The following is a 63,473-nucleotide window of genomic DNA, read 5'->3' as shown; positions in this document are numbered from 1 at the left end:
GAACTGCAGGCCTTACTTGCTTACTTAAGGTCAGTGTTCATAACTCCACAATAAGACGAGATTGGACAAACGTGACCTGCATGGCAGTGTAAAACGTGCCATGCAGGTCACGTCGAACAGGCCCGGGCGCGGCTGACGGAGGATTTCTCTTCACCCACCTCCTTCTCCGACAGCTGCCGGCTCTAGTGCGCGCTGGCCTTGCCAACTCCCCGCTATTGGCCACGAAGGATTACCGCTCCCTTGCGGAAGAGACGGATCGCATCCTCCTGGCTACCAGGAGTTTCGGCGTCCAGGCAATTGTTCAGGACTCACCAACGTTTTCCCCCACCCCCTCACCGATGCTCCAGGGGCCCTTGCTAATTGCTTTGCTAAAAGGCAGATTACATGAAGCCCTGTTCAACAGCTGATTTGGAAGTACTGATATCTGCTGGTTATTCGATGTACCACAGCCCTGTGGCACATTCATCCCATGTGGGCTAAATACCAGTGAATATGTAAAAATAATGGTGTATCAATTGCAGAATACCCATTTGAGGCCCTGTACATTATAAACACACACACACACACACACACACACACACACACACACACACACACACACACACACACACACACACACAAATGCTTTAACAAAATCTGTTATGTTTTTGTGACACCTAAGTGTCCAGACCACTGGCTTTCATGAGCAAGAGACAGGACTTTATGTCTATACATGGTTGGTATAACAATCTGCCTAACTTTACTCCAGTCTGCCCTTTCCAAACTTGATGGAGACCACTGAGACATTAAAACATCCTGTTCTACAAAATAGGCTTGCTGTTCTTTACTGGCTTGATCAGCACTTACCACATGCTTGAAACAATTACAGATGTATTAGCCACGTGGAGCTCTTGCACAGAGCTAACACGTGCTTCTCATTGACATGGAATGATGACTTACAGGTGAGCACATCACATCATTTAAATACAAAACTACACATTCAGGAATGCTTTCTAAAGTCTTCCAGCAACACTACCTCTCGCAGGCAGTCATAATCACTGGCTTTCGACGCAAGACACCAGTTATCAAAGAGAATCCCCTTCTCTCTGGCAAACTCCACATAGGTTTGAAAGTTTCCTCTGCTGTCGAAACTTCTGCCTATAAGGGACCAATTCATAAGCTTGCAAGAAAGCTGCTTTAACACTCGGATTAGGCTTTCCTTTAAAGGAAGTGCGGCCACCACCTCTTGAGCTTTGCCAGACAGTTTGCACTGCAACAAAAGGGGCCAAATATCAATAGGCCACTGCAAAGCACTAGCAAGGCGTTCAAATGGTGCAAAGTATGAATCAACTTCAGCTTCCCTAAAAGCGAGCACTAGAGAAATACACTTACTGACATCGAATGCTATAGCAGACGTGGAGATGGAACCTGGAAAGTCAGCAGAGGCAGATAAGGCTTGTAGCTGGGACTCCAGCTCAAGCTTATACCAGCTTTTTCTGCCTCTATCTCCAGCCTTCTGCTGGCCTGGGCCTTCCCAGAAGCCTCTCCCAGAAGAGAGTGGATCATAGAGAGGAAGCTTGCACGGCATCTACCCCCACTCATGCCCTCACCATCCATACTGGAACCATCCTTATGATCCTCCTCAAGCAGCTTGGCTCAGCCCAACAGAGACCTCAGCCAGATCAGGTACTTGAATCAGGCCAGCTTCCACCAACTTATCTACTACTAGGGCTTTTAACTCACTTTTACAAACTGTTTTTGGGACCAGCAGCTTAAAGTGGTCTACAATTTGCAGCAAATCACACTTGCAGCAACTAGTGCTTAAGTGCTCCAAACAAAATGCAGCCAACATAGCGCTTAACCTCTAACGTAAAAGGCTACTTTAAAGCAAACACACTTTCACATTTCTAGAAACAGGGAATCACTTTGCGAAAGGTATCCTGGACGAGCCCCCACTTATGTTACGACCCAGATCTGCCAGGGGACATGGGACGTAACATAAACGAGAGCCTCACAAGCAATGTTCCCTCTAATTTTTCATGTGTCTGAGCGAACACACAAACTCCCTGAGCGGTCCCTTGGACCAACAGCAGTTGTGTGCACTGTGGTCACGCCAGCATCAAATCCATCCAGGTTACGTGTTTTATTAAAATAATCAAATTACAGCATTTACATTTATGTTAGACTACTTTTAATTAACTGCTTTATCCCACTTACAATGAAAATGTAAAAAAATTTTGTTCATGACCTGTGTAGTATGTTAACACTGTTGGAAGTAAAAATAACTTGAACTCCGATTTTGAAAACACAACTTTCTTTTTATTTTATAAAGCTCTGACTTGTATTATGAGTATGAGTCTGTGGTCTGGGAGAGAGTCCTGTAACTATCTGCAAAATACAGTATATAATGACCAATGTTGGGCAATTAATTATATAGTTACTTCTTCAAAAAAGTAACTGAGTTATGCAAACAACAAAGTTTTTTGCAGCTGTTTACCTACAAATGCAGCAAAGGCATTTTTTTAAATAAACATTTCAAACTATTTACAGAACAATCAGCTGTTCTGCATCAAATTTGATGCCACACAAATTATTTGTTCCACTCCAAAAAGTAATTTCTGTCCATTATGAGATAAAGGAGAACAACAGCCTGATACCTGCAGGCCTGACAACAGGAGATGTATCACTGCTGTAACACCTGTAACATTCAGCAGTCGCCTCATTGTTCTGACACACACAACAAAACTATTGACTACACTACACACTACACAAGATTTGCGCTAAACGTCGCAAATCTCTCACATCTCAAAACACTGCTGCAACGCCTAAAACTTCCCTCTTCCTAAACAACTAAATGCCATGTTGCCATATCATTTTTTGATTGGTCCACATAGTACATTTTTCCACCAATAGGAAAGGCTGGGGGGGGGGGGGGGGGGGGGTTGCTGACATGCGGAGAGTGCTTTCGAGCATTTTCCTTATAAAATGCCGTTTTTACCATTTCTTCCCGCAGTAAATATAAACAACGATAGTATTCAGGAAAAAAACAAACATTGCATATATTTTTTATCACAACTCTGGTTTTACATGGCCTAGCAACACAATTGTTCCGTCTGTCCTGCTCACATCTTCAATGGTTGTACACGTTGTCATTAACGTGGCTTCACTCCACATCAGCCACGCCGCTTTGCTAGCTAAAACACCGGTGTCGGCACATAAGGACGCTGTCATAGCCTGTCGACGTTGATTAGCTGCGTATATACAAATGTGAATCGCATTATTGCTATGGGATAAGGTGGCATCGTTCTAATCCCATACGGGAGCAGCCAGTCACTTACTGACTAACACTGCAAAACAGAATTGTTAACGTATTTATTTTAATTTCAATTCAGGTTAGATTTTTTTTTTGTGCGCAACACAGATTTTCTGTGCGCAGAGACCGTGCCAGCAGTGCACAATTGCGCACGTGCGCAGCTTAGAGGGAACATTGCTCACAAGGGAGATCAGTTAAGGAAAAGGAGGAAAAAAGGAAAAAACTCAGAACTCAGAAAGCGATAGTGAACCACTAGGCAAATAACCAATACGAAAATAACTTGCTCATGTATGAGTAGATGTTAAAGCTAGCCTCACGGGCAGTAACACGACTAAACACTACCCAAATAAATTCCACACATTAAACAGAGTTCACAAACAAGGCTCACAGCTTTCATTAGGCCAATGACAGAGCTGGCCTAATGAAAACTATGGTTGTTGTTTGTTTTGTTTTTTCTTTTGCTTTCTTAATTCTTCAAATTGCATCATCAGTTAGAGTTGCTGAAATAGTGTTAATTTTGGTTAAAATCGTCACAACATTTTCTAAAATATTCACTAATGAGAAAAAATTTATATCCAGAATGAAAAAGGTTTTCCTCATTTTTTTTTTTATCATATATAAGCAATTGAGTTGTGCAAGCAGACTGGCTACTTGAACCTCCTGAGAGTTTCTGTGAGCTGGATGCTGCTGCATATTGGTGATGTGCTACATTATACTCACAATTCGAAGTTTTTAACTCCGGATCCGAGCTGGCCGAGTGAGATCTTGAGGGAGAACAAAGGGAAGCGGCGGCGGCCTAGAGGGAAGCGAGCCGGCGTCAGGAACAGGCTGAGAGCTTGTGCACACCGTACACCTCTGCCTAGCATCCTGCTCGCCAACGTCCAGTCACTGGAGAACAAGCTTGACGACCTCAGGGCCAGGATAAAGTTCCAGAGAGACATTCGGGACTGCAATCTCCTCTGCTTCACCGAGACATGGCTGAACCCAGCGGTGCCGGACCACGCCATCCAGCCGGCCGAGTTCTTCTCGGTTCACCGCATGGACAGGACACGGGACTTGGGGAAGTCAAGGGGAGGCGGCGTGTGTTTAATGGTGAACAACAACTGGTGCAACAGTGCGAACGTTGTTCCTCTCACACGCTCCTGCACACCAAATCTGGAACTACTGTCCATCATGTGTCGTCCTTTTTATCTACCTTGGGAATTTACATCGGTCATTATAAGTGCCGTTTATATTCCACCACAAGCGGACATGGTCACCGCCTTATGCGAGCTGCATGAGGCACTCACACAGCACCAGACAACACCGGGACGCTGCGCTTATTGTGACGGGGGACTTTAATAGCGCCAACCTCAAACGCGCAGCGCCGAACTTTTATCAACACATCACCTGCCCCACCAGAGGTGAAAGGACACTGGACCACTGCTACACTACGGTCAAGGACGGCTACAAGGCACAACCCCGCCCCCCGTTTGGCAAATCTGATCACGCCGCCATCTTCCTCATGCCAAAATACAAACAAAGGCTGAAACAGGAAGTTCCGGTTCAGAGGAAGGTCGCGCGCTGGACGGATCAATCGGTGGCCGCGTTACAGGACGCACTCGATGACGCAGACTGGGGCATGTTCAGAAACAGCTCCGATGATGATGTCAACGTGTTTACGGAAGCGGTTGTGGGATTCATCGGGAAACTAGCGGATGATACCGTGGAGACAAAGACTATCACAACGTTTCCCAACCAGAAGCCGTGGGTGGATAAAACCATCCGCGACGCTCTGAGATCCCGCACCGCTGCCTACAACACGGGACTCGCGACGGGGGACATGGACCCGTACAAAGCCGCGTCATATAACGTGCGGAGGGCGGTGAAAGAGGCGAAGCAGCGCTACGGGAGGAAACTAGAGTCACAACACCAACAGAGTGACTCTAGGAGCCTGTGGCGGGGACTAAGGACAATAACGGACTATAAAGCACCAACAACTGGTATGACGAACGCGGCCGTGACTCTGGCAGACGAGCTGAACACTTTCTATGCTCGCTTCGAGGCTGCAGCTAAGGACTCCAACAATGCCAGTGTTAGCGGCGCTAACGGCTGCAGACAGGAAGATACTGCCAGCACCGGAAACGTGCTCGTCATCTCCGAGCATGAAGTAAGGAGAGCCTTCAAAAGAGTGAACACCAGGAAAGCAGCAGGACCAGACGGCATCCCAGGTCGTATCCTAAGAGACTGCGCATACCAGCTAGCTCCTGTGTTCACTGAGATATTCAACATCTCTTTATCTCAATCGGTGATCCCCACATGCTTCAAAGAGTCCATCATTGTTCCTGTCCCGAAGAAACCCCACCCTGCTTCTCTCAATGACTATCGCCCTGTAGCCCTCACCTCAGTAGTGATGAAGTGCTTTGAACGCCTGGTCAGAGACTTCATCATTTCTTCACTACCAGACACACTGGACCCACTACAGTTCGCTTACCGTCCAAATCGTTCCACAGACGATGCCATCTCTCATCTCCTCCACACATCACTCACTCACTTGGACACTAGAAGGGGGAATTATGTTAAAATGCTCTTCATAGACTACAGCTCTGCATTTAACACCATAATTCCCTCCACACTCACCACCAAGCTGGAGCATCTGGGACTCAGCTCATCTATGTGTCAGTGGATCTCCAACAGGCAGTAAGGATGGGCGGACACGTCTCAGCCTCCACCACTCTCAGCACTGGAGCCCCCCAGGGGTGTGTTCTGAGCCCCCTGCTGTACTCTTTGTACACATATGACTGTGTGGCCACTACCAGCTCCACCACCATCATCAAGTTTGCTGACGACACCGTCGTGGTGGGCCTGATCTCTGATAACAACGAGACGGCCTACCTGAAGGAGATTAGGAATCTGGAGAACTGGTGCCAGAGGAACAACCTCCTTCTAAACGTCAGTAAGACAAAGGAGCTGATAGTGGACTTCAGCACTAAGCAGGAGAGGAACTACCAGACCCCCGTCATCAACGAGTGCCCAGTGGAGAGAGTGGACAGCTTCAAATACCTCGGAGTTCACATCACGCAGGACTTGTCATGGTCCTGTCACATCAACACCGTGGTGAAAAAGGCCTGTCAGCGTCTCCACCACCTCAGACGCTTGAGAGACTTCCAACTGCCCTCCAAGGTGCTCAGGAACTTTTACTCGTGCACCATAGAGAGCATCCTGGCGGGAAACATCTTAACCTGGTTCGGAAACAGCACCATGCAGGACAGACGAGCTCTACAGAGGGTTGTGCGATCAGCTGAGCGCACCATCCGCTCCGAGCTCCCTGACCTGCACTCAATCTACAGCAGGCGGTGCTGGACCAAGGCCAGGAAGATCGTGAAGGACCTCAGCCATCCCAACAACGGACTGTTCTCTCTGTTGAGGTCAGGAAAGCGATTCCGCTCCCTGAAGACCAACACAGAGAGACTGAGGAGGAGCTTCTTCCCGCAGGCGATACGGTCTCTCAATCACACCACCACACAGTACTGACCCACACATACAGTTCTTACACACACACTGGACTTTCTGGACATTGTTTTCACTTCATCACTTAAATCACTTTAAGCATATTTGCACTGCAGAAGACATAATGTGGATTGCACAACACTGGACATTATATTCTTCATTTCCAGTTAATACTTGTACAGCTGCTGTTATTGTGTATATATTTATTTATATTTCTTCATACATTCTTATATAGTTCTATATTGTGTATTTTGTTGTACAGTTATTTTATTTTCAACTTTAATTTATATATTTTATCTTATTCTTTCCCAGTTAAATTTACCCTTCATTCTAATTTGTGTTGTACAGTTATTTCCTTTTTAACCTTAATTTATATTTTATTCCTTCCTAGTAAAATTTACCCTTTTTAATTTTTCATATTTATTTCCCTTTTCAATTTTTCATATTTATCTTATTCATAGCCTTTTCCTTTTTTTGTTTTCTTTAGGTCACGAGCAGTTGTCCAAGCATTTCACTGCATATCGTACTGTGTATGACTGTGTACGTGACAAATAAAATTTGAATTTGAATTTGATCACTCAAGACTCTGAAGCTGATTAAGTTTTCATCAGTAATTCAGACCGTAAAAATTGTGACTATCCACATACACAAGATAAACATTTTTACCTTTCTTTGTCTGCAAATAATAAGTTACAGTGGAACTGTCATTTAGCTGAGCTGTAATTCAATGTAAAAACAGGTCCCTTTATGGAGAGTACAATTATGCTTAATTTCCTTTTTTTTTTTTTTTTTTTATAATTTTGAGTGGCGATAATGTGATCAGCAAACCAAACAAAACATGTAGCTTAATTTCAAAACTGGAAGTAAGTGGCAGTTAACAGTTTTGCGGCAGGTTTCAGTTGCAGCTGTCTGTTTGTATGACAACTGTAACTCATTAATTTCAGCCTGTTCTCTTTTACAGAATGAAAATCAGATAATGTAAGAGTCAACCACACTGCCATCCAGGTGTGAAGACAGAGGAAATTGTGAGCAAAACCAACTTTAAAGACACACAACAAACATGAAAGCAGGTCAGGGGGAGCCTGCAGTGTGCCTGACCACAACCTTTCATGATTATAGTGTAAAAGCCCTACTGAGTGAAGATAAAATAACTTACAGAGAAAGGATTCCCAATAGACAGTATCCAGTGCGAGGCAAGGGGAACTTGCAAACGCATTTTCTCCAAAAGTCAGAGGTTTTTAAAAACAAGTTTGTTATATTAAATTTACTTATTAATTCGAAGCCAGCATTGGAGTAAGACGTGTTTCTGAAGGCTAACCGCTAACAGAGTTTCAAAAATAGATTTTTTTCAACCTACAAAGTCTTATTTTATGTTACAGGGGAAGTTAACAGTTTTATATATCATATTACAGCTTTATTCGAGACAAAATGGCATCTAACCTAAGAAAATATAAGTACACAGGAGGAACGGCAACTAGGTCCGGCGCACCCTCGGGCGAGAGTACCAATGATGACCCAAGGGCAGCGCCCAGCTCTGAGGCCACTGAGGAACAGACTCAGCAGAGCGATGGGCGTTTTGTGGATACTGATGCCCTAAAATTGGAGCTTCTTCAATCCATCAAAGAGGATATCTGTGCGGTGTTAAAAGAAGAACTCAGAAATGCACTTTAAGAAGATTTTGATAACATTAGGGCTGACGTGCAAGAAGTGAGAAATGACATCACTAACAGCACGGCAGCAGCGCACGCTGAAATTAATGGAGTTAAGGCCACGGTGAAAGAAGTTGAGGATGGGCTGTCAATGTGGAGCGTAGGGTTGGTACCTTGTTCAGGGGTACCTCAGAGTAGCCGTTCAGTGGATTCGAACCCCAACCTTCCGATCATGGGGCCACCACTCTACCTACTGAGCTATCCAGCACCAAACCAGTTGTCCATTTATTCAGTCCATTTACCCCTACTGTTCATCAATATAATGTAGCCAACATCGCCTCACTCAAAAGGAAATGGAAAAAGGTGCTTTGATTTACAAAAATTTTGACTTATGAAAGACCCTCTGGAACGATTTCCTTTCGTAAGTCGGGGTTCCACTGTACTGTAATTCCGGGGTAATTATGGTTACCCAGTAACATCCACTGATCTCCAGAGAGAGCAACAGCTGGTGCACATTGTAAAGCAGACACTTTCATAGTGCTCCACTTTTTATACAACGTATACACTCTTATTGTGATGGTGTGTCTTGAGAGAGGCTCATACATGCTTTCATTTGTTACTATTCTAAGAACATTCCTCACACTGACATCTTCAGCAATGCAGTTTGTAGCTATCCACTTGACTATGGGGTTTGTTGTTCTTTGTCCTGCTTTTGTACACTTCTTCAAGCTGCATCCAATGTAGTCTGCTGAAGCTTGGATGATTTGGGCGTATTTGAAGTACTCTAGTGATAAGAAAACTCAACTTTGCAATGACTTCAGTTGTATCAGCTCTACCTTCTGAAACAGTTTTAAAATTAAAATGTCCATAATCTGTACATTTCTACGTATTTCTGTCCCCGCCAGTTTGTTATGTTTTGGTTCATGTGAGTCCCCCCGCCCCAAAAAAGAGAGGATGACTGTGACCACTGATTATTTTTAGGGGCTTGCTTATATTAAAAAGACAAGATACGAAGCATTACAACACTTTAAAAAGAAAATGGCCTCAATGAATGCTGTAGCAGCATAGACAGGGTTGATAGTACGCGTAAAACAGAAAAGCACTGCATTACAATTTAAAACCTGTAAAGAGTTTAGACATTTTAATTAAACAGCTAACCAAGAAGAAACAACAACTGAATGTCATTCAAAGGGTCTTCAAAATTGAAGATAGCTATTAAAAAAATCAGGATCTAAACAAGTTAATTTTTGCTATTAAGTTTCTAACAATGACATTCAATGTTGCTTGATCACTTTTTGGACAGAGGTGGGTAGTAACGAGTTACATTTACTCCGTTACATTTACTTGAGTAAGTTTTTGAAAAAAATTTACTTTTAAAGTACCTTTTTTGCACGATACTTTTTACTTTTACTTGAGTACATTTGTGAAGAAGAAACGGTACTTTTACTCCGCTACATTTGGAAGATTTGACTCATTACTTTTTAAAAAATAATTAGTTTAACACATTAGATAACATGCCGCCAGTGGAGTTTCCGGTAACTTTTTTACCAATCAGATGTGGCCATGCAGTCACATGACCAGTTTGAAACTGTGGCGGGCAGAGCGGCCCAAGCGTTTCAAAGCAGTGTTGCCAACTTAGCGACTTTGTCGCTATATTTAGTGAGTTTTCAGACCCCTTAGCAACTTTTTTTCTAAAAAAAGTCGCTAAAAAAAGATGTGATAGCGCGTATCGCTTTTACTCTCAACAAGCAGCGGGTGCTGTAACGCAGTCAGTTCTTCTTTTACTCTTTTACTCTTATGCTGTTTTGTGGATCACAAGGTTTAAAACTACTTATAAACACACACACACAAAGTAACTCCACCAGAGTGCCTATTTCGGGTCACTTTTACCGGTCCAAGCCCGGATAAAGGAGCAGGGTTGGAATTGTGACATTAAAAAAAAAAACAATTGCTAAAAGAAATTTAATTTGTAGTTCTAAATAAACTCTAAATGCATTTAGGACGTTTTTAACTCACTTTATGTCTCTTCCACGATGTTATTTCTCTCTCCAACAACATAAGTTACAATTAGATTAGCATGACCAATTATGCAAATTAGGCGATGACATCATTTAGCGACTTCTAGCGACTTTTAGGACAACCAATAGCGATTTTCCTTACTGAGGAGTTGGCAACACTGTTTCAAAGTAGCGGACACACGGAAAGAAGGAACATGAAAACATGAGTCTACGCTAGAGCTGAAGAGGATGAACACCCTTGGCCTCACATACAAAGAATGTTTCGCTTAAAAGCAGCACAAAAGAACAACTATGTCTTCAGCGTCGGTGTCTTCAGTGAGAGCCAAAACAAACCAACTTTTCAGCGTGAAAAAACTCAGCTCGTGTAACCTGAGGAAACGGTAAGTTTTCTCTAAATATCTTTTTAGCTGTGGTTAGCTGGATGTCAGTCTTATGTTACAGCAGCTGTCTAGAGCTCGAGCTGCGAGTCATATTTTCCGCGCTACGTTGTAGTGAGATAAGTTTGTGGGTGTTTTGTGCAGCTTCGGCTGTCTTTTTAACTGCTCGCTGGTTAGCTAGCGTGAGCTAGGGCTTTGGAGTTGACGTCACGCCGCAATGCATTGTGGGAGCGCGGCACCATTTTCGGGGTCTACGAATCAAAACAAACACACTGTGTTGGAACGACGATTACAAGATGCTTAAAAGCAGCTCAAAAGAGAATGGACTGCATAGAGACCGATTTCGTTCAGAGGCGAAGCGGCGGTACTTGCAGAAAATAGCGTGCATTGGAAATGTGGACCCGTATGAAATACGGCCGTGGAGTAGAAACCCTGAAGACCAACCGCTATTGACGTAGCCTGACATATTTTTGTACCTTATCTGTGGAGTCAGCGCGTCCTTGTCCTGAAGGATTTAGTTATTCTTTATGGTTAAAGAAATTGCAATGATTTATTCATATTTATTATAGTCAAAGGAGCTTGACATTTTATTTTAGTTTTATACAATGATTAATGACCTGCAGAATCTCCTTATCATATTAAGTGATTCATAATTGTCACTTTATGCTTTCTCTATCTCTAAAGTGATGACAGAGAACAGGCAGATTTACACTATAACATGCAGCATTCTATAGATGGACACATAAAGAAATGAAAAATTACATGTATGTGCTAACTTTCTAAACACTTTGTTACATTTATGATAAAGTCGATTAAACACATTTATGTCGGCCTTGGCTCATAGTTCTTGTCTGTAAATTCACTTTGCCTGTGTGTGTTTCAGGTCCTGCACTCTCAAAGACTGAATGAACCAGCATTGCAGCCTTGGGTCATGGTGAGCATCACAGGGAAGTTTGAAGCCGCCCACTGCACCTGTATGGCCGGAGTCGCGGAGACCTGCACCCATGTACCTGCTCTTCGGTTTAATGTAGGAGCAACAGTGTTGATCGTGGCACAAGGACTGTTACAGATGAACCTGCATACTGGGTTTTGCTGGGTAATGTGACCAAGATACAGTCAGTGGTTGGCCATAAGATAGACTTCTCCTCTTCAGCTGCCCAAAAAAAAAAGCTTTTGATCAAAACATAAACAGAACATCCATAATGAAAGGTAAAAGGAGCCGTCCTCAAAACAGAAAAATCCCACCTGCTACTGTGGAGGAGTTGTCACTGCTATAATGACATAATGTTTTATCTAGGGGTCTAGATTTATGCCTGTAGTGCACTGCCGTGTAAATAATTTGCATTTACTGAATATGTACTGACTGAGTCCCACTGTTCAAAAGTTAAATAAAGAAACAAACTAATTTTTGCCTCTTTTTTTTTTTTATTATTAAAACCACTTTATAGAACATCACATCCGTTACAGTGTAGAATCCATGTCATTTATAGTTTACAAATGACAAAATGTTTACATAAAATCATGACAGTGTTTACATGATATCACCCACTACTAACATTACTTTATTTACTGTATCTTTTGGAGAGAAAAAAAATCGCTATTTATACAGCAAAAGACTTAAGAATATTTAACAGGAGCAGGTTTCATTTTCCCTGGTTTTATTATCACACTGTTCACCAAACGCAGCAAACCTTCACCATCTTATCCAGAAGGGTCACCTCTTCACTCTTACATGGAAGAAGTAATCTGATTGGCATGGTAGTATGTTTGAAGCAGGTCCCTTGTGTAGTGCTGGAACCCAGTCATGATGTTTCATCCATTTCATAGGCTGGTTTGCTGCAATAATGCCAAATAATTAGCAACTCTATAAATAGAAGGTAGTTCTGCAAAATCACTCATTAGGATGTTTGTTCTAATTTGCTATGAGCTCAGAGCGCATCGAAAATAAAACGAATAGGCTATAAAGAGTGATATGAACATATTTAGAACTTACCGGAATGAAAATGTCTGGAGCACCAACAGATATCTGGAGATGGAAGAGAACTGGATATCAGCTCGTCTCACAGCTGCTATCCAGGCTACACGCCTTCGTTTGGTAACATTGATACACAAGCTGCCTCATGTTGCTTCCAGGTTGGGAAAGAATGAAAAGACAAACCCTTTTCAAGCTTATTCTCTTGCCGGTCGAGCGATCGAACACTGCAGCCGACCACACAGCAAATATGAATGGTGGCTGTTGTGTGTGCCTTCGCTCCCTTTTCGCTTGCGCTTTGTTTAGACTGTGGCGGTAAGCATCAACGACACAGAGCTCTCAGTCCTCACTCCTTTATTTGTCTCCAACATCAACTGCGCATATCGCGCCACAAAACACAGGGACACACTTCCTATACACTGGGTGTGAGTGGAGCCCTCTAGTGGTCCACCACACATGCCCCCCCCCCCCCCCCCCCCCCCCCGAACACCCAGCAGAACTAGTCCAGGACCCGGGGCTTAAGCAAACGGCCGGAACGGCTGAACTGGGGGGGTGGGGAACTGACAGAGGGCAACCCAGCCCGGGAGCGAGGCTGGCACTGGCGGTCAGAAAAAGCTGCAGACGACTCGGACTCCGTTGATTTTGGGTCGCTCCTGGGGGAAAAAACAGAATCCATCAGCCCGGTGGCAGGTGGGCGGCCGCGGCGAGGGGCCTGGGCCGGGACCACCTGATCCTATTGCATAACACGTGCAGGCTTAAGTCTGTCAACAGAGACAACTTCCTGCCGACCGCCAAAGTCCAAAATGAAATGTTTGTTGCCTGGTTTAAGAACCCTGTATGGCCCCTCATATGGTGGACGCAGCAGAGTCCTATGGGCATCGTGCCTGACGAAAACGAAACGAGCAGAGTCCAACGAACTCGGAACAAAAGTGTCAGGCAGGCAGTGGTGCACAGGACCAGGAACAGGAAATGAGTCTCTTCGGGGGCGAAAAGGCAACAAAGAGGTATCGAAACATGGGGGAGGGCTCTCAGGTAAGAATTCCCCGGGGACCCGGAGAGGCTGGCCGAGGACCAGTTCAGCCGGGGAAACCCCGAGGTCTTCTTTAACCGCGCTACGCAATCCCAGCAAAACCCACGGAAGATGGTCGACCCAGTCGCCACTTGTTAAGGAAGCCCGGAGCGCGGCCTTAAGTGACCGGTGAAACTGTTTGCACATCCCATTAGCTTGCGGGTGGTATGCTGTGGTGCGGTGGACCTTGACGCCCAGGCCGTCAGCCATAGCAGACCAAAGCTCGGAAACAAACTGGGGGCCCCTGTCCGAGGTAATGTCAGCAGGGGGGCCGAAATGTGAAACCCACGTTCACAAAAATGCCCTGGCCACCGTCGCCGCTGTCGTGGACGCCAGGGGTACCACCTCCGGCCACCTGGTTGTGCGGTCCACCACAGTCAAAAGGTGCGTGAAACCCTGTGACTGCAGCAAGGGACCAACCAGGTCCACGTGATCGAAAACGCCTACCCGGGACACGGAAAGGTTCGAGGGGTGCCTGTGTGTGCCGGTGGATTTTCGAGCGTTGGCATGGGATACAAACCGCCGCCCATTCTTTCACCGTCTTGCGAAGACCCGGCCAAACAAACCTGGCGCTGACCAGCTTGACTGAGGCCCGGACGCCGGGATGAGAGAGGGCATGCACCGAATCAAAAACACGACGACGCCACGAAAGGGGAACCACCGGGCGGCTGGTGGAAACGTCGCAAAGAAGGTGTGGACCGCCGTCCCACACCGGGCTGTCCTCCAGCGCAAGGCCCGTTTTTGTTGACTGAAGGGCAAGGACGTCCGGGTCAGCACGTTGCTCGGCGGCCATGGCAGCGTAGTCGATGCCGACATACACCGGAGAAACCAACACACGTGAGAGACAGTCAGCAACGTGATTGGACTTACCAGCCACATGCTGAATGTCTGTGGTAAACTCTGAAATGGCCACCAACTGGCGCTGCTGGCGTGCACTCCATGGGTCAGAGACCTTGGACATCGCAAACGTCAAAGGTTTGTGGTCAACGTACGCAGTAAAGTTGCGACCCTCGAGGAAAAAACGCGAGGTGCAGGGCCAGGAACTCCCTGTCAAAAACACTGTACTTGCGTTCAGCATCCCGGAGCGTACGACTGAAAAAGGCGAGCGGTTGCCAGAGACCTGAAACCCGCTGTTCCTACACCCCACCCACTGCCACGTCAGAGGCGTCGGTGGTCAACGCGATCTCCGCCGACGGAAGCGGGTGGGCCAGCAGGGCGGCGTCAGCCAGCGCAGACTTGGCTGCGGAAAACGCACGAACGCGTTCCGGCAGCCAGTCAACCGGATCTTTGGCTGTTTTACCTTTTAAGGCAGCATAGAGTGGCTGTAGCAGGTGGGCAGCTCTGGGGAGAAAGCGGTTGTAAAAATTTATCATCCCCAAGAACTCCTGCAACGCTTTAACCGACGTGGGACGCGGAAAAGCCGAAACGGCCTGGACTCTGTCGGGCAACAGAACCACACCTTCAGCGGAAATGCGGTGCCCGAGGAAATCCAGAACAGGCAACCCAAACTGGCACTTGGAAGGGTTGATGATCAGGCCATGTGCTGCCAAACGCTGGAAAACCTGGCGCAGATGGGACTCGTGCTGGTTCGCTGAGCAGCTGGCCACCAATATATCGTCTAGATAAACAAAAACGAATGGCAGCCCACGCAAAAGTCCATCAGCCGCTGAAAGGTCTGGGCGGCACCTTTCAGGCCAAACGGCATGCGCAAAAACTCGAACAAGCCGAAGGGGGTAATTACAGCGGTTTTAGGAACGTCTTCGGCGCGCACGGGAACCTGGTGATACCCCCGCACCAAGTCAATTTTAGAAAAAATCGACGTTCCGGCGAGATTGGCAGAAAAATCCTGAATGTGGGGGATTGGGTAACGGTCATTCTCCGTGGCATTATTTAAACGGCGGAAATCTCCGCATGGCCGCCACCGACCGTCCGATTTGGGCACCATGTGAAGCAGAGAGGCCCATGCACTGTGCGAACGCTGTACAATGCCAAGGCGCTCCATGGCTGCAAACTCTTCCCGAGCGACGGACAGTTTCGCGGGGTGGTAGAAACAGATGCTCTTTCCGCGGTGCCGGCGTGTAGCAATCCCTGCCGTCAGCAAAGGGGAGGAAGCTCCGGGGGAGGCAGGGGGAGGCGTGGAAGGTGCCGCCGGCGTGTCCGTAGCCAGGGCGTGAACGTCGAAAGTGCGGCTAGCCAGGAGAATGCGATCCGCTTCTTCAGCCAGGGAGCGATAATCCTTTGCAGGCAGAAGCGGAGAGTTCGCGAGGACAGCTCTCACGGTGGCCGGTAGTTGGCAGAGGAAGAGGTGGGCGAAGAGGAAACCACCGTCATCCGGCCCGAGCAACGATAGCATGTTCTCCATGAGCTCGAGTGCGGTACCGCCACCCAAGCCTGACAGGTTGAGGAGCTTTTCGGCTCGTTCAGCGTCGGAGAGGGCATAGCGCCGAAGAAGCAGCTCTTTGAGGGCAGCGTATTTCCCTTGGGCGGGTGGGTCCCGGAGGAGCGCCATCGTGCGACGGGTGGCCAGCGGGTCGAGTGAGGCCACCACATGGTGATACTTCGTGTCGTCAGCCGAGATGCCGCGAAGGGCGAACTGAGTCTCCACGTGTACAAACCATGACGGGGGGTCATGGAGCCAAAAGTCCGGTGGTTTCAGCGCCACAGCGAACGTAGCTGCAACAGGAGGCGGAGGTCCGGCGGCCGCTGATGCATCCATAGCGGAGTCTGCGTTATCTGCAGCCCGTTGCATGCTCGAGTCAGGGGTCACCAATGTGGAGGTAAGCATCAACGAAACAGAGCTCTCAGTTCTCACTCCTTCTTTATTCGTCTCCAACATCAACTGTGCATATCGCGCCACAAAACACAGGGACACACTTCCTATACACTGGGTGTGAGTGGAGCCCTCTAGTGGTCCACCACAAGACCCCCAAAATGGCGGATCGGGCCAAAATCCTTTCCACGCCCACCCCCGTGACATCACGCTCCAAAGCCCTTAGTCTGGTTAATGACGCTAGAGTTCCACGCACATGTAAACAGCTCGTCTCCACTGCTTTAACTATTAAAACAGAAGGCAATACTGCGGGTGACAGGGTTTATTATGTGAAACAGCAGCTTGTTTAGTTTAACCCTTTAGAGCCGATCGGAGCGGACACGCTCTGTTTTGCGTAACTATTTTTAAATCCCAGTAGCACTGCAACCATGTAAGCTAGCGCAAAAATTTTTTTTGCATATGAAACCGGAGGAGTTGTACTTACATCTTATGCCATCAGCTTGTCCTAGGTCACGGTTTCCTTCCACATAAAGCTTTGCAAAAACTGCATAAAAAGCGCTTGCAGGAACAAAAACATAATATTCCAGAAACACGCTTTGCCGATCCGATCAGCTGTTCATAACACTTCCTACGTTGGACTAGACGTCAGCGCGAACTTTTGCATTTCCGCCATTACCTGCCCGGAAGTGACGTCATTTTCCCGGAAATGTAGTCTTTTTTACCATGAGGGCCTTAGGGCCTGTACTTGTCTTTTCAAAAGTTATCTTTGACTGTATGACTTTCTGTGTCGTTTCTGGGATGTTTAGGACTCATATTGCACTGCTGGAAATAGTTTTTTTTTATGCATATGCTGCTTTTTTGCAAATTTGCAGTATAATATTTACTTTCGTTTTTCCTGCAGTGTATAAAAATTGGTGTATTTCAAAAATAAAACTATGAAGACACTCAAAATAAATTTCCTGTGGTGGGAAACTATTTTGTGCAACTTTTTTGTATTTACAGTTTTGGGGGATAAGCCTCTTAAATTTCTCTAACTACAAATATATGTTAAAAAAGCAAAAACGATTTTCAATTTTTTTGTAGTTTATTGCACTTTTTTGCAATTTATGTAATTACTATGCACTTAATGAATACATATTATTAAAATCTGGGCTATAATGGTTGTATTGATGTATAGCAACTTGAAATGCTCCCAAAAATGGCTCCACAGCATGTAAAAATATAATATAAGCTCTGGCGGACTTGGTTCTATGGTAGGTCTTAAAGGGTTAAACAGTCTGCATTAAGCTGGGCAAACACTGCGATTTTTTTCAGTCGCTTTATTCAGCTCCTGCTCAAACTGTACAATTGAATCTCAGGGGTTAGAAGTTCATAGGTCACGATGCAGGGTCTCACACTATACGGCCTGATGCTCTGATGCGACCTGAGTGCTCAAACTGTGCATTCATAACATGAAGCTTATCATATAAAATCTGTCTCTGGCTCTCCCTCTCTGTCTTTTACTCACTCACACAGGCACACACACACCACCACCGTCAACTTTGCTAAATTACTAATGAAAAACATTGACCAGGCAGCTGTGATTGAGCAGCAATGTCCATCCAACTCTTTTCATGGTTGTTGTAGTCGTGATAATTTTGTGAGGCCACATTGAAAAGACTTGGATACGGAAGCGTAGAGCTGCCACAAAGGCAAAAGAAAAATAGAAAAGGGAAAAGTATATTGTTCTAACAATATACCTTTCACATTTGAACAATATAATATCACGTTATTACAATATACAGAATTATCACGTTCGTACAATATAAATATTATATAGGCTACATTGCAGCTCCAGTCACGGCTTCCATCACAGTCTTTCCTGTCTTTTCCCAGAGTAACAGCCAAACAGGAGGATCTATTGGCTAGCACTGCTTAGCAGGGCTCGCAAAATTGCTAGCCCGACGTCCCGGGGCTAGCGATTTTTCCAGTCGGGTTACCAAAATCTATCGCTGCCCTGCCTGTTGGGCTATCATAGGAAGGAAAAATATATGTCAATGCTTTTGCATTCTTTCGGAAATGTAGCTGGGTAATTATGTCATTGGCATCGGTGAGCCACTGTCAATATGCAACAAATTGAAATCGCGTTTGAATTTGCGCTTGTTTTTTGCTTTCACTTTGCAATCACGTGAACTGTGTATAGAGAGCGACAGCACTGATTGGTGAGTGACGATAATTTGCGCACCAATTCCTCTGACATCGTCTTATCAATCGTTAGCTTACTATGCAAACATGACAAGTGAAATCTCCCGCAGCAAGCTTAAACATGTGAGAGGTTGATCGCGCAGAGAATCGCTGAGCGTTATGTGAGTGCGTGTGTAAAAGCAGCAGGATATATATTTTAGTTCTGCTGAGCCAAATAAGACAGGTCAGGGTGAAGAAGTGACAGCCAAAGAAAAGCTTACCACAAAACGGAAAAGTTATGACAAATCAGACTATAAGGCAAAAAGAAAGTGCAGCTTTATGGTTTCATGGACAAAAGAATTTCCGTGGCTGCAATATGACGAGCTAAATAACCAGGGCTGCATATAAGTGGTCCGCAGGTGCGCATTCGCTGTCAAAATAAAAAACGCGCAAAAGATAAGAAGTTGCAATGCGTGTTTGCGTACATAAGATTTTCTGGAGGAGGACAGACATTTGTTTAGAACTCTTAAAGATGTCGAAGAAGCAAGCTCCTTTAAGCAATTACTTTGGTGTTCCTCCACCTCCAAAGAAATGTCAGAAGGAGTCCGAACCGCAAAAGAAGCGCATATTCTCGGAAAAGTGGTTGCAGGAGGTGAGCTGGCTTCAAACAAATGATGAACGCACAGATGTGGTGCAGAATGTGCCCTGAAAATCCCACTCTAGCGGACAAAAACAGTGCTTTTTATATGGACGCAAACGCACGTTGCAACTTCTTATCTGGTGCGCGTCTTTTATTTTGACAGCGAATGCGCACATGCGGACCACTTATGTGCACCCGTGTAAATAACATAATGTTCTGCTGGGTGTGTTGTGAGTTTCATTCGATTTCTGAGTCGACAAGTGTCTTTGTTACTGGGACCAGTAATTTTAAGAAAGGCCCCCATTAGAACCCATGAAAAATGCAAGAAATGCATTATTGCTCAGTCTGCAATATCTTTCCCGGAACAAACACCAATTGCAAATAACATACTAAAAATAAACCTGAAAGATCTGTTTAGAACAGCTACTATGTTGCAAAGAGTGAACTACCACTGGCACAATTTAGCAGTCTTTGCAAACTTCAAAAAGCAAATGGCCTAGATCTTGGTTCCACTTGTCTCTTACCCGTGACTTCAGTGGAAATTTCAAATTCAGGATCTGACACAGACTGATTCATGTCCTACACAGTTCTTACAAGTTCATAGAAATTTCTCTTCAATTAGAATCAAGTATTTGAGTTGATGATTGTAATTTTTATTCAATGTTGTAATTTGCGTTTCAACAATTTTTTGATTAATGTTTTGTTTCCGTTACAATATTATACTTTAATGTATAATATTGTAAAGGAAACAAAACAGGAAACAAAACATCAATCAAAAAATTGCTCTCTTTTTTATTTGGGCTACTTAAATTTATTTTGGGCTACCAAAAACCGTAGAGTCCCTGCCCGAAGGGCTACCAGGGAATTTGAAATTTTGCGAGCCCTGCTTAGCCTTGCACGCATTCTTATTTTAAACTTAATCTGGAATTCATTGCAAACTGTTTGTGCGGAATATGAATGACAAGATTTTGTTTTTCTACAAGAGTTAGTAAAAAACATCTCCAGTGTGATCAAATCTTCTTGCCAAACATCCACAGCTTGGCAGTGTATACAGCACTATAATGACCAGACCTAATTCTTTTGAAAACCATACATCTTTCCACAGGTCTCAACTTCATCAGACATCACCTAGACACAGAGCTGGATGATGCTAGGGCAAACAGCGGCCTATTCGACTAAGATGATGGACCCATGGGGTCAAAAAAGCCAGAAGCAGGGCTGGAGAGGTACCTTTCATGTCCATTCACTGGAGGTGTGGATCTATTGCATAGCGTCCCTCACATCAAGAAGCTGTTGATCAAAATCAATACTGCTCTTCCTGCATCTGGAGCTTGTGAAGGACTTCTCAGTCATGCAGGACTCCTGTTCACTGCTAAACAGTTGAAGCTTCACAGAAAGAACCTTGAGAGCAAACTGCTGCTGAAGCTTAACCATCACCTTACTGAGTCAAGAAATGGCACATTTTTGCTAAATATGCAGAAATAAATGCACACCCATACAATGTATGGTAAACTGAGCTCCCTTGTATGTACATTAGATTAGATTAGATTAGATAGAACTTTATTAATCCCTCGGGTGGGTTCCTCTGGGAAATTCGATTTCCAAAAAAGCACAGCACCGACAGAAGTTACAGAGTTACAGAATATTATATATATATATATATATATATATATATATATATATATATATATATATATATATATATATATATATATATATATATATATATATATAATACACACACACACACACATATATATATATATAAATACAGAGACAATATAAATAAAATATACGAAGGGGATAAATAGAATAAATAGGAATAAAAATAAAAATACAAGTGAATTGCACATTTCAAGTATTGAGTCTATTGCACCGTTGACTATTTACAAAAGTATTGCACAAAAGGTATTGCACAGTGAGGTGAAGAGGCACTACAGCTTAGTTGTTCCCCCCTCCTTTGTCCTCCTGTTTCCCCTCCCTCTCCCCTCCAGGGAGGAGTTAAACAGTCTGATGGCGTGTGGGACAAAGGAGTTTTTAAGTCTGTTAGTTCTTGTCTTTGGGAGAACCCTTCATGAGGAAGATGTCTCGTTCTGTTTTCTCTGAGGCTGCTGTGCCATTTGGAACAAAAATGAATATAAAGTTTACAGCATATCTTGTCAGTGGAAATTGTTTGCACTGTTTATATATTTATATTATTTACTGTAGGTATTGGTGAAAAAAGCTTGTTGAAAATCTGAAATCTTGAAATTAGAATTGTTGTGCCTTATTTTGTTCATGTTTTTACATATATTCCGTTTGAAAATACTAAAATTTGTATATTTATTTTTTTTGGTTTGTCTGATAGCATTTATTTATAAAATAAATCAGACATTTCAAACGGTTACTCGCTACTTGAGTAGTCTTTTCACGAAGTACTTGTTTACTCTTACTCGAGTAACTTTTTTGAAGACTACTTTTCACTTTTACTTGAGTAATATTTTAAAGTAATGCTACTCTTACTTGAGTACAATTTTTGGATACTCGACCCACCTCTGCTTTTGGATCCACTTTTTTGACCATTTAAAGAAACCGAATTTTGAGGTACTGTTGAGTCCACTTCCCTTCTCAAAGGTGTCTAATTCCTACCTCTGGTATTTACCTAGTAATATTGCCATAAAACCATGGAAAGTGAGGGCTGCAGAACAGAAGCCAACTTACACGAGGAACAGGCCGGTTGTGTATTTTAGGACCCCACGGACATTACTGCCGCTCTGAGTTCGGTGACGTCAGAGCGGTCTGCCGATATTTGCGGGTTAAGAAAGATGGCGGCTGAGAAGAGCAGGTTGAAACAGCGGAGTCATAAAAGCAGCATATTTAAAGAAGGTAATTAATGCTCTGAGACTTGAAAGATTCTAGTAAGAAGAGTTTTTGTGTGGTTTTAACCGCAGTGTGTTTGTGCGCGTTTGATAGATAACAACGGTTATGAAATGACAATGCAGCGCTCCGCTTCGCCAAATATTCGCCTCAGCCGTTGTTTCGCATATTATTGCGAATTTGAGCTTCCCGCTGTGTTCGACCGATAAAATATCACTGAAAAGATTGTTTTGATTATGACACTGAGCGTGCGTTCTTTGAGCCGGGGACGACTCATTCTCGCTGTGCAGTGTGTTGTTACAATAAAGCCGGTGTGAAGCCACTCAGCTCTCCTCACCTGCAGCTGAATCTGTTTGTTTTTCCTGCTACTGCTTACCCCTTGAGCTGATGTTCCTTCTTGTAGAACATGTCATTATAACAGCCGCTGAACCGATCTGTCAATGTACAGTAAATAGAAGCCTGTATTCGTCTATTATCTAGCAACTAGCTAACTTAACTTGCTGTGTAATTTTAGCTAGGCTAATGTACGACGCACTGGATAACGAGGCGCTATAACAGCGGACACCGTTACAAATGTAATATAGCTTTGTGCCTTAGGCCTTAGGGTACACACATTACAAATTAACTTCGAATTCCAACTAAAGTTAAAATTGCCAGTTGAATGGCTTTCCTCTCTTATTAAGAAATTCATGAAATTAACATTTGTAAATGAAGATCTGAATTGAAAAATTCAGCTTTTTAATTCTCTAGTATCGACGAAACTTGTATTATTTTTGCAAGAGCTCTGATTGTGCACCCTTGATCTCAAATGTAAGTCAACGATTTAATGGACAGAGGTCAGAAGGAATAAGCAGTGAGGTAAGTTTACCTTAATACTGGAATGCTCTACTATTTAGCTGTGGAGCTTCAAAGAATTACTTGCCAGTAGTTGTTACCTGTCACTGGAAAAAATAAAACGCATAAATGGTAAATGGCCTGTATTTATATAGCGCTTTACTAGTCCCTAAGGACCCCAAAGCGCTTTACATATCCAGTCATCCACCCATTCACACACACATTCACACACTGGTGATGGCAAGCTACATTGTAGCCACAGCCACCCTGGGGCGCACTGACAGAGGCGAGGCTGCCGGACACTGGCGCCACCGGGCCCTCTGACCACCACCAGTAGGCAACGGGTGAAGTGTCTTGCCCAAGGACACAACGACCGAGACTGTCCAAGCCGGGGCTCGAACCGGCAACCTTCCGATTACAAGGCGAACGCCCAACTCTTGAGCCACGATCGCCCCTAAGCAATGCTATCGTGGTTTTCGTGAAAGACACCCAGTATCAGGTTAGAGTAGTTCATAATAATCTGCTTACAAGGTTCTTAAGGATACCAGGACAGCTGTGTTGGTTTCCCTGAGCTGGCTGTTTAGGAAATCTTGGATTTTTAAAGTTTACTAACTCCTTAGTCTGTTTGGGGAGTGTTGGTGGACTGTAATATCAAAAAGCCTTCACTGTTCTTTACCCTGTTTTTAAGCACAGAGTTTCTTATGTCATTGAAGAAGAAGCTGGAAATGTTTGCTGTTAAAGATGTCATGGGATTTGTATGTATTTGTGCTGGTATGTTTATTATCTTGACAGATTCAAGTTCAGACTGAATATTGCAACAGCACTGATGCTTATAGACCTGTACTTATTAGCCTGATCCTAATGGGAATTCTTAGGGCGTGGTTATTGGTTTTGCAATTCTCTGATAAGCCCTGGGCTTCTTCATAGAAGCACTTTAAGACAGATTAGCAGAATTTTGACTGAATATAGTTTCTAATGTGTTTTAATAGCAAAGGACAGACACTGGAGAAATGTTTAAATTGGGCAACTTGCTGAAAGGGTGAATCTAAAGGGGGCGTGGCATGTAGACTGTTTATTTTCAGGGTTCCATAGCGTTATTTATTTTAGATTTAAATTTAATGCCCTGTCCTACCTATGACATGACAGCCTTACCTATCTGCTTTTGATGTGGAGGAGTAGCAGCTCTACTCTGAACCCCTCCCGAATGACTGAACCCATCCATCCACCTTTTCGAGGCAGAGCCCATCCACCTTTTACAAATCAGGCCTAGATTAATAGATTTACTGCATTTCCCAAAAACCATGAGCAGTCTGGTGGCAAAGTTGGCAGTCTACAGTAGTCCTTTTTAGCAAATGGCTGTGTTAGCCTTGCTCCATCTTAATAATTACACCAGCAGCAGAAAACAAAATACACTGTCCTGTCCAGCAGCTTCACGCTGAAACTTTACCGTGTCTTGCCAACATGGGTACAGACACAAACTGTGACTTCTTGTGACGAAAAGTCTGAACTCACTCACTGAAAATACTTGAAAACAAGCTAACTTCTCCACCTGCTCTGTGTCATCGCACACTGTCTCTTTGCGCTCTTTTTACTTTTCCTCTTCTCTCCCACCTTGTGCTACCTTCACCCATCATATGCAGGAAATTACATTTTTCACAAGCAGTTCACAATAACTGAAAGAACCTTTTTTTTTTTTTTAAACAATGTAAATATGTTTTTAGTCATTTTACATAAACTTTGACTTTTAACAAAATGCATTTACTCAATTTCCTTTTCTTTGTAATCTTACTTTACTTTCTTACTCCACTTTACTATCTATCTATAAATCTAAAATTAGTAAAACATAACTGAAGTTTTAGATTATAAATACAGTATGAGGGAGATGGATGATAGATATTAATAGATGGATCTCTTTGAAATCTTCATCCAGAAGAGTACAGTATGTTTATGCTTGGATACATTAATAGCTTTGCATTATTCACAGTTCAGATGATCTTCATTTGTCTAATGGTGTACCTCAGTGACCCCTCTGAGTTTATCAAATATCTGAAACAAAGAGTTTCTAGATGTCTTCCTCCCTTTCAGTTAACTTTATTCTGATTTGCTGGCCCTCGTAAGTAGAACGTTAAAGCACGGACTGTCTTTTTCATATAGCATAAGCAACATCATAGCATAAGCAACATCACTGCTTCTATGACAAATTGAATGGGGACCAGGTCACCCAAAGAGTTAAATCTGTCCTGGTTACATGTCTCTATTCAATCTAAGTGGCTCTGTAGGTCAGTGAAGCATCACTGCTGCCATACAAGGAGCTTTACTCATCCAAAGGTTAAAACTGACTTTTGTAAATAGTGGTTTTATTTACTATACACTTCAGGTCAGGCCTGCAGTTCCGTAATGGCAATAATTCCTCTTAGAGGACTATAATCAAGAGGAAAGCTGAGGCTTCTAGAATTAGACTGGGTTTTTTTCCCCCATCCAGCAGACTTTCACTTCGACTGCCAGTTTATTGATTCCTGCAAGGAGACTCAACCTTCAAGACTACAGCCATGCTATATAGAACATATTCACACTGTAAAGAGTGCTTAGTTTAATGCATTTATTTGAAAATGGCAATAATGGTATTGCATTTGTTTAGAACTGTCAGCATTTTCCCATAAATAAAAGGCAATTAATTATTTTATTCTCTAAATACTCTAATATTCTATATTCTCTAATATTCACGTAAAGATTATTTTGGTAGTCAGTTTGTGGCTAATCTGTCAGTTAATTTTTATTAGTCAACGATTATTTATTCACTAATCTTTGCTTCCTGTAGGCATACCTCTTGTTCCAGGCTACAGTGCATATTTGCTTTACCTGTTCAAGTTGCCCAGCTATAAATGTCACCCTGCTGTCTCTTCTCCAGCCAATTAAAATAATGACCCATGAAACATATGAATTTGAAGTCAGTGTTTTCAACCAATAACTGTAGAAAACATGGACGACCTAACAGCTTGTCCCCTGGTGTCTGGCTCCAGTATAGGTCATAAACCCCGGCTCCTCCATGTTATCAGATTTTTCACAAATATGCTTTATGCCATTATTAGCAATTCTCATTGTTCAAGGGGTCTCCTTTCTCACAGGTTGGATTCTAGTTAATAACTTAATGCTGTTATTGGGGTCAACGTCATCATGACAGCTTTGACTGGCAACTGTTGTTACAGAGAAACTTGCCTATATCTAATCTGGAATGGCTGATAGAGCCAGGACGCGGAGAGGAGGGCCAGGATTTACTTTCCAAAACCACGACTGTTTCAAACTGACAGCATGAGGTGTTCTGCAGTAAACTGGATTAACCGACAGAAGGACCAGAGGCCTAACTGCACTTTTTCGGTAAGTTGAATGTGTGTTTGTAAGATAATCAGAAATTAACATCCTGAGATAGCTAGCTTAGTTGAGCAGTCATCTGTTGGGGAAAGCCGTGTTTGGTAGCTAATCCGTGCATGTGAATGAATATACCTTGACTAAACAAGTCACTCTGAGCTTGAATGTACATTAAAGTCAGTGCTGTACAGTCAGAGCTCTGCTGCTGTACTCAATGGAAAGATGTTCAGACCTGCAGCTGAAGATCAGGCACTAAAACTGTTTATAAGAGCAATGGAAAAATGCCACTCTAGCTGCTCAGTCACTAACTAACATGACAGTTACTGTACTTTTTATGAGTATTATTCTGTAAGAGCAACAAGTTAGACTCTCCTTCAGTTCTTTTGGAGAGCTGATTATAAAATATATGCAAATGGCAGCATTTTTGTGTCTCCCTTACATCTGTAATGACAGTAACACCAAATTAATAAAAGAAAATGCACTTTAAACCCTCATTGATGGATTTCATTCAGTTTTAACAGAAGAAGAATTACTGAAGATCGAAAATGTTCTCACAATACAGCCTGTAAAATCAGTCCCAGTTTCTGATTTCCGTTTGTGTCTTACACAGCTGATGTTCACAAACTAAAAGAAACAGGATTATAATAGGAAAGCAGGGGTATCTATACACAGCCTTGTACCTGGGGGCTTGCTTGTTGTGTTAGAGACTCCATGATAGTTCCTCCTCTTGCTCCCATTTCTTAGGTTTCTGTTGCCTGAGGTATTCACTGAGCACATTGGTGGTGGCCATCTTTCTGGTGTAGTTGTGGATATTCGTTGTCTCGTCCTGGACTGTGGTACTGACACTCACTAGTCCCCGGCCTCCTTCCTTCTTAGGCATACCTTCCTTCTATTTAGGCGTACAGTCTCAGGGTGCTAGATTTGGGGTGAAACCCTACATGCATGGTAAGGAGCTTCCATGTCTTGATGACAGTGGCTTCTATGTCTGCATTGCTATTGCTGCATTCCATAGTCTACCAGAGGCCTGGGAGCTTGAGGGTCCTGCGGAGTATCTTTGCCGTTTCTAGGACTTCGCTCTTCTGGACAGAGATATTGGATGCTGTTCCTGGGATCTGCTGGAGCCACTCGCCTAATTCCTGACAATTGCTGCATTCTGTAGTCAGTATCCATAATGATCTCACTGAGGGGGTTCAGGCCTATGCAGAACTGGAACATCTCCTTGGTAGATCCTGCACTTGATGGTGACTTGGGCTATGGGCTTGAAGTTGGCCTCTAGCATTGTTTACCACATCTGCATTGGGTTCCTGATGAAGGCTGTTAGGGACCCGTTGATCTTGTACAGTTCTAGGCATGCCAGGATCCATTTGTGGTGCATCGAGTCATAGGCCTTCTTATAATAAATCCAGGCAGTGCACAGGTTGGTGAACCTGGTCTTGGAGTCTAGCACAACTGTTCTGTCTGCCAGTAGCTTTGCCAATTCCTTTATGTGCCCCCTCTCATGTGTTGAGCCATATGCCTATTCATTTTAGCTACTATGATACCTGACTAGAGCAGGGCGATATGACCAAAAATATTTATCACGATATACATTTGAAAATTTGCGATAACGATATAACTGATGATATAATTGACACTAGACAAAATATTTTACAACTCCACAACTTTATTAGTGCAAAAAAGACCAAACAAACATCAATGTATTTTTACTTAAACAAGCAGCTGTTTTTTATTAAAAATTTAACAGTGCAAATGCAAATTCCTTGCTGACAGTTTAACCAAAAGGCATTTCCAGTGGAAATTGGCCGACATATCCTCAGCATAACCAAGGCATAATCGCCTTGTGCGTATGAAAACAAAGGCACTGCTCATGCGCGTTTTACCCATATACCCATCGCAATATTTCATTTTCTTACCGTTGCCCAACATTATACCAGTATTACCGTGAACTGTATAATATGGCCCAGCCCTATACCTGACAGGAGCTTCCATGGGGTACTGAGGTAGGGTATTGGCCCGTAGTTTGATGGAACTGGACCCTTCTAAGGATCCTTGGGGAACAGGACTGTCCGGCCTTCAGTTAACCATTGTAAGTGTCTTGACTAGCAGCTGCTTCATTTGCACTGTTAGATTCTCATAGAGTGCAGTCAGTTTCTTCAGCCAGTAAGAGTGAATCATGTTAGGGCCTGGTGCTGTCTAACTCTTTACATTGGAGACCCTTTCTTGGATGTCTGCCACTGTGATTGTTACTGAACCCTGTTCAGGCAGGGTTTTGTGGTCTGCTCTTATATCCACCAGCCACTGAGCATTGCCATTATGTGTTGCGTCCTTTTCCCATATGCTCTTCCAGTATTGCTCGGTCTCAAGCCTTGCTGCTGTTCTCATACTGTTCCCCTGACACTGACATTGGTTTATTCTCCTGCCTTCTATTTCTCTAACCCTAACCCTCTTGAAGCGGCTGGAAAAGGCTCAGTTTTTGCTTGGCAGTTTCTAAGGCCTCGGTTATGGGCAGCTTGCTATACTTCTTGGGCAGCTTCTTAATTTCCCCTTTCTGTAGCTCCGATAGTTGGCCAACCACCTTCCTCACGTCTTTGATCTGTCGCCTGGATTAACAAGGTCCGCGTCAGGTGTTGAGTAACCAGGACACACAGATGACAAGTGGAACAAGACAAAATAAGTGGGCAAGAGACAAAAATAGGGCGCTGTTGGAAGCTGCTACATAAGTAACCCCAGCGGAAATAGTTGCATGAATGGATGAGGGACCTATGGAATTTTCCATACCCAGCATCCAGATTGATGGCGAAACTAGTAGCTCAGTGTTCCAACATTTGGAAGAAGGAACTGCTCTCACGGCTAGAGATTAATGAGGTACCACCCAAATGCTATGTCATTTGGAAGTCAGCCACTTCCTCTATGTTGCTGCATGTTACATGCCGAGCAGCTGAGAAATAGAAGGCAGGAGAATAAACTAGCTGTTCCCAAAGGAACAATCCAAGGTGTGCTCTCAGTGGCAGGGGAACAATATGAGAACAGCACCACCAAGGCTGGAGACTGAGTAATACTGGAAGAGCATACGAGAGAAGGACGCAACACATAACGGCGATGCTCAGTGGCTTGTAAATCTAAAAGCAGACCACTGCACTAACCCTGAACAGGGTCCAGTAACCATCACAGTGGCAGACATTTAAGAAAAAGGTCTCCAGTATGAAGAGTTGGACTGCCACCAGGCCCCAGCATGGTTCACACCCACTGGCTGAAGAAGCCAGTAGGTTGTCAGTGAGCGCCTAACTACACAAATGAACCAAAGGATCAGTCCCATCCAACCACCGGCTAATAACTTGCGTCAGTACCACGTGGAGGCTTCTGGCAGGCACATGGGTCAATACATCAGCGGGGCACATAAAGGAATTGGTAGGAGTATCAGAGGAGCAAAACACCAGCTACTGGTTGACAGAGCAGTTGCCCAAGACTGCTAGACTAGGCTGACTAACCTGTGCACTGCCTGGATTGATTATAAGAAGGCCTATGACTTGATGGCTCACACTTGGATCCTGGAATTCCTAGAATTGTACAAGATCAACAGGACCCTAACAGCCTTCATCAGGAACTCACTGGTGATGTGGCAAACAACACTAGAGGCCAACTTCAAATCTATAGCGCAAGTCACCATCAAGTGTGGGATCTACCCACTGCTGTTCTGCATAGGCCTGAACCCCCTCAGTGAGATCATTACGGATACTGACTACGGAATGCAGCAATTGTCAGGAATTAGGTGAGTGGCTCCAGCAGATCCCTGGAACAACATCTAATATCTCTGTCCAGAAGAGAGCAGTCCTAGGAACGGCAAAGATACTCTGCAGGACCCCCAAGCTCATAAGCCTCTGGTAGATGACCTGAGCTTGAAGGATAAAGACCGGCCACAGGTTTGAAAGGGGGAGAGAGAGAGAGAGTGAGTTTTTTTTTTTTTTTTTTTTTTTCCTCAACTGAGTTTGTTTCAAGTGTTCTTGTTTAAAAGGGCAAAATTAGGTTCTTAATTAGGTGTTGTTCACAAAGTTAAATGTTCAATACTCTGTACATGTTATATCGCTAGAGAGAAATGATGTGAAGCATTAACCTCCTAAGACCCGAACTCTTCCACGGCAGGCATTTTTAATTTCTCTTTGATATTTGGGCTGATTGGGTTCTTATGAATGTAAAAACAAAGAATTACCAGATTTTATTTTTTTTAACCAGATTTTTGTTCCTAAGAAAAATGAGAGCCACATATGAGGATATTCGTTTAAAATGTTGATAGAACAGTAGCAGTATAATGTCCTCGTAAGTGGATATCAGGCCCTTGTAGAGCAAAATTAAATATTTTGGTCTAAATAACCCAAAATGTGATGTCCACATATGTGGACGCCAGGTCCTAGGAGGTTAATATGTTGTCCAGTACTCGGGCAGCAGCTCAAACAATGCTAATGATGTGTGTTTGTCTCTTGTTTTCCTGCAGGTGACCACCATTGAATTCTGACCACTTTATTTCAGATTTGAGAGATACACTTCACATTTTACAGTTTGTAATGATTCTTTTCTCCTTTTGATTACAGGAGCCGCCCTCAGCACCACCCAGAAAACAACAACAGAAAAATCATGTTATGTGTTCACTCTTGATGAACACACTGTTCATGACATGTTGGGTTTGTCCATCTTATTGGCCGAGCGGATAGTGGAGGTCTGAAGACTTCCCTCTGAGGGAGCTGCTGGTGAAGATTATGAGTCCTGTTTGATCCCTGCGATGAGCGTCAGTCCTCCTGATGTCACAAAAATAATGTCTTTCTCAGTGGGTCAACAGAACATCTGGCACAGGACAGGTGTAATTTATAAAATAAAAATAAAAAAATAAGCATGAAGCTTCTCCTAACCTTTGGACCCAGAGAACCGCCTTGGCCCTGCCTCCAGGGTGAATCTGTTGATTATGTGGACTCTGGATCATGTTATGAAATTAGAAGAAGTAATCACACTTCTGTGAAACCTTCTGCTGCTGTGTTTTTCAATCTAACATTTTATTCAAACAAAGTGCTTTGAGAGTGTATAATGTATCTAAAACTGTTTAAATCTTCAGTTTTATAACACCTAAGTCTTATGTTAAAATCTGAAAGGATAGCATTAACAGTAAAAAAACAAAAAAAACAAACTTTAAACCACATTTTTTAGAGTCTCAGCAGCTGAATAACAGTTATTAAGATTATTTTAAAATGAACCTAGAATTGAATTTACACAAGGTCCTGAATAATCAGGTCCCATCTTAATGGCCTTATAGCACCATATCACCCCATTAGAGCACTTTGCTCTCAGACTGCTTACTTGTGGTTCCTTCAGTATTTAAAAGTAGAATGGGAGGCAGAGCCTTCAGTTTTCAGGCCCCTCTTCTGTGGATTCAGGAGACAGACACTATTTCTACTTTTAAGATTAGACTCAAAATATATATTTTTTCCTTTTTTTAATAAACATATTGTTAGGGCTGGATCAGGTGATCCTAAATATTTCCTTAGTTACATTGCAAGGTCCAGGCTGCTGGGAGGTTCCCATGAGCAAATGCAGTCAAAATTGTAGAAGAAACTGAGTGTTTCTTCTTCAGTTGCCCCTTTCACTTTGTTTATACACCTCTGCATTTCGTTATTATTTATTATAAATCTCTGGCTCTCTTCAATAGCTTGTCCTTTCCCTGTCTTCTTCCCCTTACCCTAACTGGTCAGGGGGCCAGATGGCTGCCCCCTGTGAGCCTGGTTCTGCTGGAGGTGTCTTCCTGTTAAAAGGGAGTTTTTTTTCCCTTCCTACTGTTGTCAAAGCACTTGCTCATAAGGGGTTGATGAGCAAGCTTTTTGGGGTTTTCTCTGTTGTATTATTATAGGGTTGTGGGATCTTTACCTTACAATAAGGCAACTGCTTCTTTGATTTGGAACTATATGAATAAAACTGAATTGAAATTGGAAAAGTGTCTGTGTTTTGGAGGTATTGGCCATTTCTCATATTTATAATATTTATTAGAGATTATATTGTTGTCACCGACCGACCCCCCCCCCCCCCCTTTTTTTTTTTTTTTGGTTTCTTTCTTTGTTTCTTTCTTTCTTTCTCGTGAGAAGTCATGTATTTGATCAATTTGTAATTGCATTGACAATTTGTAATGACAATAAGAATATTGTATGTAAAATTTGTCTTGGAATGCTTCCAATTGTAAAAATTTACCATTGTCATGGTGATTAATAAAAATACCATTATCATGAAACTGTTTCTATATCCAGTGTTTTTTCTATTTCTGATAATGGTTCTCTTGTTCCATTGAGTAGAACCATGTAAAGTTATGGGTAAATATCATCTTCCACTAATAAAGTATTTGTTTGTGGATTTTGGCTAGGTTTACAGACAACTTTGTATTATCAAAGTCGCATATTATTGGAAAATCCAGACCTCCCATTTAATAAAAATTTCACAGTAATTTAACTTCCTCAAATGTACCTATTCAGAGTTGACGTCACAGCTCCAGGGCACTGATCTTTTAAGTACTTGTGCGTTGCAGTCGCAGGACGACTGTGATATTCTCACACACTTTTCAAAGTCTCCCTTTCATCTTTCTTCCATCTTCTCCACCCTCCTGTTATGCTGTGTTTTAATGGTCACACTACATTTTTCTTTGTTAGTACTGAGTGTAGTCTTGGCAGGCAGTCAAGGCGATACTCTCCAATGTATTTCTGTAGTATATTGTAGTTCTTAAACCATATAAGTGTTTCTGTAATATGACACATCAATAAAATTAGATGTTGAGCAATTTTCCTAGTCATTGTTATCGATGACAATGTGTAGCTGTGTCAGATCAACAGTTAGCTGTAAAAAGGATGTTACTGCAGCTGTGGCTACAACCGTAGCTTGCCTCCACCAGTGTGTGAATGTGAGAGTGAATGAATAGTGGCATTGTAAAGCGCTTTGGGTGCCTTGAAAAGCGCTATATAAATCCAATCCATTATTATTATTACTATTACTGATTAAGATTGTGTGATTTGCGTCATAATCTTTGTACTGTTACCTTGTGACAATTGCTTGTAAAGTTGGTGTGAACCATTAAGGTAGCCCTGTAATGACAGGGCTACCTTAATGTAACTGTACAGTTACTGTACTCTAACTGTAGTTTTGCAGGCCATTTCACTAATACTGGTAACACACAGATCGGGGACTTCCAGCATAATAGAAAATTAAGTAGACTATAATGAGCTTATTATATTAAGTTATAACATGTGCATCTTTATTACTCTTACTCTTCATGCTTATGGTTCTATTAAATAAGAACTGAATTAACCTCCTAAGACCCGAACTCTTCCACAGCATGCATTTTTTTTATTTGGGCATATTGGGGCCTGATGAATGTAAAAACAAAGAATTACCTGATTTTTTTTTTTTTTTTACCTTATTTTTGTTTTTAAGAAAAATAAGAGCCACAAATGAGGGTATTCGTCTAAAATCTTGATAGAACAGTAGCAGTATAATGTCCTCGTAAGTGGATATCAGACCCTTGTAGAGCAAAATTTAGTATTGAAGTCTAAATAACTCAAAATGTGATGTCCACATATGTGGATGCCAGGTCCTAGGAGGTTAAAGGAGGTATTAATTGGCTCACCTCTGTTCTTTGTGCCCTCAGTACACACTCTGGACTCTTTATTTGCCTACTGGTGAAATAAATCTGTAAGGATGTAGTGGCATTTGAGTCTGTCTGAAAACCTATTGTCTCTCCTGTGTATTTTTTCAGTCATTATTATATATGTTTAGCACCCACTAACATCTATTTAATCTATTCCTAATCTATATATTCCTTTCTATTTCTTATTTATTTGCTTTATAAATACATTTGGCTCGACTTTGCATTGAGAGATGAGTTTCATTATCACCCCAACCGGTCGCAGCAGATGGCCGCCCCTCCCTGAGCCTGGTTCTGCCGGAGGTTTCTTCCTGTTAAAAGGAAGTTTTTTCCTTCCCACTGTCGCCAAAGTTCTTGCTCATAGGGGGTCATATGATTGTTGGGTTTTTCTCTGTATCTATTACTGTAGGATCTACTGTACAATATAAAGCGCCTTGAGGCGACTCTTGTTGTGATTTGGCGCTATATAAATGAAATTGAATTGAATTATCCAAGTCAAAAATAATAGAAATGGTCTCCCATATAATAACAGGATCAATGTAGCTGCCACCCACCCCTCCAAACTCCACACTGATTTTTAAAGAATCTGAAAGTGAGTGTAATTTATCTAAGCACTCACAACCAACTGTTTCACAAGTGGTTGTTATATGTAGAGTTGCCAAAATTAAATTGCTAGAAAGTCATGTTATATTTAACAGCAATGTTCATGAATGTTGAGACAACTGAAAACGATATTTTTTTGCTACAAATGATAATTGATAATAAGAACACAGGCTGTAAATCCCTTTAATTGGCTAGTTATTGCTTTGTACCAGTGAACAGTCATGACCAATCATTTCTGCATTCTGAGCCTTCAGACACATTTTAAGCTTACTTTCCCCCTCTCAGGTGGCCACAGTTTTAAATCATGTGCATCCCAGATGAGGTGTGAAGAGGAGGACTATGACCTGCTGGAGGAGGAAGAGGAGGAGAAAGTGGGCAGGCCCCAGCCTGTGCAGATTGTAGTGGCAAATGAGGAGGAGCATTCATTCTTCCTGCAGGAGCAGGTGCTGGAGCAACTGCTGCTGCAGAAGAAGGTCCAGGACCTCCATGTGGTCGTCGTCTCTGTGGCTGGAGCTTTTCGCAAGGGCAAATCCTTCCTGCTCGACTTTATGCTTCGTTACATGTACAAACAGGTAACCTGTCAAGTTCTGTGAAATTCAAATTGTTAGTTTCATCATAATCCTGCTGACAAACATCACCAAATATATCCATTGACCTCAACTCTCGTCTTGGTGGAGCAGTCAAAAGAACCACTGAATGGCCCCACTCTGGCAAAATACAAATGCAAACTATACACCACGATAATGAGCTTATGGAATCTGGTTTTCCTGAATTAATCATTAATTTCAGAATTGGCTTGTTTCAAAATGTTGAAAGTTGTAACGCTGTGAATAATGCTGTACACATATTTGATTTATCTGAGTGTGGCTACTATTAACTGCGGTAGCAGTTTCTGTGTCCATTAACAGTTAATGTTCATAACCATCACTGGGTGCTATGTCAAGCAGATGAGTGCTGCTCTTTGAAGCAGTTTCTGTCAACATACTGTTTGAAGTCTAATCCACACTGACGATGAAGATTGGGAAATTTGGTTTACTAGGAGCAACTGGAACAGTCAGTATTTATGATTTTATGTTAAGCTTATACTGCAGTGTTCATATCACTGCAGATGCAGCCCAATCCATCAGACTGCTCCTCTTTCCCCTTGCTGGTGAAGAAGACCCCGAGATACTTAAACTCCTGCACTTGGGGCATCAGCTTGTCTCTCACTCGAAGTGGCCCTTTTCTTATTGAGGACCATAACCTGTAACTTGGAGGTGCCAATACTCATTCCTGCCACTTCACTCAGCTACAAACTTCTCCAGTATGAGCTGGAGGTCACCTGCTCAGAAGAGATTATAAGGCCACCAAGGTGAAAGCTTTCTGCCGCTTGGCTACCCCTAGAAATTCTGTTCATAAAACATTATAAAGAGAGCCGGAGGACAGAGCAGCCTTGGCGGGGTCCCATCAAAAATAAGTCCAACTCATTGCTGGCAATACAAAACAAACACTTGTAACAGTTATACACAGACAGACAGACTAGCTTGTAACAATTGACTGGACACACCCCCCCCCCCCCATAAACACAAGGCTTTCCACATGTTTGCGTGTGAGTTTGGAATGCAGTTTGTTAGCTATACTCTTGTGATCTTCCAGTCATCTGATTCGTGGCTCGGCGGTGTGGAGGAACCTCTGACCGGCTTCACTTGGCGGGGTGGTTGTGAACGGGAGACCACGGGCATCCAGGCGTGGAGCGATGTGTTTGTAGTGGAGAAACCAGATCACAGCAAGGTCTGTGTCACAGCATCTTCTAGGCTGTTCCTTTTAAAATGTGGTGTGGGTATGTGTGTATATGTGTATAGCGTGAAAAAATGTTTCACCCCGTACTGATTTATTTATTTTTTGTTAACTTAAATTTGTCAGATCATCAAACAAATTTAAATATTTGACAAAGTTGACACATGTAAAAACAGAAATGGGTTTTTTAAGTGAAGGCGTTTATTATTCAGGTGAAAATACAGACCTATATAGCCCTGTCTGTAAAAGTAATTCCTCCTATGCCATCTTTGTAAAGCTGAGTTTAATTTCTCTAGCCACACCCAGGCCTGATTACTGCCACACTTGTGACAAATGGTGAAAAATGGAACATTGGTAAACCTTCCCAGGAGTGGCTGGACAAGAACTGAACAAAATTGCTCTAAGAGCTCAGTGACGACTCACAAAAGACTCCAGCACAACATCCAAAGTAGGTCTGACTTGCCTCAGTTACTGTCAGTGATACCGACTATGGAATGGAGCAATTGTCAACCACCTAATCTACCTACCACACAACTTGGATCTACCTGAATGACATTCTGATGTCTGTAGTGTAGCATAGGCGGATGGTAACAAAGAGAGGGAAGGTATTCCAAACTGATGGGATTGCATTACCAGAAGGCAGCATTGCAGACATCGAGGGCAGCTACAGGCACCTGGGAATCTCATAGGCAAATGGGAAATGGGAACCACGAAGAGGCCGCTAGGAAAGCTGCAACCACCAAGTACCAGCAGAGTGTAAAGCAAGTTCTGAGGAGTAAGCTTCATATGAAGATCAAGATCCCGGCAATCTACACTTACGCCCTGCCAGTGATTAGTAGCATCAGAAACCGAAGACGGAAGAGGAGTAAGGAGAAGAAGTAAGGATGATGGAACGGCAGGCCACTACTTGGCCACTGTCAGAAGAAGTGTCTGACATCCTGTCAGTGGGTGGACAAAACTGGACTGAAAGACAGCACAGAGACGCTAATCATGGCAGCACAGTAACAAGCCATAAGTACACGATCCATAGAGGCTAGGGTCTAACACACTAGGCAAGACCCCAGGTGCAGAATGTGTGAAGATGCCCCTGAGACAATCCAGCACATAACAGCAGGGTTCAAGATGCTAGCAGACAGGGCATGCATGTAATGCTACAACCCAGCAGGCATATTATACAGGAACACCTGGGCTGAGAATGACCTGGAAGTCTCAAGGTCAAAATGAGACATGCCCACTAGGGTCGTCGAGACCTAAGATCATGTGGGACTGCCAGATACAGACAGCCAAACTGGTGATGGCTAACCAACCGTACATAATAGTCGTGGACAAGCAGAGGAAGACAGCTGTAGTGATTGATGTAGGTAGGGCTGCTCGATTATGGCAAAAATGATAATCACGATTATTTTCACTGAAATTGAGATCACGATTATTTGACGATATTTATTTCGTCCGCCAGAGCTTATATTATTTTTTTACATGCTGTAGTGCCATTTGTGGGAGCATTTCAAGTTGCTATACATCAATACAACTGTTATAGCCCATATTTTAAAAATGTGTATGCATTAAGTCCATAGTAACTACATTAATTGCAAAAAAGTGCAATAAACTACAAAAAAATTGAAAATCGTTTTTGTTTTTACATATATTTCTACTTGGAGAAATTTAAGAGGTTTATCCCTCAAAACTTTAAATACAAAAAAGTTGCAAAAAATAGTTTACAACAACAGGAAATTTATTTTGAGTGTCTTCATAGTTTTATTTTTGGAGATACAGCAATTTTTATATACTGCAGGAAAAACAAAAAAACAATCCTATGATGCAAATTTGCAAAGAATGTGCATGTGCATCAAAATAAACTATTTCCAGCAGTGCAATTCGAGTTCTAAGGCCTACAAGTAAAAAACTACATTTTCCGCAAAAACGACGTCACTTGCGATAGTTCGCGTTGACGTCTTTTTCAATGTGGGAAGTTCATGATCGGATCGGCAAAGCGTGTTTCTGGAATATTATGTTTTTGTTCCTGCAAGCTCTTTTTATGCAATTTTTGCAAAGCTATATGTGGAAGGAAACCGTGACCGAGGACAAGCTGATGGCATAAGAAGTACGTACAACTCCTCTGGTTTCATATGGAAAAAAATTTATTGTGCTAGCTTAGCGTTCAGGTTCTACAGGGATTTAAAAATAGTTACACAAAACGAGCATGCTGCTCTGACCGGCTTTAAAGGGTTAAGAATAACAATGTATTGAATAATGACTTTAAAAAATAATATAAAATAGTGTGCAAATACTGATAACAGCGCAAATGTTTGCAATATAAGAAATAAATGAAAAATGTGAACTTTGCAGTGTTGCTCTGTGGTGCAGCTACGACACCATAGCAAAGTTTACACACTGTGTCTACTTGATCCACGTCTGACTCCGCGAAGCCATAATGTTTCCACACCACTTAAGTTTTTTTTCTTTACCTTTCTTTTCAACCAACGGCAGTCACTCTCCTCTCCAAATAACTTCTGCTTAGCTTTCCGAGCTTCCCTCGGGTCCTCTTAATTGTTGTGACGCGTGTTCGAAATGCAGAGCAGTGCGCTTGATTTGCCACATGGAGCAGCGCGAGAGTAAAGCATGAGGGAGGGGCTAATAATCGGCTCAGTCATTTTTAATGATCGTTGAAAGCCCAGATCGTAATCGTGATTAAAATTCGATTAATTGAGCAGCCCTAGATGTAGGTATACCAAGTGATATCAGGGGGCTGAGAGAAGAACTCAAGAAGATGTCGAAGATGAAGGCAACAGTGGTCCTAGTGGTAATCGGAGTACTCTCGTTACCCCCCCCCCCCCCCCCCCCCCAGCTGGGCAAGTGACTCCAACAGATCACAGGAACAACATCCTTAAGCGCACAGGCCTCTGGTAGAGAACCCAAGCTTGAAGGATAAATAACGAGGGAAATTTAAAAAATATATATATTTATTTGTATGTATGTGGTGTGATGTTTTTATTTTTACATCATTTTTCCACAGGTTGCAGTTCTACTAATAGACACGCAGGGAGCGTTTGACAGCCAGTCTACCGTTAAAGACTGTGCCACACTATTTGCCTTGAGCACCATGACCAGCTCTGTGCAGGTCAGTCATCTTTTTTATTTCTAGTATATTCTAGTTGTCACATAAGAAACTCTTTAATTCATTGTGATAGTATAACAATAGAATATACATTTTTATCTAGAAATTATGGCATCAACATTATGTGTGTTTCAGGTGTACAACCTTTCCCAGAATGTTCAGGAAGATGACCTTCAGCATCTCCAGGTCAGTATCAGCCTGCAAGACAGCTTTACTATTTCTAGACTGAATCCTATAGCATAAACCCAATTCTCCAAAAAGTTGATTCTGTTCATCTGGACATAGCGTTTTGTGAGAGAAACGTTTCGTCACTCATCCAAGTGACTTCTTCAGTCTCAACTGACTGCAGGTTTCCCCAACCTTATAAACAGTACATTTGCATAATGACTGAAACCAGCCCACTGAAGGAACAATGGGCTGAGAGGTCAGTCAGCTGAGACTGAAGAAGTCACTTGGATGAGTGACGAAACGTTTCTCCCACAAAACGCTACGTCCAGATGAACAGAATAAACTTTTTGGAGATTTACTTTCCTAGATGATTGAGAATGCATCAAGACCCCATGAACCCAATTATTTAGGTTATTTCTTATGTTACGTTATTTCAGCAACAATTAAATGCATCAAATTAGGGTTGTAATGATTTGAGTAATTCAAATAATTTGATTATAAAAAAATACTTGACAGAGCTGTGTGTTAAATGATGTGTCATTTAACACACAGCTCTGTTGTGTGCTAATGTGTTAAACGATGTAAATGCGAGCGTGGGTTGTACTAGACCATATTTATTTAGGCTTTCATTAAAAACGTTTTACGTTGAAAGTGAAATAATATCAAATGTTGTTGTCATTTTAATTGCGTTAATATTTAAACATATATAAGCTTTTTCACAAGCCAATAAAAAAGTATGGTTCAGTAAACCTGAGGGTCGTTAGATTGGACACTGAACTGTTATTAATATAATTTAACATCTACACATCAGCAGCACAAAAACCTTGCATCAACCCACATAGCAAAATTTGTATGGCCCGGATCTGGCCCACACAATGTGCTTACACATGGCCCACATACCGCAAAGAATGACGGCCCTTTGGTGGCCCAGACCTGGTTTGCCAGAGGTGAACCACACATGGGCCAGCACAAGGCCAGTTAGAGACACACTGGAGGTCCTGTGCTGGCCCATGTGTTACCTCTGGCAAACCTGATCTGGGGCACCATTCTTTGTGGTATGTGGGCTGTGTGTAAGTTGTGTGCAGCCACGGGCCAGTTGCAGACACACTACTAGCCCAGTGCTGGCCCAGAACAGTTTCAGCTCTTGCCCCAGATGTCAGTAGGTGATCTGCTCTACCTCATGAGCTACAGCCACCCAGTGGGAAACATGAGTAAAGGGCAGGGGGGGCAGGGATAGCTCAGTAGGTAGAGTGGTGGCACCATGATCGGAAGGTCGGGGGTTCGATTCCACTGAACAGCTACCCTGAGGTACCCCTGAGCAAGGTACCGTCCCTACACACTGCTCCCCGGGCGCCCAATGGCTGCCCACTGCTTCACTGAGTGAATGGGTTAAATACAGAGAGGAATTTCCCCACGGGGATCAATAAAGTACACTTTCTTCTTTAAACCTCATTAGGTTTTGGATAAAGTGTATACTCACAAACCTGTCAAATCTGCATTTGAAACGTTTGCTACCATATAGTGCTGGGCCATATCATATTGTTCACGGTAATACCGGTATAACGTTGGGCAATGATAAGAAAATGAAATATCGCGATAGAATATGGGTAAAACGCGCATGCGCAGTGCCTTTGTTTTCATATGCACATGGCGGAAAAAGCATGGTGGCGACGGAGTATGAGAAGGGCGAAAGTGGATCGTTGAATGAAACAGATGAACCAGAATTGGTTTGTAAAAATGCTGCAACTTCAGTGGTGTGTAACTGGTTTAGCTTTCATCCGTCACATACACAACAAAGCACTATTTTTGGTAGAGCATGCTAGCGGGCCGTCGTTATTACCGTTTTGGTTTTTTTTGGAAAATATGGCACACTTAAAATCAATCCTTTGATTTTTCTGAAAATCGACAGTGCCCCTTATAATCCCGTGTGCCTTATGTATGAATTCTGGTTGTGTTTACTGACCTCGAAATGATTTTATGCACACGGTGCTCGAAAATCTGTCAAATGTTTTAGTACGACTTTGCTAAGCTACGAACCCGCACCGCTTGATGGATTGTCGGAGCATTACGGCTATCATAGGCAGGCGCCTCGCGGAGTGATACGTTCTGCGCTGTGTGTATAACGTCTTTTTATGTTTTGTGGATATTATACATGGTTATGCTGAGGATATGTCGGCCAATTTCCACTTGAAATGCCTTTTGGTTAAATTGTCAGCAAGGAATTTGCATTTGCTCTGTAAAATTTTTATATAACTTTAATGCATATAAAAAACAGCTGCTTGTTTAAGTGAAAATACATTGATGTTTGTTTGTTTTTTTGCACTAATAAAGTTGTGGAGTTGTAAAGTGTTTTGTCTAGTGTCAATTATATTGTCAGTTATATCGTTATTGCAAATTTTCAAATGTATATCATGATAATATTTTTGGTCATATCGCCCTGCTCTATTACCATAGCAGTATAGTATTGCAACATGGCATTTGGGTCTTCTTACTAAAATGGGAAAATAGGAACATAAATAGTGCCACCATTGCCAGACCTGGCCCACATCTAGTTGACATACACCCACCCATGACACCAGTCAGTCAGAAGTGCCAGCTTGATGCCGGATCTGGACCAGATCTGGGCCAGACCTGTCTGTTATGTGGGAAAGCACAGGGTAGACTTCAGAATGCTCAGTTTTCTTCATAGCAGCCACCACATTCCTTTAAAGTCTTTTAAAGGCTTGAAGACACAAACTCACTCATTCCCTGCACACTTAAACTTGCAGACACACATGCACAAAAACTCATAATATGCACACACACCCTTTCAGAGCTCTTTTTTTTCAAAGCTGCCTTTCAGAACTCTGATTAAAAGATGGAATAATCAAGAGATTACTCGATTACTAAGATAATCAATAGCTGCAGCCCTACATCATATCCACGCATGAAATGGACAAGCAGTTTATGAAAGCTGCAGTCTCTCCAAACAAGATAAGGTCAAATTTTTCTGTGACAAGAATCAAAGAAAAAAACAAATACCAAATGAAAAAATAATTGTTTAGCACTCTTTTTAAAAATCACTACAACAGCATAGGAAATGGCTCAGAAAGGTTAGTTTTTTATGTGCTTCTTTTCTCTGACCCTCTGCCTCCCACTGAAGTATCCCTCTGAAGTTTAAGAGAAAATGACAATTTTTCCATCGTATAGATCTCTTGTACAGAATGTATCCAATCTTCCATCGTTGGTGGTTCAAGCTTAAGCCATTCCCTTGTAAGAGGCTTTTTACTTGCGGCCAGTAGGATATACAAGAGTCTATTATCATTGGAATTCAATTTATCCACTGGTACATTACACAAAAATATGGTCTCAAAGGTTAAAGGAAAAACAAATGAAAACACATTTTGTAGATGTTCATGGATTAGAGACCAATACTGGCGAATAACTGTGCAATCCCAAAAAGATTTGGAAATGGTTAGCTCCATCTCCCCCACATCTCTAACATGTGTCACCAGTTCCCCAATATCTTTGTTAAGCAGGGGTGATGAAAAATCTCATAATTCTTTTCCAGCAAAATTCACGCCAAACATTAGACCCAGTGGTAGCCCACTATATCTTGCATGTGTGGTCCCAACACTCCTCTGTAATTGACAAATTACCTTCTTTTTCCCACATTGCTTTAATATACACAGTGCTGTCGTTTTTACACCGCAGGATGCTGTTATATAATTTGGAAATGATTTTGCTTTGCGCTCCAGATTTGGTTAATACTAAAAATGTTTCTACAAATTGTAATTCGTTTAGGTTCACTTTTAATTTTTGATTAAAATAATTTCTGACCTGTAGATATCTAAAGAAGTTGTCTGAACCTAAATCATGTTTACGTCTTAAAAAGCTAAAAAAAAAAAAAAAAGCTCAAAGCTTTGGAATGCCCCCTTGTGGACAAATGAATAATAATTAGTTATACCTTTTGAAACCCAGTTCTTGAATCTATTATCGTAATGATTTGGGGTAAAATCTGAATCATATGCACACCATCTTAAAACCTTGGAGCCCTTTTCCAAACCGCGAATTCTTATTACTTCTTTCCAAGCAGATATCATTATTTGTAGTATAGGTTCGTCTGCCACGTTTATGTCCGATATTAAAGCTGTAACTGGTATTCCTTTGACTATTGTTCCTTCAACATCTTTTCATCCGGCGTGTAATCTGGACAACAGAGACATATCCATGGTCTTAACTGAGCTGCACAATAATATTCTCGTAGACAAGGAAGCCCACGACCTCCCTTTTCTTTCTTTAGTTTGAGTGTTTTATATTTAACTTTAGCTTTTTTCCCGTTCCAGATTTTGACAATCCAGTATTTTGACAATATTCTATCCCATGCCACAAACTGTTTTTGTGGTATGGCAATCGGTAAAGACTGAAACAAATACAGCAGTCGGGGAAGAATATTTAATCTGATTGATTCGATCCTGGAGTGTAGGTCCAGAAACGGAATGGTATTCCATCTTTGTATATCTGATTTTATAGATTCATTTATCTGGGCATAGTTGGCACTGAACATTTTGGTGAAGTCACGGTGTATTACCAACCCTAGATACCTAATGCTATCTGCATCCCATTTCCATTTATAGCAATTCTTAATTTTGACTGGTGGTTCATAGTTTACAGTTAATACCTGCATTTTATTTACATTAACCTTATATCCCGAAAAAGAGCCATACTCTGATAGCATGTCCATGATTTGGGGGAGTGCCTGTAAGGGAAAGGATATTGTTAAAAGTAAGTCGTCAGCAAGTAGTGCTAATTTCTGTTCCCCTCCTGCCGTTCTTACTCCAGTTATATCCTGTCTCTGCCTGATCCATTGACTTAATGGTTCTATAAACAAAGCAAAAAGCAGTTGTGAAATGGTTCTTTATTCTATGTATAGTCCTCTCTGCTTGTTGCTTCCTAAGTTTAAGAAACAGGAGTCTTAATGATTTCCTCCCTACCTCGCATTGCTGTTGTTTAATAAAAAGACCTTTTTTCTGTATGTCCATTGTGTTTAGATTATCTTTCTTTTTTTTATTATATCAGATTTAATATCATCATTCAGCGTCACAGAGTGTAGATGTTGTAGCTCTAACAATTTGTCTTCTAATTGACAACGGTTTTCCCACCTTGATTTTATAATGTAAGAGGATATACTAATTATTTTTCCTCTAATCACTGCCTTCAATGCATCCCATAATATTCCCGGAGATACCGCCTCTTTTTCATTATACTCTAAGTAAGTTTCTATTTCTTTTTTCAAACTCTCTTTAATATTTGGATAATTTAAAATGTTTGAATTCAACCTCCATAAGGTTAATCTATTTTTGCTATTCAGGCAGATATCAAGATAAACCGGCTTATGATCTGAGATGGTACAAGCGGCTATTTCACAGCTTTTAATTCTAAATACATAGTTCTTAAACACGAGAATATAATCTAGCCTAGAATATACGTTGTGCGGAATTGAGAAATGGGTGTACTTTCTATCATTTGGATGAAAATCTCTCCACACATCTAGTAGTCCAAAATCGTCCATAAAATGCACCATTCTTCTTCCAGTATTCCTCTGATCACCTTTTCCGTTTGAAGAATCTAGTTTGACATTTAATGTGACATTAAAGCAAATGAAAATTCCCTGACTCCTTGTTGTTGCCAATTTCAAAATCTGCCTATATAAGGACTAGTCACTGCCTGGGGGAATATACACATTTAAGAGAGTAATCATGGTACCCTCAGTCTTACCTGTTACCAATATATATCTACCTTATATGTTCATAATTCAAAGCTGAGGATAACAGAATCGCCACCCCCCTTCGCCTCCCATAACTATGAGAAGAATAGAAGGCATGTTTGAAACCTTGTTTGTTAAGTTTTGCCTGGTCTTTGTCAGCTAGATGTGTTTCCTGCATCAGAACAATTTGGGCTTTGTCCCTTTTAAACTTAGATAGGGCTTTCCACCTTTTCACTGGACTATGTAAGCCATTAATATTAATTGACAAAATTTTTATTAACCTGCTACTCGTCTAAATTGTAATTTTCTGTGATTATTATCTGCACACCCTTGTAAAAACTAAACATAAAACATATGAAAAAAAGTTTCATCAGAAAGGAACAGAAATCAAAATAAAATCTTAACTTCCGAGGTAGAGGTCCCTGAAATGGACCCTGCTTCACCTCGAGAGGCAACTTCCTCATCAGTCTATGAAGGAGGCTCTCGATGGCTTAGGCCTCACCATAAAGAGCATTCATGAGAGAACCTATTTATTTATGTATTGTACACCATATAGTAAACTTAATTGTAAAGGGAAACAAAGTAAGTAGACCTCAATTTTCCGAGGAAGAAGGTACCGTCCTCCTGAAGGCTCAGAGTTTTTCTTTGTAACCGGGATCGCGTTTCTTGTTTGCCGCTGCGCTCACTGGTTCTCTGCTGACCTTACTCCATGTTAGCTGCTTCAGTTCTTCCAGAACTATTTCAGGTGTTATAACGACGTTTACAGCATAACCTCTACTGGCCATATCTTCGGTGGCTTCAGCTGCAGTGTTGTAAATTTTTGTTTTATCAGTACAGGGAGTGCAGAATTATTAGGCAAGTTGTATTTTTGAGGAATAATTTTATTATTGAACAACAACCATGTTCTCAATGAACCCAAAAAACTCATTAATATCAAAGCTGAATGTTTTTGGAAGTAGTTTTTAGTTTGTTTTTAGTTTTAGCTATTTTAGGGGGATATCTGTGTGTGCAGGTGACTATTACTGTGCATAATTATTAGGCAACTTAACAAAAAACAAATATATACCCATTTCAATTATTTATTTTTACCAGTGAAACCAATATAACATCTCCACATTCACAAATATACATTTCTGACATTCAAAAACAAAACAAAAACAAATCAGCGACCAATATAGCCACCTTTCTTTGCAAGGACACTCAAAAGCCTGCCATCCATGGATTCTGTCAGTGTTTTGATCTGTTCACCATCAACATTGCGTGCAGCAGCAACCACAGCCTCCCAGACACTGTTCAGAGAGGTGTACTGTTTTCCCTCCTTGTAAATCTCACATTTGATGATGGACCACAGGTTCTCAATGGGGTTCAGATCAGGTGAACAAGGTGGCCATGTCATTAGTTTTTCTTCTTTTATACCCTTTCTTGCCAGCCACGCTGTAGAGTACTTGGACGCGTGTGATGGAGCATTGTCCTGCATGAAAATCATGTTTTTCTTGAAGGATGCAGACTTCTTCCTGTACCACTGCTTGATGAAGGTGTCTTCCAGAAACTGGCAGTAGGACTGGGAGTTGAGCTTGACTCCATCCTCAACCCGAAAAAGCCCCACAAGCTCATCTTTGATGATACCAGCCCAAACCAGTACTCCACCTCCACCTTGCTGGCGTCTGAGTCGGACTGGAGCTCTCTGCCCTTTACCAATCCAGCCACGGGCCCATCCATCTGGCCCATCAAGACTCACTCTCATTTCATCAGTCCATAAAACCTTAGAAAAACCAGTCTTGAGATATTTCTTGGCCCAGTCTTGACGTTTCAGCTTGTGTGTCTTGTTCAGTGGTGGTCGTCTTTCAGCCTTTCTTACCTTGGCCATGTCTCTGAGTATTGCACACCTTGTGCTTTTGGGCACTCCAGTGATGTTGCAGCTCTGAAATATGGCCAAACTGGTGGCAAGTGGCATCTTGGCAGCTGCACGCTTGACTTTTCTCAGTTCATGGGCAGTTATTTTGCGCCTTGGTTTTTCCACACGCTTCTTGCGACCCTGTTGACTATTTTGAATGAAACACTTGATTGTTCGATGATCACACTTCAGAAGCTTTGCAATTTTGAGACTGCTGCATCCCTCTGCAAGATATCTCACTATTTTTGACTTTTCTGAGCCTGTCAAGTCCTTCTTTTGACCCATTTTGCCAAAGGAAAGGACGTTGCCTAATAATTATGCACACCTGATATAGGGTGTTGATGTCATTAGACCACACCCCTTCTCATTACAGAGATGCACATCACCTAATATGCTTAATTGGTAGTAGGCTTTCGAGCCTATACAGCTTGGAGTAAGACAACATGCATGAAGAGGATGATGTGGACAAAATACTCATTTGCCTAATAATTCTGCACTCCCTGTATATTTCACCTTAAGCAGGGCTGGGAAGAGAGTCTGGAAGGGGATCTGCTGCTCTTTCAGAATCTTGCGCATCTCTGCATTAGGGCTGCCACAAACGATTATTTTGATAGTTGACTAGTCACCGATTATTTTTGCGATTAGTCGACTAATCAGATCATGTATTCATTGGACGTAAAACGTACAGCTTATTGCACCAGCATGCTCTTATATAACTATCATTAGCTTACAGCTTTAAGTGTGTAAGGTATGTGCTAACTAAAAATAAAGACAAGATGATAGTTTATTAAATTTTGATGAAATCTGCAGATTGTTTCAGTGGAGTTTAATAAACTCAGCCGTCTGCTCCTTGCTATCTAAAATATAACAGGACACCGGAGTATATTCTGGAGCATCTCACACTTCTGATAATCAGTTGTCTGCTTGACATTTATTCAGCTGTGTAAAAACTATAACTTTAATCTCAGCCAAACCGATTTACTCAGGAACAAATAAAATACTAAAAAAAGCCAAACAACATTTTTAAGTTATCTAAGTGGCTTATATATCATGTTTAACCTGAGTAGCGAAAGATGGCGGTGGGTTTGAAAACGATTTGCCGGGAGTCCGGTGTTCTCACGGGCTCTAGTGAGCCTTGAACCCCGGCTAGCTATCGAGCTGGTGGGTATCAGATGTCTCCGAAAACGTCGGAGCACTTTTGAAAATATGTGGTGTCCTGATAAACTGAGCAGATATTTGAAGTTTACACAGCTACATTCTCGCCTGAAAATATGTTAAACGTTTATTTTGTGACCCAGAAAGAATAATAAGAGTAATATTAAACTAACTAGCTGCCGCCATTGTTGGAAACTGAGCAGGGCCACGCTATGAATTCTGGGACACAGTTTCTTCTTCAGATTGTTATTCTTGATGTTAAAACAGACCCTGACAAATAGCATTAAGCATTGCTTATCGAACAATCAGATATGCAAACAATTGTTCTTGTACTTCTTGATATTTTATAGCTGCTTCTGTTTTCTAGGCTTTTTTTGCTTGTTTTGTCTCCTCAGCTCTTCACTGAATATGGACGACTGGCCATGGAGGAAGTCTATGAGAAACCCTTTCAGGTCTGCCATACTATGGTCATTGTCCTTAAAATATATAAGGGAGGTTTCTTTTAATTTTAAAACAAGCTTTGTCTTGTTGTATCAGTACTTGTAAAGTCATGAAAGGAAAACATTTTGTCTTCATGTCTGTTCCTGGTCAAAGCTTCTAACAATCTTTTTCTTCATACCAGCACATACTGCTTGAGTTTTAACTGTTGCACACTTTTATCCATTTCTAGATGTTCTTCACCTGAAAGTCACACATTGATGTCCATGCTGAATAATAATTTAAATGTTGTTTTTTAAGAGACTGATGTTCCTAATCAGAGATTGGAGTTACCCATATGAACATCCATACGGCCTGGAGGGAGGGCGGGGCTTCTTGGATAAACGATTGCAGGTGAGTTGAATAATTAAACCCTAACAGCCTGACTTAATAGATCAACAAAGTCACGTGGCAGTGGATGTAAAGCAGGTGGAAACTGCCTACCTACTATATATAGAGGCAATCTTCTGTCGAACATCTCCACGGTTTTTTACATTTCACATTGTTTTAATTTGTTTTAAGTGCAGTAAATCAGATATTAACTGAAGTGCCTGGCTTGTGTTCAGGTGAAACAGAACCAACACGAGGAGCTCCAGAATGTCCGCAGACACATCCACTCCTGCTTCTCCAAAATCAGCTGTTTCTTGTTGCCTCACCCTGGCCTCAAGGTGGCCACCAATCCTCATTTCGATGGGCGGCTCACAGGTATAACAGAACTTGTAATAGCAAAGGTCAGTTCATCTTCTTTTCGTGTGTATGTTCTCTTCCTCACCCCTTGGAGGGTGGTATTTCTCTGTTCCTCAAGCTGGGCCCTCTCCCGATTATGGATGCTCCTGGATTGTTGCTCTGGCACTAACTAATCCTTGCCCTCCCTTTTTTTATTGCTCATCGACCCTCAGGATGCTTAGCTTTGGGTGGAGACCTGAACATTGTGAGGAGTTTTTGTGTTTTGACATCAATAGCGTGGCCACCTTATTATTCCAGCTGTGCTGTAGCCTCTGAATGTTCTGCGCTATAGATTGATATTTACATCAAAAGCTGTGCGAGAAATAGCATAATCACAAGTAAATCTGTCCATCTGTGCAGGTATTGATGATCACTTGTGCAAGTATATTTTCGTGCACAGAACTTGTGCACAAAGACGGCATCTCACACAAGTGGCTAGTTTATGAGGGCTGCTCCATTATGCTCTTGATGGTAACTCTTTGTTCTTGAAACCAAATCAAGCTCGCTCAAATCACCTGAGTTTTGACTGTATGGAAGCCCAAAAGAAAAGTGATTGTTCACTTTGGACAGTTAAGGTTATTGTGTTAAATTACACTGTGGAAGCAACACAAGAACTGTTTTAAACCACTGTCTATGTACCATTTACGATTTTGAAAATGACTTTTGCCAAATTAACTATCAGCAGTTATTGTTTGTAGTGTAGCAGTGGAAGTAGTGAAAAGTGTCATAGGTGTCAGTATTTTAATGCTTTAATCCTGAAAATCTCTCAGAGCAGAGGTACTTGCAAGGGCACAAACATGCAGGATGTCTTGGAAAGTAGAAACTCTTCCTTTTTTATCCATGGCTGCTGAGTTCTATGTGTGCAGTTTGTTGAATTTATGCGAGTGGAGGAATATGTAATGTAATGTTATGTTACATGTTATAATATGTAACTATGCATGCATATAGTAGTAGTGAACAAACAGAGAAAAAATGCCGTGTGATAGATGTAGCAAAAGCAACTTCAGGAAGAATGAACAGAAGAAGCTCGAGAAAGGAAACACGCTGAGAGAAGACCTATAGAAGACACTGAAGGTGAAGGTAATCGAAACACTCAGAGCAGTGACCCCCAAATTTGGGGAGCGGCTCTAGCACATTCCAGGAATTATATCAGGTTTCTGTGTCCAGAAGAGCGCAGTCCTAGGATAGTTAGGATAGTGCATAGGATCCTCGGGCTCCTAGGCCCGACCTGAGCTTAAAGGACAGACAGTTTGTTTCTGTTTTTGTATGTAATAATATAATATATTGGCCCGGTGGCGCCAGTGTCCGGCAGCCTCGCCTCTGTCAGCGCGCCCCAGGGCAGCTGTGGCTGCAATGTAGCTTGCCATCACCAGTGTGTGGAATGTGTGTGTGACTGGGTGGATGACTGAATGTAGTGTAAAGCGCTATACAAATACAGGCCATTTACCATTTATTATATATTGGTAGGAACACTAGAGGGGTGAAACATCACCTTCTAGTAGATAGAGCAGTCGCACAAAACTTCAAGACCAGACTGACCTCATCCTGGATCGATTTTTTTTTGTTTTTTGCAACTCAACCAGATGCTTTTGGTAGCCATCAACAGTATTTTGGGATAATTCTTCTTGAATTTTGTGGTGAAGATTGTACTGAACTAATCAAAGCAAATAAAGAGTGAAATGACCCTGGGTAAGAGGGTGTAGGTATGGTAATCAGGGGCAGATATGAATATAATGATGAGCTTTGACTGTTCTGCTTTTTAGAATAATTATTCAAAGTGTTTTGTATACGTTTTTGTAGCCAGCTGTAAGATCAATATTTAAAATGTCGATGATCAGCTCTTCAATCTGTTTGGCAGGGAGTGCATGTTTATATGCCATCTTTGTGTCAGTGCAACCAAATATTACAACCCAAAAATAGTTTATAACTTTTCACCATGTTTTTCTGTAATGTTAATTTTTTTTAGATGTGTTAGCTATTATGTGTCATTTGTTGTACCCTTTGTTTGTTTGTTTATTCTAATGTGAATTTCAATTTACAGACTGTGACGATCTAATTAATATAACACCTAAAAACCTATATTTGGTCAAGTCTTACTTAAAATGCGAAAATATGGATATAAAGGAACAACTTGGCTTGCTCAGGAAATTATTTATTTGCAGGAGGGATCTAATTGACCCCTCAGGGATAAACATGGAATGCACACAACTCTGTGCTTCTCCACCAGGAGAAGCTATTATACACTTTTTTTGGGGTGGGGGGTAAATATGTTTTTGGTGTGTCACTCAGATATTGATGGGGACTTCCAGAAGGAGCTGCTGAACCTCGTTCCAGCGCTGCTTGCTCCAGAAAATCTAGTGGAAAAAGAGATTGGAGGAGTCAAAATTACCTGCAGAGATCTGCTGCACTATTTCAAAGTGAGTTTACTCGTCAGTAAGTCATCTATGTAAGACTTGGTTGAAAGCCACAGAAAAAGCTATCCGTTTTGGTTGATTGTATTGTCAAATTTCTAAAAATGTTCCCTACCCTACTGCTGTATTTGCAGGCCTACATGAAGATCTATCAGGGAGAGGAACTCCCTCATCCCAAATCAATGCTCCAGGTTGGTTCAGCTCCTTCAGTTTCACTGTTAGATGGCTCCATCTCCTGGACAGTTTACATTATGATCTGTAATCAGAAGAGTAAGTGTCTCTGAGGTTAAGAAGTGAATGGCGTCTGTTTATTATGAAGATTTTACATCTTCAATCAAGTATCAAGTTGATACATTTGCTTTAAAGGAAAACAACAACACCACATGCCTCAGATCAGGCTGCACTCAATCTCAGTTTAATTAAAAACTTTCTGTATTGATTAATGTGTGATAAAGATTGTTTCTGCACAATGTTTTGTCCTCTGGTTTTTAGGCAACAGCTGAAGCAAATAACCTTGCAGCTGTAGCAGGATCCAAAGACATATACAACAAAAGCATGGAGCAGGTAAACATATGGCATTTTGAGGGACATGGATTTAAGCTGATCTGGAGAGTTTGAGATCCAGACACCTCAGAACTTGGATGTCAGACTAAAGTGATGTAACTCCTGACTCTCAATTCTGATTGATTTGTGAAGAGTACACATATAACCACAAAATATGTGGTTAACATGAGTTTGTGCCAGAAGTTTGATCATTGTCTAAACACTGTTACTTCCTGTTCATTTAATCAGAGATCCAGGTTTTGTTTGATGAATTCAGTAAATTTTTTTGTTGTATTTCCTGTCCTGGTCTCAGATCTGTGGTGGAGACAAACCATACATTTCCCCAGCAGAGTTAGAGCGCCGTCATGTGGAGCTACGGCAGGCTTCCGTGCGGTGCTTCCGCTCTGTCAAGAAGATGGGCGGAGAAGATTTCTGCCGGCGCTACCAGGAGAAGCTGGAGGCAGAACTCGATGAGGCCTATGCCAACTTCAGCAAGCAGAATGATGGAAAGAACATCTTCTACGCTGCACGGACGCCCGCCACACTCTTTGCTGTCATGTTTGTCATGTACATAGTGTCAGTTGTCACCGGCTTTGTGGGCATTAGCTCTGTGGCCACGCTGTGCAACCTGGTGATGGGATTGGCTCTGACAGCACTCTGCATCTGGGCCTATGTTAAATACTCTGGAGAGTTTCGTGAGGTCGGAGGATTCATTGACCAGGTGGCTGAAACCCTCTGGGAACAGGTGAGAGGACAATCTTTGCATTACAAGTGGTGCAAATTTCTTCTAATCTTTATGTCAGTGAATGATTGATTAACTGATTGAGTATATCAGCAGTGTTGGGCAAGTTACTTTGAAAAAGTAATTAATTATAGTTACTAGTTACTTCTTTAAAAAAGTAACTGAGTTAGTAACTGAGTTACAAGATTCTAAAAGTAATTAATTACTTGAAAAGTAACTATTGCGTTACTTTAAAAAATGTTTAACCCTCTGGGGTCCAGGGTATAATTGGCCATTTTTAACTACTTTTGATTTTACCTCCACATTTTACCTTTAAAAACTATTTACTTTGCCTTGTTTGGTATCATTCTTTTCAGCACAACCTCACGTGTCTGAATTTACAGTTATGTTTTCATTTTGACATTCTGTATTAACCCAGTTGATCTAAAATCAGACAAAAAAGTAGAGAAGGTTATATTTTTTACTGTAACAACCTCAAACATGTTTATTGAATCATATTTCATAACTTTAAATGCAAATATAAATGGTCAATTTCAAAATCCTATGCAAGTTTTGCAAACAACAAAGTTATTTGTGTCCATTTACCTTTTACCCTTTTTCAAATAACCATTTCAAACTATTTACATAACAATCAGCTGTTCTGCATTCAATAAGATGCCACACAAATTATTTGTGCCACTCCAAAAATGTCTGTCCACTATAAAGGAGAACATCACAGCCTGATACCTGCAGGTCTGACAGCAGGAGGTATATCACTCCTCCTGTTTTCTACCTGGAGACCGCAGTCGCCTCATTGTTCTGACACACAACGCAAAAATATTCAAAACGCTACACGCTAACTGCACAAGACAACACATTAACTACACACTCCAAACACGCTAAACGTCACAAATCTCTCACATCTCAAAACTCGCTCTCTCTCTTTTTCTGCTGTCTTTCTCTCTCTCTCGCCGTCACTCCTAAAACGTCCCCCTCTTCCTAAACAGCCAAATGTCATGTTGCCATATTATTTTTGATTGGTCGTCATGGTGCATTTTTCCACCAACACCAAAGGGCTGTTTCTTGTTTTTTTTGTTTTTTGGTCATAAGCAGAGAGTGCTCGCTGCGCTGTCCTTAGACAGTAAACGTTACAAAACTGTTGAGGAAAAAACGCCACGTATATATTGTTTATCATGACTCTGGTTTTACGTGGTCTATCAGTACAATTTAAAAACTGGCACCTTGTTGCTTTGTCATCTTGAAGTGGTCGTGTGATTGGCTTACCACGACTACTTTATTCTTCCTCAGTCAAACAGCAGCACTCATGCGATTGTTTTGCCCCCTTAGCTCCAGGTGTTGTGCCAAAAAGTCATCGTCTGCCAGAAAGTGATTGCCGCCTGCGAGAGCGCACGCAGCTGCTTGAAGCTGTAGCGCCCAGATTACTTACAGCTACTTTCGTACAACTGATATAAGATGTGGTAAGCTGAAGACAGCTTCAACCGTCTGCTTGTTGAAAAATAGTAACGCAACCGCACCGTATTTTCTTCTTAGTAACAGTAACGGCGTTGTAACAATAGGAATTATTAGTTAGATAACTTGTTACTGGAAAAAAGTGACGCCCTTAGTAACGCCGTTACTTGTAACCCCGTTATTCCCATCACTGTATATCAGTATTTTTTATGTAGGTTCTCATTTAGGTCATGGTATATCAATGTTTTCTCCCCACCTTTTATGCTTCACTCAAAAGTTTTCAAAAGTGAGAGGTGATTGCCATCATCAACTGTCTAAATTTTATTATTTAAAATTCAAGTACCTCTATTTGTCAGGAGTTTAACCTCCTAAGACCCGAACTCTTTCATGGCATGCATTTTTAATTTTTCTTTGCTATTTGGGCTGATTGGGACCTGATGAATGTAAAAACAAAGAATTACCAGATTTTTTTTAACCTAATTTTTGTTTCTAAGAAAAATGAGATCTACATATGACGATATTTGTTTTGAATTTTGATAGAACAGTGGCAGTATACTGTCCTCGTAAGTGAATATCAGGCCCTTGTAGAGAAAAATTAAGTATTTTGGTCTAGACATCCCAAAATGTGATGTCCACATATGTGGATGCCAGGTCCTTGGAGGTTAATTTACTGAATATTTTATTTTTCAATATTTAAGCATAGAACACAAGAACAGTACACAATAAGGTGCAAGGTATACGTAGAACTTCAATGAAGGTTCTGACAGCTTTGACTCCCAGATGAGGTATATTTTGTGTGTGTACGTGTGCTATTAAATAAGTGACTGTTTCTGTAAGGCTTTAAAGGACCTTGAAGAAAAAATGTATGCAAAAGTGAGGTTTTTCTTTGTACTTCGATGTAATGTTTCCTGCTGCAGAAAAGATGTTCTGAGGATGTAGATTTATTTATAGTTATTTAATTATTAACTTTAATTATTAATATTAATAATAGTTCAGTAGCAGCCCCAATAAAGAATAAAATTAATTCTTCTGTAGCTTTGCTGTAGATTTGTCGCAGTCAAAAACAAATGGCTGTGAATGGGAGCAGCAACAGCTTGCTTTTTTTAAACAAGTTGAAGCATTAGTCGCAAGTGTGACTGACACTGGTACATGGTAAACTGGTACATTTACATCGTAAATGGACTGGTTCATATATGGTGCTTTTCTACTGTTCCTAAGCACTCAAAGCATTTTATACAACTTGCCTCATTCACCCATTCGCGGCTATTTATACAGGCGCTTTTTTCTTTTTTCCAAGTGCTTTCTGTCAAAGAAACATTGACATGGTGCTCCAACCCACCTTCCCCAAATTAGCTTCACTACCATAGTTCTGACATTTTTGGTTTTTCTGTTCTTGCTTTTTTGATTAATCTTTCATATTTGCCCCTTAATGCTTCCAGAGGACTCCACGAAAGGTGAGCCCTTGCTTCACGTATATCTTTCCTTTTTTTTTAATAGTTGCAGGACTAGGGAGATATGTTAGATTTTATTTATTTATTTATTTTTAATCACAATCAAAACCACTAAGACTTATCAATGAACTTTTTATTTAGATAATTATTTGAATTTCAGGAGCTTGGCCACATCTCATACACTCCCCTTCCTGTTCTCTGTCTATAATTGACCCCCTGCACTACGAATTGGTTGTGTTCTCATTTTTGTCAAAACACCCATTGACACCTATTGTGTGTTTTTGATGTGAAGGAGGTAGGGAGGCATAACATTTAGGACATAACAGTTTACTAGCATTGAGCATCAATTAAAATGTTAACAATTAGATTAAACAACTAGTAAGTCTGGTACTGACCAGTGACAATAATAACTAATGTCTTGATGCATGCTCAATCATCCAGAAAAGGAAATCTCTAAAGGTTCATTCTGTTATTCTGGACATGTCATTTTCAGCATGAGAAATGTTTTGTCACTCATCCAAGTGACTTCTTCAGTCTCACCTACCTGCAGGTTTCCCCAACATTTGTATAATCACTGAAATTAGCACCAGTGACAAACAATGGGCTGTCAAGACCAGTTTTAATGATCGTTAATATGCAAATTGTCATAACTATTGATCAATAACCATTGATCAATGGCCATCAGCACCATGGCAAAGATGGTGATCTTTCTCCACCTTACAATTCCGTGATTGCAGCCATTCCTTAACTCTCTGTAAATTGTACTCATGGCCAGATACACAGAATCAACTTCTTGGAATCAACTTCTAGTGAATAATAGTTGTTTAGCCTTGTCCATCATTCCTCGAACCTGTCTATTACCGTCATTTCATGTCCTGCTGAAAAATAGTTGCAGTTCCATCTTTAGCTGCTCCTCCATTACCATTTTACTGCACAGCTGCCAAAGGAATGCTGGGTTGTTCTGTAGTCCTCCTTCATAGAATGCAGGTATCTAAAACTCTTAGGATGACCGCAGGCTAACAGATATCTGCTGAGGGAGTTCACATCTGCACTCGGGGGAGTGTAAAGACAGAGCACTACCACGTGACTGATGTATGTGTCTTGGAGAAAATCCTCACAGTTACACCTACCTCCTGTTTAAAAGGCCGTCGGCTTCAACACACTGCATCAGGAAATAGGTCTCCAAAAGTGGAGCGTGCCCTGAGAGACTGTTTGAATCCACTGACTGGGATATGCTGCTGGATCCACATGATGAGGACAGTGAAGGGATTGCAGGCTGTCAGTGTGGACGCGGTCTCACCTGTCAAGACAGTACGCTGTTATCCTAACAACACCTCCTGAATAACACAGGAGGTCAAGGCTATCCTCAACGGGAAGAAGGTGGCCTACAGAATAAAGGATAGGACACAAGACGAGGGGTGGTACAATAGAGGAGACATTGGAGGAGCCAAGTAACTCTTGGTAACCTTCTTCAATCGGTATGACCAACAACCAACTGTCCCACCTCACTACAGTGCCCTCCCCCAACTCCTTTCTCCACATGACATTGCTGCACACTCCACACCCTGCTCATCGCAGTCTCTCTCCCTCACTGGCACCCTCACCTGACACAGAGGACATACCTCTCCTCCTCCCCTCCCCACAGTCCTCTCCCTGCATAACTGCAGACCAAGTGAGGAGAGAACTGGCTTTGACCCAGGAAGTCCCCCTGCCTTTGGGCCTGCTGTGTCCATGGCTGCTGCACAGTCAGGATACTTTTCCTGGACTTCTCTAGTGCTTTCAATATCATCCAGCCAATTATGTTCCAGGAAAAACTTGAACGGATTGAAGTGGACCCCTGCCTGGTGACCTGGATAAGCAGCTACCTCACTGAGACACCACAGTATGTCAAGCTGAAGGACTGAGCAGCACTGGTGCACCGTAGGGCACAGTGCTGGCCCCTCTTCCCTTCACCCTATGCACTTTAGACTTAACAACTCAGAGATGTGTCATGCATGTCTCTGCACTCCTTAAACATCTGCAGGAAACTCCTGTGGATGTTCTACCAGTTAGTGGTTGCCAGCTTGATCTTTTACGTGGTGGCGTGCTGGAGGGGTGGTACATCCAAAAAGGATTCCTCCAGGCTGGCGAAGGTAGGCTGGCTCTGTGGTTGGCATGAAGCTAGACTGACTCTCTGGTAACAGTGGCAGAGAAAAGTACTCTGGAAATTTCCTCTGCTAACTGTCATCAAACCACAGAGAAACCGGATCAGCGACGGGCTGCTCCTCCCCAGCAGCAGAACCAGCAGGGCTAAAAATTCTTTGTTCCCTGAGCCATCAAACTGTACAATTCAGGGAGAGGGGGAGGAGTAGCAGCAGGAGGGAAGGGCACGGGACGATGTTGATCCAGTGAAATAAACTAAACTTATTACCTCCAATGCTAGAAATCACAGCATGCTTCACTAGAGCTCAGTGTTCCAGTTCTCTCATCATCTGGAATTTCTTCCGATCTCCTCTCCTGACATTCCGTGGCATTTATGCCAGTATATCCGTCACGCTGACCACCAATTATATATTTGCAACAGTCTTTAACCTTTGTAACGTACAGTCATCACTTCTTGGTGATGCCTTCCTTGGGGATTTGCCCAAAACTCGAGCCATAATATGCATCATATAATTCCTTTTTTAATAATGTATAAAAATCCTTGTAGATAGATGCTGACTATAGCTCCATTTGGTGGCACACCTGTCAAACTACTACACACCCAACATAAAGCTTTACCTATATTACTCCAAGATAACTTGGAAAACAGCTGTTATGGAGCAAGAGGCTAACACCATTCTTTGTACCAGGTTCTAAAAATGCTCTTTAATGCTGTGCAGCATTTTAACAGTCCATAACACTTTTAAAATATTCACCTTTAGACCCAGCCTCAAGTGATCCTGCTATATTGAGACAGCAGCTACCTCCTTTCCAAACAAGTCCAGTTAGCCTAATAAAATTTAACAAAAGTAAACGGTTTTGATTGCGCATACAGTACAGGAGTAATAATTAGTAGCTTTGATTTCATTACGTTATGTGTTGAGTGAAACTGAAATGGGCTTATTCATCAAATACTGATTTTTGAGGGGTGAGGGTTCAAAAGAAGAAAAAATTAAAACAACCCAGGACATCATTTTCACACCATAGAAACAATATAACAGTATAAAGCAGCTATTGTGGCATACCAGGTTGCCTAGCAACATGATTATTTGCACACACTTTGACATCAAGGCTGCTGTAAAATGAGCCAGAGCTGGCTGTATGTGATTGGTAAATAAATATTAAACTGTAATGGGATAAAAGATGAATAATTACTGCAGCGTTGAGGATGGGATTTTGAGCTCGAGCAGAGTTGGTCAAAGTGGAGATTGTGTTACCCAATGCATAGAGAACTTCAAGTCTGATGTGACCTCTTCCTTCTCCTTTTCCTCCAGATCTTCTCCAAAGTCTTTGAGGTGGCCCGAAGTCGAGTCCTGTTTGGAAGCTTTATCCCAACACCACGGCCCCGGCTCACCTCCAACAACAACATCAAGAAGAAAAATTAGCAGCACACCATGTTTTCCCTGTCATGTTGGGTTTTTTTTCCTCTCCCCCTCTCTCTTCCCTTTTCCTGTCACATCCACCTTCTGCCCTGTTTTAAAATGATTTGAAATGTATAAATAGATTGGTTTTTTGGATATAGATGATGGTTCCTCGCCATGCTGGCTGTGGGTTTAAGGGCACGCTGTAGTTCTGAACAAAGTGGTATGATGTATTTTATTCTCAACGAGGGTTATGATTCTTAGTGTGGGTGGCCATTCTTACACCATTATACCAGGTGTGGTTACCTGTCAAATAATGACTGCACATTATTAATCCCCGTTTATCTGAATGTATGTATGAAGAGCATGTCACCAGACCCTCCTCACTTCTCTCTTTGCGGTACTTCCTCTTGTCTTCATCAGGTTTCTGTGTCGCTGGGCGGCAATACAAATAGTTGTCACAACCAAAGTTTACAGTGTTACTCGTAGAAACTCTCTTAGTGTTTCTTGTGACTCTGCTGAACATATATCAGCCATAAAAACTTTCAATCCACATTATGTAGGGTGTATACAATAAAATAACCCTGTGACATGAACAAACATGATTTCAGGTCAGGGCTCCAACCAGTTCTCTTCATTATTAAGTGATTTTTAAAGTCTTACTTCAATTGAACCTTTTCTGAAAAAGATGGAAATGACAGTTATGCAGCAATTTGTTTGTTTTTTTGTTTTTGTTATTTTCTGAGGTTAAGAAAGGATTTTAATTTTATTATCAAGCTAGTTCAGATAGTAATCTATAGTTACCTTAATTAGTTTGTCTGGATCTGGGAAAGAGCTGAAAGTAAAGGAAGCAAAGTTTTGATAAAACCAGCTCAGCACTTAAGTATTCACCTTAGTAGAATGATCTGCAGGTGTATTGTACTGATTGACAAAAGACAGTGTCTGTCAGTTCTTCTTTTTTTTTATTTTATTTTTTTTACTGTTTTAAGTGGATTATGACTTGACGTGTTTACCTCCAGATACTCTTTATTTTTAATACTCGGCTTTGTCAGAGTCCTGCTTGCTTTCCAACAGCAAGATATGAGATATCAGACTCATGTATGTTTGCAGTGCAGACTAGCATAGAGTGACCAAAATATTTGTTCAACAGATCTGAGACATTTCCAGCTCTCTACTTGACCTACCAAGAAAGATGTCTTACTAAATGTTCAGCTATTAAGTTTATCTATGTCTGGATCTCCAGCTTCTATACATTTTCTGCTACTTGGTCCTCTTAACCTGACTGCCAGTATTTGAGTAAAACTTTCATTTTTATTCTCCAGTGTAGCTCAGGTTAGCAATGTAGAGTATTTTTATTATTTAGCTTTGGGGGGGTTTATTATTAAACTTAAGCTCTCTTCCCTTCATCATTCCTCGTTGTCCTCTTTATCTTGGCAGATCTGATGGACTGAGTCAGCTCCTCTTGTTTCTAAACCACCCAAGACCACATAGTAAAACACCAAAAAATTGAATTGTTTGCCATTCGATCTGTTGCATCGCATATATGTAACACAACACTTTGTGGGTCCAGATTGGTGGGTCCAGTGTTTCTATTTTCAAAGCCAAAATCTGTAAATTGAATGGCAGGTTCATTCCAAGTGTTGGCATTGATCTCAGGGTCAGAGGTCATAAAACTTTGCTTTACTGATCAGTTTTCTTTTGTAACCATTCCATCCACAACGTCACCACTGTGTGCTCTTTGTTTTTTTACAGTGTACTTCTTTTTACTGCCACACACACACACAGGCTATGTGTATGAAATATAAACCTTTATAAACATAAATTTTCTAGACTTTTTTAGCTGGCAGAACGTTTGGGTGGTAAACCTCATTTCAAATCACTAGATGTAAAGGAATGCTACGTATATATATGTATATATATGTGTGTGTGTGTATATGTATATATATGTGTGTGTGTGTGTGTGTGTGTGTAAATTTATCTTACATGAGCACTGCAATTTCACCCCTTGCTGGCAAAGAATGTTTATAATCTGTTGTTTTTCCCCATTATGTTGTATTTAAAGTTATTTAAGTTAACTTATTTTTCAATACACTATTAAATCAGACTTCTTCAACACACATACCGGTGGTGTTCTGTCTTTACATTTTTTTTCCTTTAATGAAGAGGTAACACTGAAAATGCTAATGGTATTCTAGGTTGGCACAACCAATGCCAACATGGAAAAGCTGGACTGATATCTGAATGCTGTTGTAACTCAAACTAAATGCACAATAAAATACCATTTTCATCAAATTACCTAAACCATAGACTACTTTTGTCTAAAGTAGAGAAGAAAATATAAAAACCATAGAGTACTTCCATGTCCAGATTCTGCATTATTTGTAACATAATCACTTAACATATTTGTTAGATGATAAAACGTCTGCTGTCGTTTATTAGCTTAATGTCCATGCTGACTTTAGCAACCAGAAGATTATATGTATGTTTCTATACTTACATTTTGTTTTATGAAGGAAATTTCATTTGAGTTTAAGAGAATGTGAATTGTTTTTTCAGTATTAACATTACAAAGTCATATGTTTAGCAAATGTCTCAGACATTTCCCCTTGTGTAAATTTTACACAGATTTTTTTTTTTTGCACATACGCACGACCGCTCAAAAGTTTGGGATGTACTGGAAATTTCTTTCGTTTGTGTATTAATCACATCATTTTAGTAATAGTAGTAACACTTTCTGTACTCAGTATAGAAAGCTCACTCTTGACATCAGTTGTACTCCTGTGGAATGTGATCACAAGTGGGGCCCAAGTTTTATTGCACCTTCGCAAGCAGACTCATTTTCCTATTGAGGGCTCTGGACATCTTATTGCAGAGGAGATGACGGTTGGTCGGAACTGTTCCTAGACTGAAGAGATAAGGATCTGCTAATAATTGATCTGCTGTGGAATGTTCTTTGTTTGGGAGGTATAAAAGGGTTCAGGGTGATGTCTTTCCCTCAGAAAAACGGGTTAGGAGTGTCACTCCTAACCCCTGCAGTTTTTCTTTTCTTTTTTAATATCATGGCTCAAGAGTTGGCAGTTCGTCTTGTAATCGGAAGGTTGCCGGTTCAAGCCCCGGCTCCGACAGTCTCGGTCGTTGTGTCCTTGGGCAAGACACTTCACCTGTTGCCTACTGCTGGTGATCAGAGGGCCCGGTGGCGGCAGTGTCTGGCAGCCTCGCCTCTGTCAGTGTGCCCCAGGGTGGCTGTGGCTACAATGTAGCTTGCCATCACCTGTGTGTGAATGGGTGGATGACTGAATGTAGTGTAAAGCGCTTTGGGGTCCCTAGGGACTAAGTAAAGTGCTATACAAATATAGGCCATTTACCTCACTTCAAAAGGCACGCTCGCCTGTTGGGTGCATTTTCATTCAAGATTTTCCATAACAATTTGGCGTTGTCCGGCAGGATTCCTCGGGTGAGTTTCGCTGAATCATGGGTAAGCGGTGACTGGCCATCCTGAGGTAAAATTACTTCA

At 41.7% G+C, this 63,473-nt stretch overlaps 1 protein-coding gene across 3 annotated transcripts; it reads left to right on the top strand.

Annotated features, from left to right (window-relative positions):
* Window positions 1-22,206: 22,206 nt before the first annotated feature.
* On the top strand, window positions 22,207-62,230 carry LOC146667438 (atlastin-2). 3 transcript variants are annotated; one of them, XM_085409130.1, is made up of 15 exons: window positions 22,207-22,304; window positions 26,336-26,504; window positions 35,050-35,336; window positions 36,400-36,534; window positions 39,554-39,658; window positions 39,791-39,841; window positions 49,014-49,070; window positions 49,357-49,449; window positions 49,662-49,800; window positions 52,111-52,238; window positions 52,367-52,423; window positions 52,725-52,796; window positions 53,089-53,520; window positions 56,406-56,420; window positions 59,873-62,230. In XM_085409130.1, exons 3-15 carry the CDS (start codon window positions 35,082-35,084, stop codon window positions 59,981-59,983), a joined length of 1,650 nt encoding a protein of 549 aa, XP_085265256.1. In that variant the 5' UTR covers window positions 22,207-22,304; window positions 26,336-26,504; window positions 35,050-35,081; the 3' UTR covers window positions 59,984-62,230. The 3 variants fall into 3 exon arrangements, with proteins under 3 accessions (XP_085265256.1, XP_085265253.1, XP_085265255.1); XM_085409127.1 differs by lacking the exon at window positions 26,336-26,504 and having other exon boundaries at window positions 22,226-22,304; XM_085409129.1 differs by lacking the exons at window positions 26,336-26,504; window positions 56,406-56,420 and having other exon boundaries at window positions 22,226-22,304.
* The last annotated feature ends 1,243 nt before the right edge of the window (window positions 62,231-63,473 follow it).

Source organism: Rhamphochromis longiceps, linkage group LG6 (assembly GCF_057381845.1).
Source record: "Rhamphochromis longiceps isolate RC_006_pf linkage group LG6, R_longiceps_female_GT1.1, whole genome shotgun sequence".
NCBI classification, from domain to species: Eukaryota; Metazoa; Chordata; class Actinopteri; order Cichliformes; family Cichlidae; genus Rhamphochromis; species Rhamphochromis longiceps.
This window is presented reverse-complemented; position numbering and strand designations above follow the sequence as displayed.

Bases quoted from the DNA above. Each gene is read 5' to 3' on its own strand.
- LOC146667438 (XM_085409127.1), top strand. From the start codon at position 22,244: ATGGCGGCTGAGAAGAGCAGGTTGAAACAGCGGAGTCATAAAAGCAGC. The intron at 35,337-36,399 runs GTAACCTGTCAA...GTGATCTTCCAG, and splicing joins TTCGTTACATGTACAAACAG to TCATCTGATTCGTGGCTCGG. The intron at 36,535-39,553 runs GTCTGTGTCACA...ATTTTTCCACAG, and splicing joins AGAAACCAGATCACAGCAAG to GTTGCAGTTCTACTAATAGA.